The 65,986-nt window shown below is 55.5% G+C and overlaps 21 protein-coding genes across 21 annotated transcripts in view; 12 read left to right on the forward strand and 9 right to left on the reverse strand.

Moving 5' to 3' along the window:
• Positions 1-1,473: 1,473 nt before the first annotated feature.
• On the forward strand, positions 1,474-3,279 carry MAM_07560 (Amino acid/polyamine transporter I; the record flags this gene model as incomplete). The annotated part of the gene is made up of 2 exons (XM_040826358.1): positions 1,474-1,967; positions 2,094-3,279. 2 exons carry the CDS (start codon positions 1,474-1,476, stop codon positions 3,277-3,279), a joined length of 1,680 nt encoding a protein of 559 aa, XP_040675571.1.
• Positions 3,280-4,845: 1,566 nt separating this feature from the next.
• On the reverse strand, positions 4,846-5,923 carry MAM_07561 (DNA-binding protein; the record flags this gene model as incomplete). The annotated part of the gene is made up of 3 exons (XM_040826359.1): positions 4,846-4,966; positions 5,036-5,581; positions 5,673-5,923. The coding sequence occupies 3 exons, from the start codon at positions 5,921-5,923 to the stop codon at positions 4,846-4,848; spliced, it is 918 nt and encodes a 305-aa protein (XP_040675572.1).
• A 325-nt stretch (positions 5,924-6,248) lies between these two features.
• On the reverse strand, positions 6,249-6,692 carry MAM_07562 (uncharacterized protein; the record flags this gene model as incomplete). Its single annotated transcript, XM_040826360.1, has 1 exon — positions 6,249-6,692. One exon carries the CDS (start codon positions 6,690-6,692, stop codon positions 6,249-6,251), a length of 444 nt encoding a protein of 147 aa, XP_040675573.1.
• Positions 6,693-7,711: 1,019 nt separating this feature from the next.
• On the reverse strand, positions 7,712-8,182 carry MAM_07563 (uncharacterized protein; the record flags this gene model as incomplete). The annotated part of the gene is made up of 2 exons (XM_040826361.1): positions 7,712-8,122; positions 8,165-8,182. 2 exons carry the CDS (start codon positions 8,180-8,182, stop codon positions 7,712-7,714), a joined length of 429 nt encoding a protein of 142 aa, XP_040675574.1.
• A 615-nt stretch (positions 8,183-8,797) lies between these two features.
• Positions 8,798-9,304, forward strand: MAM_07564 (uncharacterized protein; the record flags this gene model as incomplete). The annotated part of the gene is made up of 1 exon (XM_040826362.1): positions 8,798-9,304. The coding sequence occupies one exon, from the start codon at positions 8,798-8,800 to the stop codon at positions 9,302-9,304; it is 507 nt and encodes a 168-aa protein (XP_040675575.1).
• Positions 9,305-12,836: 3,532 nt separating this feature from the next.
• MAM_07565 (proline oxidase PrnD) lies at positions 12,837-14,452 on the forward strand (the record flags this gene model as incomplete). The annotated part of the gene is made up of 2 exons (XM_040826363.1): positions 12,837-13,549; positions 13,633-14,452. The coding sequence occupies 2 exons, from the start codon at positions 12,837-12,839 to the stop codon at positions 14,450-14,452; spliced, it is 1,533 nt and encodes a 510-aa protein (XP_040675576.1).
• Positions 14,453-18,078: 3,626 nt separating this feature from the next.
• Positions 18,079-22,222, forward strand: MAM_07566 (uncharacterized protein; the record flags this gene model as incomplete). The annotated part of the gene is made up of 3 exons (XM_040826364.1): positions 18,079-20,211; positions 20,318-21,392; positions 21,474-22,222. The coding sequence occupies 3 exons, from the start codon at positions 18,079-18,081 to the stop codon at positions 22,220-22,222; spliced, it is 3,957 nt and encodes a 1,318-aa protein (XP_040675577.1).
• A 592-nt stretch (positions 22,223-22,814) lies between these two features.
• On the forward strand, positions 22,815-23,930 carry MAM_07567 (RING-6 like protein; the record flags this gene model as incomplete). Its single annotated transcript, XM_040826365.1, has 4 exons — positions 22,815-22,881; positions 22,953-23,051; positions 23,147-23,496; positions 23,562-23,930. 4 exons carry the CDS (start codon positions 22,815-22,817, stop codon positions 23,928-23,930), a joined length of 885 nt encoding a protein of 294 aa, XP_040675578.1.
• Positions 23,931-24,517: 587 nt separating this feature from the next.
• Positions 24,518-25,525, forward strand: MAM_07568 (uncharacterized protein; the record flags this gene model as incomplete). The annotated part of the gene is made up of 3 exons (XM_040826366.1): positions 24,518-24,716; positions 24,781-24,939; positions 25,026-25,525. The coding sequence occupies 3 exons, from the start codon at positions 24,518-24,520 to the stop codon at positions 25,523-25,525; spliced, it is 858 nt and encodes a 285-aa protein (XP_040675579.1).
• Positions 25,526-26,565: 1,040 nt separating this feature from the next.
• Positions 26,566-29,807, reverse strand: MAM_07569 (uncharacterized protein; the record flags this gene model as incomplete). The annotated part of the gene is made up of 8 exons (XM_040826367.1): positions 26,566-26,878; positions 26,969-27,456; positions 27,516-28,069; positions 28,146-28,427; positions 28,505-28,852; positions 28,909-29,418; positions 29,529-29,573; positions 29,687-29,807. The coding sequence occupies 8 exons, from the start codon at positions 29,805-29,807 to the stop codon at positions 26,566-26,568; spliced, it is 2,661 nt and encodes an 886-aa protein (XP_040675580.1).
• A 6,985-nt stretch (positions 29,808-36,792) lies between these two features.
• On the forward strand, positions 36,793-37,673 carry MAM_07570 (FAM96B-like protein; the record flags this gene model as incomplete). Its single annotated transcript, XM_040826368.1, has 2 exons — positions 36,793-37,036; positions 37,294-37,673. 2 exons carry the CDS (start codon positions 36,793-36,795, stop codon positions 37,671-37,673), a joined length of 624 nt encoding a protein of 207 aa, XP_040675581.1.
• Positions 37,674-41,456: 3,783 nt separating this feature from the next.
• On the forward strand, positions 41,457-43,077 carry MAM_07571 (uncharacterized protein; the record flags this gene model as incomplete). The annotated part of the gene is made up of 2 exons (XM_040826369.1): positions 41,457-42,675; positions 42,908-43,077. 2 exons carry the CDS (start codon positions 41,457-41,459, stop codon positions 43,075-43,077), a joined length of 1,389 nt encoding a protein of 462 aa, XP_040675582.1.
• Positions 43,078-44,225: 1,148 nt separating this feature from the next.
• Positions 44,226-45,308, forward strand: MAM_07572 (uncharacterized protein; the record flags this gene model as incomplete). Its single annotated transcript, XM_040826370.1, has 1 exon — positions 44,226-45,308. The coding sequence occupies one exon, from the start codon at positions 44,226-44,228 to the stop codon at positions 45,306-45,308; it is 1,083 nt and encodes a 360-aa protein (XP_040675583.1).
• Positions 45,309-46,476: 1,168 nt separating this feature from the next.
• Positions 46,477-46,941, forward strand: MAM_07573 (Cyanovirin-N; the record flags this gene model as incomplete). Its single annotated transcript, XM_040826371.1, has 3 exons — positions 46,477-46,633; positions 46,702-46,841; positions 46,930-46,941. 3 exons carry the CDS (start codon positions 46,477-46,479, stop codon positions 46,939-46,941), a joined length of 309 nt encoding a protein of 102 aa, XP_040675584.1.
• Positions 46,942-47,468: 527 nt separating this feature from the next.
• Positions 47,469-49,412, reverse strand: MAM_07574 (Glucose-methanol-choline oxidoreductase; the record flags this gene model as incomplete). The annotated part of the gene is made up of 1 exon (XM_040826372.1): positions 47,469-49,412. One exon carries the CDS (start codon positions 49,410-49,412, stop codon positions 47,469-47,471), a length of 1,944 nt encoding a protein of 647 aa, XP_040675585.1.
• Positions 49,413-50,619: 1,207 nt separating this feature from the next.
• On the reverse strand, positions 50,620-53,829 carry MAM_07575 (Ribosomal protein S5 domain 2-type fold, subgroup; the record flags this gene model as incomplete). The annotated part of the gene is made up of 5 exons (XM_040826373.1): positions 50,620-51,185; positions 51,243-51,330; positions 51,395-53,535; positions 53,593-53,738; positions 53,810-53,829. The coding sequence occupies 5 exons, from the start codon at positions 53,827-53,829 to the stop codon at positions 50,620-50,622; spliced, it is 2,961 nt and encodes a 986-aa protein (XP_040675586.1).
• A 411-nt stretch (positions 53,830-54,240) lies between these two features.
• Positions 54,241-55,732, forward strand: MAM_07576 (acetyl-CoA acetyltransferase; the record flags this gene model as incomplete). Its single annotated transcript, XM_040826374.1, has 4 exons — positions 54,241-54,305; positions 54,454-54,503; positions 54,573-54,645; positions 54,730-55,732. The coding sequence occupies 4 exons, from the start codon at positions 54,241-54,243 to the stop codon at positions 55,730-55,732; spliced, it is 1,191 nt and encodes a 396-aa protein (XP_040675587.1).
• Positions 55,733-57,513: 1,781 nt separating this feature from the next.
• Positions 57,514-57,819, reverse strand: MAM_07577 (uncharacterized protein; the record flags this gene model as incomplete). Its single annotated transcript, XM_040826375.1, has 1 exon — positions 57,514-57,819. The coding sequence occupies one exon, from the start codon at positions 57,817-57,819 to the stop codon at positions 57,514-57,516; it is 306 nt and encodes a 101-aa protein (XP_040675588.1).
• Positions 57,820-58,246: 427 nt separating this feature from the next.
• On the reverse strand, positions 58,247-60,134 carry MAM_07578 (Glycylpeptide N-tetradecanoyltransferase; the record flags this gene model as incomplete). The annotated part of the gene is made up of 3 exons (XM_040826376.1): positions 58,247-58,639; positions 58,746-59,322; positions 59,446-60,134. The coding sequence occupies 3 exons, from the start codon at positions 60,132-60,134 to the stop codon at positions 58,247-58,249; spliced, it is 1,659 nt and encodes a 552-aa protein (XP_040675589.1).
• An 852-nt stretch (positions 60,135-60,986) lies between these two features.
• On the reverse strand, positions 60,987-62,459 carry MAM_07579 (abhydrolase domain-containing protein 12B; the record flags this gene model as incomplete). Its single annotated transcript, XM_040826377.1, has 6 exons — positions 60,987-61,054; positions 61,118-61,820; positions 61,882-61,889; positions 61,948-62,154; positions 62,219-62,292; positions 62,356-62,459. 6 exons carry the CDS (start codon positions 62,457-62,459, stop codon positions 60,987-60,989), a joined length of 1,164 nt encoding a protein of 387 aa, XP_040675590.1.
• A 995-nt stretch (positions 62,460-63,454) lies between these two features.
• MAM_07580 (uncharacterized protein) overlaps positions 63,455-65,986 on the forward strand; it is a gene marked incomplete at both ends in the record, with an annotated part of 2,601 nt that continues 69 nt past the window's right edge. The window contains 2 exons of the mRNA XM_040826378.1: positions 63,455-63,711; positions 63,775-65,986. The exon at positions 63,775-65,986 is cut by the window's right edge and continues 69 nt beyond it. Coding sequence (XP_040675591.1) covers positions 63,455-63,711; positions 63,775-65,986 — 2,469 coding nt within the window. The remainder of the gene's footprint in view (positions 63,712-63,774) is intronic.

Raw genomic sequence — 65,986 nt, forward strand, 5'->3', positions numbered from 1 at the left:
GTTTAAATTCCGTCTGTAAAATCCCTCATGGTCGGTCGGTCATGTCGATGAAATCTGTAACCCTTGACACCTTGGATCGCCCGCATGTCGAATCTCGAGTCTCGACAGGAACCAGGCATTCAAGATTCCCGGCTGATGAACTTGAGTCTTTGACAATGCAGTACTACAAGTACATCGAAATTGACGAGAATCACGGTTTCTATCCTGTAGAGTAGTAGTAGCATATGCCGTTCCGGCTACAATGTGGCCGCGTAGGACGGCAGCCAGAAATGCAACCCGAGCCCGTGTGCTCTCCTCCATGGGCCCAAAACTTGTTAATACAGATCAGATTCATCTCACTCGGCAGTTATCCATCCATGCTGTTGGAGAGAGACATCTGTGGGGTACTCGGCGCCACCTGTTTCATCAAATGGCGCATGCTGGCCCGCGTCATTCTCACCCTCACCTTGGCGTGACATCTCCGCGCCTCCCCCTCTCTTGCGTCCGAAATGCCACATGCTCAGGCCTTGTGATTCCGATAGGAAACAATTCGCTTGGAACGCTGTGCTGAGAGAGACCGCGAACTTGTCCACCCAGGCGCACTACATATAATGGCGAGCGGGCTGGGTGGTACGGCAACTTGATGCGCCTCATGTATGTCCTGTTAGGTGATGAGAGAATTGCGGTGGCTCTTGGAGATACAAGCAGTAGACCTCTCGTCTCCCGAGTCACGAGACATCAGCAAGGCAACCTACCAAGTAACCACGTACCAAGGTGCCAGTCTGGGGATGAACCACAAACACAGGGGCCCAATGGGAAACTCGTCGCAACACCCACACGACTCGGAGTGCTTCGGATTCGGCTTCCATCATGAAATGCCGCTTTCCACCACCCGAGACACTCCAGCTCCTAGGTCTTGGTCGATTCTAGACGCCGCGGCGCCGTCTGCTCTCGAGCAACCAGGGGCAAACGAGCTCGCCCTCACAACCCCATCACCACCTTTACACGTCGCCGAGTTTCACAACCGCGGCCACAGTCTGTCAAACTGCCCTGTGTGGCTTTGAAGCTAATGTTTCCCGCTACCAACGCCTTTGGAAGGCTGAAGGCGCCCTAAACTCAATACGGCCATCCGTGTGCGTGGCGGCGTGGGTTGCTGAAGCCATGTTTTTGACAGCTCGAGCGACAATTGCTTCGGCTCTTCGCCACCCCCAGAAGGACTGTCAAGATTCTGGATCCTGTACCATTGGCTCCACCGAAGGCTTGTTTCCATTCATCAAATGGCGTGCATGAGAAGGCCTGCATCCATCGGCGGCGCTTTCAGGTCCTCCGCCGGGGGGAGGGGGGGAGACGCAGTCGTCGGTCTTTTTGTTTAATATGTCACCAAACTTTCTGGTCGTGTCCAAACTCCCCTGATCTCATCTTTATCGCCAGAGAATTCTGTCGATTCCTCCCGCCCCTCTACTTGGTTGGCGGATCTGCAACAACTCAGCAAAGATGCATCTCGGTGACAGAGGCGAGAAGCAAGTCAAGGTCGACTCGGCCGACGCCGGCAGCTCCCAGCATGTGCGAGACTTGGACATGGGACATCTCCACCGGCGGCTTCAGAACCGTCAGATCCAACTCATTGCTGCCGGCGGTTCCATCGGCACCGCCCTCTTCATCAGCATCGGCGGCGGCCTTGCCAAAGGCGGCCCGGCCAGCCTCCTGATCGCCTACACGCTGTACTCGGTCGTGCTGTCCCTGGTGAACAACTCGATTGCTGAGATGAGCACCTACATGCCTGTGGCGGGTGGCTTTGTTCGGCTTGCTGGGTACTGGGTCGACGACGCTCTGGGCTTCCTGGCCGGCTGGAACTTCTTCCTCTACGAGGCTTTGCTCATTCCGTTTGAGATCACGGCTCTCACCTTTGTCATTTCCTTCTGGAACGGGAACGTGACAAGCCCGGGACCGACGGCCGGCGTCTGCGCTGCTGTCATTATATGCTACGGGTATGTGGTGCCTCTTCTGTTGACGACTTGGCCAGGGACCATTCCCGGCTCCTGTCGCGGCCGCAGCATGTGCATCCCGGTGCTTCGGGCGAGGACTTCATCTTGTTGACTTGTTCCCGTCCACAGCCTTCTCAATGTTCTTGCCGTTCGCTTCTACGGCGAGGCTGAGTTCTGGCTCTCCGGCGGAAAGCTCATCTTGATCTTCATCTTGTTCGCCTTCACCTTTGTCACCATGTGTGGCGGCAACCCCCGGCATGACGCATATGGCTTTCGGCACTTCTCCAACCCGGGAGCCTTTGCCACTTATCTCGGTGACGGAGACTTGGGTCGGTTCGAGGGTTTTCTCGCCTGCCTCTGGAGCGCCTCCTTCTGCGTCGTCGGCCCAGAGTACATCTCCATGGTGTCGGCAGAGGCTCAGCGGCCGAGCGTCTACATCAGGGCCGCCTTCAAAACCGTCTACTACCGATTCTGCATCTTCTTCGCCGTCGGCGCCCTGGCTGTCGGGATTGTCTGCGCCTACAACGACCCGACGCTTGTCGAGATCTGGTTCGGAAGCGGCTCGACAGGCAGCGCAGCCGCCTCGCCGTACGTCATTGCCATGGAGTCCCTGGGCGTCAGCGTCCTGCCGCACATTGTCAACTTCCTGATCCTCACGTCCATCTTCTCCGCCGGCAACACGTATACATACGCCGCTACTCGCGCCCTCTACTCCCTGGCCCTGGAAGGCCGTGCCCCCAAGTGCCTGCGCTACTGCAACAAGAGCGGCGTTCCCGTCTGGTGCTTCTGCGTCGTCATGTGCTTCCCCCTTCTCTCCTTCCTGCAGGTGGCCAACGGATCGGCCAAGGTCCTGGGCTGGCTCATCAGCATCGTCACGGGCGGCGGCCTCATCACCTACCTCGTCATGTCCATCACCTACCTCAACTACTACAGGGCCTGCAAGGTGCAGGGCGTCAGCAGGAGAGCAGAGCGGCCCTACTACGGATACTTCCAGCCCTACTGCGCCTACATCGCGCTCGCTGTCCAGGGTCTGGTCGCCCTCACGTACGGGTACTACGCGTTCCGGCCCCGGTGGGATGTCCAAGTCTTCTTCCAAAACTACTCGATGCAGATTTTGGCCGTGCTCCTCTTTGTTGGGTGGAAGCTGCTCAAGAAGACTCGCTACATACCCCCCGGCGAGGTCGACCTCGTCTGGCAGCGACCCGAGATCGAGGCCTATGAGAATACTTTTGACGAGCCGCCGGTTGGCTTCTGGGCCGAAATGGCTCAGATTGTGGGCTTTCGACGACATTCCAAGTCTCGTGGACATGTCTAAGCATAGTTATTTAGCATATTTCCCTGCGGCTGGTCCGTAGGTTATGCTTTGACCAACATTGCAGGCATTCTTTCCCACTAAATCACAGGCTTCAATGCCACACGCGTTCTCCCTCTGTTCGCTTTTCACACGCAGGTCCCTCTCCCGCCTTGGGAATGCGCACTGCGCGGCGACTTGCGTCGAGAGAATATCTGCAGACGTATATTTACTAGGCTGCCGTTGTTTCGTCTCCATCTCTCTCCTTGTGTGGCTAGCCAGGTGGCACGTATAGAAGAGAGGGCAAGTAAAGAACAGAGGGTAAACATACAAGAGATTGCAAGTATACGAGACGTGACAAGTGAAGGGACGACGCTCGGTGGTTTGTTTGCGCGGTCAAGAAGAAAAATTCAAGGTAGAGCATAAAAAATAAACCACAAATGGAGAAACGGGGATGTGAACCCCGGACCTTCTACATGCAAAGCAAATGTGAGAACCCCTACACCATTTCCCCGGATATCATTGCGAGCACCCGAAGCCGCAATCGTGTCATTTACCTGACTCTGTTTCCAACGTCTAAAACTCGCAGGCTACGCTGCATATTCTCTACCGAGACGATGCCCGCATGCTCTGCGCGTGTTTCGCTTGGCTCTAATGCCGCCCTCGGTGTGGGTAGTGCTTGTTACGTCCCGGGTTGGCAGACATGACACGTAGGGCTTGACTCGTAGTAAGTCGGATACTGCGCGTTGGCTGACGGAGTTGTGGCAAGTATTAAAACTACGTCCCTTCACGCCGTGTAGCCATAAATACGAGACTGTACCATGAGGCGCCATGTTCAGTCGCTGCTTCCATCTGCCAATTCTGTCGTTTGGTGCGTGTCCGGCGCCATTCCGTTGTTCACCTGGAGTCGGCAAATCCGCACGATATGAATATGAGGCTCGAACAGTTGACCCTGCCAAATGTAGCGCCGTGAGTTCTCCGTTTACATCCTCCCGCCCAAACTTGGTCCTATAATCTCACTGTTGGTAGCTAGCTACGTCTCGAAAGGTTATCTGCCAAGTCCGTCTCAGGGAGAGGGTTCAACTGGTATGGAAGAGACGATGAAGCTGGCTGACTGTACTCGGCATCTGTAAAGCATTACTTTTGGCCAATCAACTTCTGCCCGTCTAGTCGTGACATTCATCCTCATCTCCTTGTCGGGCTCATGACTTCACTGCAAGTTACGCGTAGTCAACACTTGATTACATTCAAAGGTGACTGACCGATAACAAAACTATCGCCGCACAGAGTTTCCTATGCGCGCCATGTGGTGATTCGCATTTCACCGCCAAGATTCCAACGGTCATGTATTCAAGATTGGTCTACGATACTCCGTGACGGTGTGATCTCGTCCTGCTCCATGTCCGACGGTCACTCATCCTGAGCAAATCGTACCTTGGGGCTTATGCTGGCGCGTTCAGCACCCTCGTAAGCAATCAATGACGACTAGTCGTTGTCCCTGGCCAACCAAGTATATACAGGCGATACCAGGACAACTTCTCCCAACAGGCGCGTATGGAAACAGCTATAACCCATGGACCAGTGACGCGACTAATTAAGCTCATGATTAAGCTTGACTGCTTTCGACTGGCCTGCGTCAATGACCACGGCAGGATCCTCGGCAGTGCCGTCACGCGAAACTGTATTTCCTTTCTTGGTCGTGACCGAAGCTCTGCTGCGAGTTAGAAGCAAGTACAAGGGAAATCTGGACAAGTCAAATGGGCCGCGGGTATGCTCTCACTTTTCGTGCTTGACGTCCTTGACGGTACCTTCTGGCTGTCCTTGGCCCCAGTTCCAACTCACAGTGTCTCCCTTCTTTGGTTCCTTGCCGCCTGCGCCATCGCCTGCGGAACCATTCTTGTCGCTGTTCCCATTCTTCTTGTTTTCCCGGCTGTCGTCTTGACCATGGGAGGACTTCTGCGCGTCGCCCTTGGTCTCTGCGCCATCTTTCTTGTCCTGGCTGTCTGTCGACTCGGCTGCACCACCGTCATTGGCCTCCTTGTTGGGTGCAGAGTTTTCCGTCTTTTGTCTCTTGTTTTCTCCATTCTGGCTGTCCTTGGACGCCCTTTTGGTGCCACCGTCTTCCTTGCCGTCCTCATTCTCGTCAGTAATCTCCGCTTCCTCGTCCCGCTTCTCTTCCTCACCCTCGTGGTCCCGATTGTCGCCTTCTCTGGCCTTCAAGGGGTCGTGGCCCCAGTTCTTGAGGGACGCATAGGATTTCGTCTTCTTGACTTCTTCAACAGACTTTTGGTCGTTTGCTTTGCTCTCCTGAGCCAAATGCCGTTTGCTACCACGGTACGCCGCAATCAGTTCCATGCCCGGAGGAGGGTGAGGGTGAGGGTGAGGCGGTGCACGGCACGACGCCCGCAGCAACGTACCAATACGAAACGACCTTTCTCATGTGTTGAACATGATCTTCGGTGTACTTGCCCGGGCTCTTTTGCGGATTGTCCTTAAGAATCTGGACAATTTTGCGGCCGCTGTCGTGGCCGACGGATTCCTCACCGTTGCCTTGTTTGGGCCATCCCGCAGCCTTGGAATCGTCAGACTTGAGCCACTCTTCTAGCTCGGCAGCGGTCATGTTGACAATGTCATTGAACTCGTCAGTGACCTCGCGTTTGTCCTTCATCTCGTGTGTGCTTTTGCTGAACGCTTCGCCGCTGTGTGTTGGATAGGTTGAGGCCTCGGGCTGATGTACTAGCTGTCCGTCCGCAATGGATTCGAATCTCGCCGCCCGGAAGCCGTCGCCACGGCCCGAGGGGGGCGTTTTATACTGGCTCTCCGGAGATGCTCCATGATGGGCGCGTCATAGAGTCGGAAGACGTGAGGCGACCCACCGGACTTGGTGACCGTTCTTGGAGACCGCCGGCTTGGGGTTCGACGCCATGGTTGAGCTGCTCGGTTGGAGCGCGGTACTGCTTAACAGAACAGACCGAGACTGTGCCTGCTGCCAGTTAGTACGTACCAGCATCACGGCCGTGGCAGGCCTCATCGGTCCACTTCTCCGAGTCACGTCGCGAATCTGATCTGGTTTGGCATCTCGATCTGCAAGGCTCATCACGATTGGTCAACTCGAACCCCGTTTCCGGATCGAAGCCACGGTGAAGCAAGTTCCGGGAAAGTGTTCCGTTCCCTTTTGTTCCCTTCTCCCAGCGTGCCGCCTGCCAGGACCTCAGTAGTAGGTCCCACGTCTCTGAGAAACCCGTGCCGTGACCCGTGAACACCAAGTGCGCGTTACCGATCGTATGGGCTTTGCAGATAACGGCCGAGGCACTACGGCTGAACAAGCTCCCGAATCCGGCGGCCTTGCATTGCGGGAGAAGCCGGTCTTTGATCTGTGCCACCATTCGCTTCTGCTTGGTCGACGCAAACGCTTCTCTCGCCCGGGATCCCTTCATCAAGTTGCTCCGCAAGACTGGGCTCGAGTATGACATCTTGTCCGAGACGGGCAGCTCACTTGCCCGGCTTGCCTGCCCGGCTATTGATGGAGAAAGACCGATTCGCAGATGCAGAGGAACCCCGAGATTCATCTAGATCCTAGTTGCATCCTGGGCCAAAGCTTGGCACTGACATGCTTCATTTGGCGTCGCCCAACCCTACACAGTCAACTTGGTTTGACTCCGGCATGGATAGGCTTGTCTTCGCATCTACTCTTCGTTCTTCAATAATAATTCATAGCCCGCACGCCAGGGGGTTGCGGATAACTACGTCTTAATGCCATCCTTTCCACGACGCGAGTCTTGCGCGGATGCGAGCCAATTCCACCAAGCGCAGGCGTCCCGGTGGGCGCAGTTTCGCACCCAGTGCCTGCAGGTCGAGAAAGCTGACGTAGAAAAAAAAACCTGATTCAACACCAAGTGCTAAGATCGAGGAGGAGAGCTTGATACTATCAACAGGTGGAATCGACTCTGCCGTGAAACCAGTGCAGTTTGTACGACAACATGCACTCTTTGATTTCCATCGAGGACCATTAAAACCCTACTTTTTTCATGTCTTTCCTAGCGCCGTGGGTTGCCCTCACTCTTTCTGTGGACGCATGGTTACCGGCCCCGACCCGCTTAGTCCAGCATTAACAGCTGAGGCGGCTCTCTCTGAAGGTGCTTGGGTGATGCAAGAGGACAAGTTGTCTCCAACATCCCGCTTCGAATTAAGCTTGAGCCGTTTTCATCCCCTCGATAAGCAGATTAATGAAGGCAGGGCTTGTGGTGGGGTGTGGCTTGAGGATGCCAACTCGCGACCCATGGGACCCCATCCTCGCTTGTTGCGTCAATAGCCGAAGCGCTTGGTGGTTTGATCCTACAGCGGAGCGAAAAGACCCAAAAAAAAAAAAAAAAAAAAAAAAAAAAAAGAGACGAGGTTATTACATAAATAATACACGTGGTTGTTCATAGGTGTGTCATGAAAACCAGGGCGCGTCTCACACTGCTTGGTCGTACAATTCGTCGTCGTCCTTGGGCCATTCCACCTCGAATACAACGTCCTCATCCTCGAGGTCCGAAACAAAGGTGAAGGACACTATGCTATTGTTCTCGAGTCCACAGGTTGTTGGCGTGCTGCTTTCATCCTCGCCTGTCTTGACCCTCCTCCACCCTCTGGAGGGGTCGTTTGGCACGTTGAGAAGTCCATAGACTACTTTGGGACTCGGAGGGATTGGTGTAGTTTTGGGCGGCGCTGTAGCTGTGGTGAGGCCGTTCGGATATCGCTCGCTCAGAAGTTCTAGCAGCTCCTTGGTGATGTCGGACATGGATGCCTGTGCATCTGCGAAGAGGTAGATGGTGTGAATGCCGTGCTTGAGACGGAGCGAAATGTGGCCGTCACCCACGACAGTCTGTTTAGATTGTTAGTGTATTGAGCACCGCGATTTTCCAACATAATCAAGACATGCCATTGTTGCGCGTGAGTCAAGTGCGTTTTGTGAAGTCGGTTCATCGTTTGGCTGTAGATTCACGGCAAAACAACAAGAGACAAACTGCGGTTCGATGCACGAATCACGTGCTCCCACCGTGGTGGCGCACGAGGCACGGTGTCACGGAAACTCCGCTCCGGCGAGGGACCTTCAACTGCCACTTGTGTGCGACTTCCAGGCTGGGGAAAAAAAATAAAGGAAAGAAAGAAAGGAGGAAGAAGAAAACGAAAAACGGCGGTTCAGGCACAGCTCCTGACGACATTGATGACGGAGAGCGGTATTCTACCCTGTCGATCTTACTTGATTTTCACTTTCGGCTCATTCATGAATTCATTACGGCTCGATGGCAGGTTCTGATCGCCCCCCCGTTTGTTCGACAACCGACACGGTCCACGTCATCCATCGCAAATAAGCCCACCGAATCCAGCCTCTACCGCGAGATCGACAACGCGATTTGATAAAAGAGGTGGCGAAAGACATCATCCAAAAGCCATACAAGAGGGCGTCAAGAGTAAAGTCTTGGGATTTACAATCGTGGCTCTAGAGACCAGATTCTGATCGTGTGTATGCCGTTCAAGGGCGACACAGAGCTCCGTCATGGACGTCCTATCTTCTGCGGGTGTGCTTGCATCCACCGCCTCTACCTCTACAACCACACCGTCACCCTCAACCTCGTCGGGGCACGATCACGATGCGTTTCCGTCCGACGCATACCCGAGGCTGTCCATTTCAACGCCGGCTCGCATTCTGCTTGGGTCGCTATCGTCGGGGGTGATTGGCCTCACGCTTGGTGCTCTGCAGGGCGGTCAGGTGGCTCAGCTCCGCTTCCGAGCAGAACACGCACACAAGATGCCCGACACCACGGCGGGATGGTATCTCTACCACAAATCCAAAAACTATCATGCAATGCAGGGTGGCATCCGTGAGGGTTTTCGAATGGGGGCCAAGACGAGCTTTTGGAGCTTTGTAGCGTTGGGACTGGAAAGCACCATTGACAGGTATCGAGGCCGCAGCGACATGTTTTCCACGACGATGGCGACGCTGACGGTAGCGGGCGCCTTTTCCCTATCGCGTAAGTGCAAGCTCAAACCTTGGCATTCTTGACGACTTCCTATCAGCATTACACATCATCGTGGGCCACGCTCGCAAGCCTGCTACATGGAAGACTTGATTGATGGGCAACAGCCGCGACATCAAGGACCGACCGTACGAGACATGGCAAGTGTCGGCTCTCAGTAGCGGCGCCATCAGACAAATGCAAAACGAGACGTGTGGCTAACAGGCGCCATCTTTGGGCTGCATGGCCCAGATAGGTTCTCCCTATCAGCCGCTGGACGCACGGCCAAGCTTGGACTGTTGTTTGGGCTCGCGTACGGGGGGGTACAGGACCTCGTAGGCTTAGCCCGTGGCAGACCGATAGGGTACGTGGAGAGCCTCCTCCGACGTCGGCCTGCGTCTCCATCTCATATCCACGCATGCTCGGTACGCAACCCGTGACGCCCATGGGGCGAAGCGTGACGGAGAAGACAGACCAAACGGCGCCGGTCCCAGCGATAACCCTAGTCGCAGGGCGGGTAACCCAAGGTCAAACACCACAAAGCTTATCCGCGCACCACCTCGACGTCCATGATGGCAGTCACACCACCCTTGGTGCCGACGAACCAACAATGGCTGCGCCATCCACGCAACTCGTCAAGCCTTGCTCCGTACCCCGTATCCCGTAACCGTATCCCGTGCTCGGTACAAACTCGCGCAGCGGGGAAAAGATGGCAATCGGCCTTGGTGCTCATCATTGATGTGCATGCGTGAGTCCAAGTCCAAGCACGGTGGGTGGACCAGTTGGTTGACTGACGCGGCTGGATGCTTTCCCCTGGACTTTTGTTTGGTTTGCAGCTGCCGACGCCATGCGAAGGGGTTCCATCCCTTCTAAAGTGGATTGTGGGTTCGGGGTCCGACTTTCGGCCTTGCCGGCAGTGGCAGTGGCTGGGTGCGGGTCCACTTGATTTGATGAGCAGAAAATGACGACTCACTGCTCCGCCCCGTCACGCGTACAATACTATATCACGGAGTACTTAGGGAGGGTGTAATGCAATAATAATCATACACGATGGTACCCATACTCGTAGTACGGAGTACGAGCAGCAATACTGGAAGCGAGGTCTGTCTGCGGACCCCCAAGGTCGCATATCGTGAATCACCCTGGGTTTCGACGACGTAGGTCGTGTTCCATGCCCTTTCATGGGACATGAGGATGGATGGGCATTGGGAAGCGACATGGGGCTAAATGCGCTCTCTTGGCCCACGTAAGGTAGTTAGTTACGTGTTTCTAATCCATACAGCACGACGTGGTACCAAACACGGACGAGGTGCCTTGTCAGGGTCGCATCGTTCTGTAGTATCCTGCATTGCTCTGTAGAACGATTAGTCCGGGGGTGCCAGGGTAATGGCCATTGCCTACTGCAATCCTTTCCGTAAACTGGCTCGGCGAGGTCAAGACGGCGGTCCGGCGCGTCGGGGAACAATGGACATGAACGAAGAAGAAGGCATGGACCATTGGTTCCCGATGGGGGGGATATGCCGCGTATTACGACGTGCGGAGTATTGTATCAATGGTTTGCTGTTTGCAGCACAATACATAAGCGCTCGTGCTTTTATCTGTGATTCAGCATGGCGGCGACAGGACGTCGTGCAACGGCGTCATGATGCTCGGCTCCTCAATGGGCGTCGCGTCCCTTGTTGCTCCCCCCAATGGACATGCGGCTGTCTGAGGGCTCCAGCGCTCCGTGCTATGCGCAAGGCCAGAAAGGACGAGGCAAAAGTTCACTCCTCGACGCTCGTCTTGCTGGGTGACTCGCAGAGACGATGTGATTGTTATGCTGTGTGTGTGACTGTGTCCGCCAGGTTGGCCCCCCCCCCCGCTTGTCCGCGTCCAAATGGAACGCGCGCAAAGAAGAAGAAAAAAAGAAGGTGAGACATGGCGTCGTCACAGGCGCAGCTTTCGAGTGGGCGGCTACTCTCAGGCTGCCTTTGCCCTGCTCGTAAAGCTTTGTCTGCCCGCTGCCTGGAAGCAAGCTGGAATGCCCATATGGGACCGGCATACGGGAGCGCAGAGCTTGTGTTTTGCCTATCTGCTATCTGTCGTATCGGAGGCATTCCAGAAGCAAGGATCTTGCAGGACGCGTCAGGACCATTGGCCAATGCAAATCTGCTACTCCGTATCAAGTGTGGAGATGCAGCAGGCAGCGCGGGAAGGGAAAGGAAAAGAAACGAGAGGAAAAAAAAAGAAAAAAAAAAAGAAGGGGAGTCGCGGCTACAATCGGGCGTCCAGGACCAGGCTACTCCGTACGTGCCAAGTTAATTTCACAACAGACGGCCACGTGATCGATTTGCACCCGATTTGGAAAGTAGGCGGGCAGGGCCCTGCATGATTGCTTGCTTGGCTTGCTGGACAGGATGAAAGGTGGGGGCGTATGCAAAGAGTCCGGGGGGCGTTGGAACGGCATGGCTCAGGTTTTGGTGGGGTCGACTCGAGATAAAGCTCAATGCTTGTGTAATAGATGGCGCGTTTTGCAAGTCTCGCTGGTTCTGGGCGGGGGGTGGTCTTATTAATGGCGTGGGCTCGGTGCCCTTTATCGGACCAGCACCTGACCAGCAGCTGTGTTGTGTCTTGGGGCTGTTTCTCACTATCGGCCCCAGGAGAGAAGCTCGCCCGTCCGAGTCGTCGCCGCCCGCCTGCGCGCTGCCCAGAGATAATCGATTACCGTCCGTATGGGCGTCCGTATGGGCGGCGTACGCCTGCTCGACTCTGCATCGGTTCCTCGGCATACGTTGACTCGCGCCGCTCCCACCCCCCCCCCTTCTCTTCCACTTTCCCTCATCCCCTCCTGTCTTATGCCACGATAACTCCGTTCCCGGACCCCCGGCATGAACGGGCCAGCCAAAAAGTTATAAGACGCCTTTTTACCCTCATTCACTGCGCCCGCCCACCCCACGATCTTGGTCACCTGGTTGATAAAAGCAGGAAAAGAAAAAAAATCCCACCGACCCCGAAAGCGAAAAGGCGAGCAGGAGGGGAGACTGGAACCTATATTGGAGAGGAGCCCACGCTGCCATCTTATCTCGACAACCGTTGGCTTTGGGGTTCATCTTGTGTGTCCATACTAACCATCGTCGACATCATCGTCAAAATCATCTTAATATACCACAAAACGTTTGCCCAGCTGAACCTGCTGTGGACACCTTGCTGCTGCTGCTGCTGCTGCTGCTGCTGCTGCTCTCTCCCCCTCGACGCCTCCTCTGGCACACTCGCCGCCAACGAAGCCTGCTGTCTGCTTCGCTGCCTCTTATCTCTCCATCCCATCGAGGCACCCTCCCAAGTTCACTCACTGATAAGCCCGAAACACCCCCATCCCTCTCGACGCTTACTCAACACGCGCTCAACGCCAAACCACCAGAGACCAGAAAAGCACACTAAACACCGCCCAGTCATCGCCGTGTTTCTCATTCTCTTGCCTCTCCTCATCCCTCTTCACTCTTCCCCGTCACATCTTGCCCATTCTCCAACTAGGAAACCGACGAAAATTAGCACCGAGACAGAACCAGCAAGCTTCTCGCGCGAAAAAACGACAGCATTGCAATGAAACCCGCGCCTCCTCGCGGGTTTACTTGCTTGCCCGTTCGCAGGGCCTCTACTCTTCCCACCAGTGCCGCCTCATTCTCGTCCACAAATGCTCTTCTCCCGACGACGCTGGCGGCTCGCGCCTATCACGGCCACAAGGCCACTTTCCCCAGAGGCAGCTTTGCCCTCATGACCCAGCACCGTCGGTGTATTCACTCCTCGGACCGCAAGTCGTCCACCGTCGCCGAGCTGCCAGGTGCTGTCCCTCCGCCGGCCAACCTGGAACCAAGCCGCGCACCCCTCTCGGTCTTGCCACTAAGCATGATCCTCCGCTCCTTGGCCACGACTGTCGTGTCCTCTTCTCCTCTGCTTCTGCCACCGTCGCTGCAGATCATGACCTTGCTGGCTCACAGCACCAACGCCGTTTTTAACCCTGACAGAAATCCTGTTCTTCGATACTTCCTCAAGAAGTCCTTCTATGCCCAGTTTTGCGCTGGCGAGAATCCCGCTGAAGTCCAGGCCACCATCAGCAGGTTGAAGAACATTGGCTTCACCGGCGTGATTCTGGGATATGCTCGCGAGGTCGTCTTGACGGAGAAGCAGGCTGAGGAGGTCGAGTCGGCTGCAGGACAAGAGACCCAAAAGGTCATTGACAACGAGATTGTGCCCTGGGCTGAGGGCACTCTTGAAACAGTCCGTTTGGCACAGCCCGGGGACTTCGTCGCACTCAAGTAAGTGTTTGATGGCTTCAGCTTCGCTGCCGATGGTTATCGACTCATCAAAAAGGGGCCAGCCTTGCTAACCTCGATCGCAGATTTACCGGCGCTGGTAGTCTGGCTGTCCATGAGCTGAAACACAAACTTCCCGCCAGCCCTTACCTGTACAAGTCTATCAATTCCATCTGCCAGCTCGCCCACGAGCGTGGCGTTCGTCTCTTGTTTGATGCTGAGCAGGATGCCCTCCAAGACGGTATTGACGACTGGACCATGGAGTTTGCCAACAAGTACAACACCGAGCCTGATTCCTGCACCATCTACGGAACCTACCAAGCGTACAAGAAGAAGACTCCGGCCGTTTTGGAACGCCACCTTGCCACGGCTCAGGAGGGCCGATTCTCGCTTGGCGTCAAGCTTGTTCGTGGCGCCTATCTCGGATCAGACCCTCGTGAATGCTTCTTCGATACCAAGGCCGATACCGACGCGTGCTACGACGGCGTCGCTGCCAGTATTCTGACCCGTCAATGGAACGCGACTCTTGCGGGCAACGGCGAATATCCCGCAGCCCATCTTGTCCTTGCCACTCACAATGCCGAGTCCGTTCAAAAGGCTCGTGCCATTTGCGACGCTGGTGGTGCCAAATCCGAAATTGCCTTTGCTCAACTCCAGGGCATGGCCGACGAAATTAGCTGCGAGCTGGTTGAGGCCAGTCAATCGGCACGCGCTGGCGACGTCTCGGCCACCCCCAACTTGCCCGCCTATAAGTACCTTGTTTGGGGCACCACAGGCGAGTGCATGAAATATTTGCTTCGGCGTGCTCAAGAGAACAAGGACGCTGTCCAGCGAACCAAGAGTGGGCGTGATGCCATGTGGGCCGAAGTTCTCCGCCGCGTTAAGAATACTTTTCGTCTTGCGTAGAATTCACATCCTCGGAGGCGAAGTGATTTCCTACCATTTTCGTTAACCTTTTTTTTTTCCCAGTCATCTCTTTTAGCAAATCTGTTATTTTTCTTTTTTGAGATACGGACGGCGTTCACGTCACGTTCATAGCGATTCATTCAAAGCACACTTTTGCAATGTTAGAGTAATGAAAACTGAAACGGTAGAGAAAAGAGGGGGGTACATGATTGATGACTCACAATAGTATCAAATGAAAAATAATTTCAAATATCCCGTCTGCCGAAACTTTGCTAGTTGGGGCATTTCCCTTGATTGTGCTTGTTCAATCAAGACCCAAGTCCACGTAGTGCTATTGCGCTAACTACAAGCGCGTCCAATTCTGCGCGTTTTTGTTGTTCATCTTGGACGGCCTCGAGCCAGTTTAGGCCGTTGAGCTTGTAATATTTACGGACTTTGCTCATATCTGTCGAAGCGGCAATTCTGGCGTCTGTGGCGTCAACAGGATTTCCCTTGACATGCTCCGCTAAATGCGCCTCGATAACGTCTTTGGAGGGTGCAGGCTTCGAATCGGAACAACAAGTTACTTTGAGGACGAGAAGGTTTTTTGTAGTAGACGAAATGCCAAACCGACGATAGGAATCAGCAATCTGACCCGTCGTTAACCAGTCTGTTTCAGAGGCTTGCAGCAGAGTTTTAGGAGGCTGGGGCAAACAATGAGGCAGCTCTTGGCATGCGTGTGCTTACATTATTGGAGGGATTCAGAGAGACTACAATCTCAGAGTGTATATTTGGTGTCTTGAGGGCACCATTTAGAGCCAGGGTGACGGCCTTGAAAACAGCTGAGAGTAATTGTCGGCGAGACATGACCTACGGGTCGACATGAGCACATGGTGAGCTGGATACTCCAAACGCTGGCTTGTGATGGGTGCCCTGGAAAAGATGGGGCAGGTCAACGGGGCCAACAGTACCACTGAGGCGTCGACGAAAGCGTACTCGAATTCGGCATTGTGACTGAGAAGTTGTTGATGGAGAAAATCGGCGTTTTGGACATGTTGAAACAGGCCAAGGTAGACGGCATAGGACGAGGGAACGTGTTCGATCGATAGGGTTTCTAGCGCCATGGCTGGCCGCTGTCGGAGAAGCCAAAAAGAGACACGGCGTGTTACGGACAAGGCGTGTCCTGGTCGAGACGGCGGTCACGGCGACGGTTGGTGTGTGTGGGTTGTTGGGAGAGGACAAGTCCAGATGATCAAAATGAGGTTTAAACAACGCAAGTCAAGATCTGATGCGTGCCCCGCAGTTCCGGCCGTGCCGCCCCACATTCGTGGTTATGTGGGCCTTTGTGGCCTTCTTGTGACCGCCATGGTGGACGAACTTGGCACCTGGGCCGCGGAATTTAGGACGACGCATCATCGTCCATCGCCGTCGTCATCGTCATTCATCACCTAAGCTGTCTGTATTTATGCTTTGTTGCTGTGTCGAGACGGAACAACCGACGGTGGCTCCGCCCCCCCCCCCCCCCCTCCACGTTACACTAGGAGTCTAGGACGGCCGCCGCTTTCAAATTCGGAAATGCCATTGTTCTGCATTGTTATTCCTGACATGGCAATGCAGGCTGCCGGCTCTCGCCGACGCACCGCAGGTAAGGTACACTGAAGCTTCCCGTCACGACACGATCCGATACCGACACAAGCACGAAGTCAGCAGGACAAGTGACCAAAGCCCAACCAACAACAAACCGGCCACTTGGCCATCAGTTTGAAGCCGTGTAAACAAGCCCCATCACGGCGTAGGCAGGGTACAAGGGATATGGGTGGCCACGATTCTATCATGTCTACACCGTAATTCGGTTCGTCTTGGGTGTTACCAGAGAGTACGACGGGTCGCGGAGTCGGCGGTCCATACCGGGGAAAATAGAGTTTGGGAGTCTCTATCTCTCCCAGATGCAACCGAACACGGGATGCCGAAACTGCCACGAACAAGCCGGGAGTCTTCTAGAATACGTCAAAAATATTTCCGTTGTGGATACGGGGGCTTTTCTTTTTCCCCTTTTTTTTCTTTTTTTTTTCTGTCCCTGAACTCGGATGCCCCTTTTGGAGCTCGAGGACATGTCCAACTGGAGCGGCAATGACTTGAGACAAATAAGTTGGCAGATGGTCTTGTCCCACATCACACCATCTCGGCCGCCCACATTCTAAGTTTTGACCAGGCGACGGGGCGCGCGTTGGGTAGGCGGACATTGCGAACCCAGGCACCCTGGTGATGTATGAGGGCTCGGCTCCAAGTTTACGGGCAGGGTCGCGCAAGGCTGCCTCACCAGCAAGGCAATGAGCAAATAAACAAGTCCTTGGCACTTAGCGCGGGTAATGGTATCAACCGGATCGTCGCTTGTTCCGGCAAACAAATTGGCATTATCAAGAATCGATGTATATAAATGAGCGAGTTGAGTCTGTCCCGAAAACAGGGGACATGGATGAAGATGTCGAGTTGTTGAAGTCTGAGAACCTTGGAGGAAGCTGCAAACACGCCACTTTTTCTTTGCCAAGAAGACAATCCTCGGGATTTCGCAAGGCGCATTGCCCAGTATATTGCATACGAGTTCACTGAAGGCATAACCATCATCTTTGTGTGTAATTCTCACCTCGGTCATCAGCGCCAGGAGCTTTTTCTTGGCACAAGCCGATCTTGACGGGCGGTAAGTCGAGCTTGGATCTGTCTCGTCTGGAGATTGTTCGGCATTGATGTGCCATCATTTTGTTCGGTTGATACCGTTCGCCAAGTCCAGCCCACAGATCGTCTCGACCTGCTGACTCAAGCAGGCACAAAGGTATGCACAATTTGGTCTTGAGGGTCTCTGACGGCCAGGTCTGAAGGAATAGTAACATGATAACAGGCCAGGTAGCGAAGGAAGAAAGCACTTGACTCGGTGGGTTTCAACTTGAGGGACTGGATACGTACTGGATACCAAAACTGCAAGCATTCAGAGCCGACGCCTCGACCCCTGCACGACCACGATCACCCGACAAACATTGACCGCGACCCCAGGTCCTCGGATCCTCTTCTCCGTGGCTACTCCGTAGAGGGCAGTGGCAGTGAGAGCCAAGCGCAGCAATTTGATGTGCAGCTAGGTTGTAGGGTACGTATACGTGGTGCCAAGCTCCAGGTGTTGAATGTGCTTTGAAGGACCTGTCACGCATCTCGCCGTCCCCCAAACTTTGCCCATCTGGCCACCAAGGCAAGGACCAGGACCGGCACGGACGGTCTGGTCTGGTCTGGTGTGGTTGAGAATCGGAAAGCGAGAGCTCGAGCCCGGTCGACCCGCTGGCCTGCATGTTGGTGCTTCGGGGAACTGGACTGGACTGGACCCCAAGCCTCGCTTATCATCAATCTGCCGCTCTGGAGTGCTTGGCTAATCCTGATTCTCGGTACAAACGTTAGCAGCCGCAACTCCATACCGCCACCCAGGTTTGGTGAGTTGAGCATCTTCATCCCGGTTCCCGACCTCCGAGCTCGTGGGCTTTGCATAGGCCACAGACGCAACGACGGAGTAGGACGGAGTTAGCCCGCAATTGCTCCGTATTGTTGTTGAAGCGTCCCAAGCCTCAAGCCTGCATGAAAGAAAGCCAATGGCGGCACCTTCAACCATGGACGGCACCGCGGCCGTGCATTTCCCCCAGGCGCAAGCCCAAGCACCACAAGTGCAAGAGGCCACTTGCAGCGACGCGACGTCTCCAGGCTCAGCGGCACCACAGTCGTCATCGCTGCAGAATGCCGCCTCTCTCTTCATCGCACCACGATCGACCTTTGTGGACTTTGCATGGGTGCCGGGGGGCCCCGGCGCTTCGTCCCCGGCGGGGGGCCGGTCATGGTCAACCTGGAGCGCAAGGTCGAGCTCCAGATCCACCAGCAGCAGCACCAGCTTGGGCTGCGGCCAGCGCTACTACGGCAGTGACAGCAGCCGCGGCTGCGGCAGTTTTAGCGGCGCGGGACACGGGGGGCGGCTGCGACGCTCGGGGGGTGCCAGTGCAAGTGCCAGTGCAAGTGCCAGTGCAAGTGCCAGTGCCAGTGCCAGTGCCAGTGCCAGCGTCAGCGGTGTCCTGGGTGCTGCCCCTGCCGATGTCCGTGCCACCGCCCCCCCAGTGGGCGCCGCTGCCAGCGCGGATGTCGGCGACACATGCATGATGATGGACATGGACGGTCCAGGCCTGAGCCCTACGAGCCCCAGGCCTGCAGCGGCATCTGCATGCGCACCCCCACCGGCACCGGCACCTGCGAGACCTGCGGGAGCACCAACGCCGTTGACGGCTGTCGTCGCTGCTGGTGCCGTTGGCGCTTGCCCTGGCATGGGCACCAGTGCTGCTGCTGCTGCTGCCGCCGCCGCCGCCACGCGGCTGGGGCAGATGGAGATGACGCCGCCGGCAGCTGGTCAACGCTGTGCAGCTGCCAACAGTGCCCTTGCTGGTGCTGGTGCTGCTTCCTCCTCCTCCACGTCTTCTTCCGTGCCGCCTTCGTCTTCATCGTGTATTGGTCCAGCAATCGTGGCCGCTCCGACGCCGCCATTCCCATCGCCCGTTCCCACTTTGCTGCCTCCTTCGTCTGTGCCCTCGTCTTCCTTTCCGAGGCCGACTCCAGCATCGTCGTCTGGCATTCATATCAATACTGCCGTCCCGTCGTCTGTCCGGCTGGGCATCAGCTCCGGCCCCAGTTCCAGCTCCAGCTCCAGCTCCAACTCGAGCCCGACCGGCCTCGCTTCCATCCATGTCTCTTCGGTCATCTCGTCGTCCACGAGCATCTCCCCGCGCTCGACCAAGCCTGCAGCTCCCGTCGCCTTCAATGCGAAGATGGCCCCTCGCTCTGCTAAACGCTCCGCCGATGGTAGCGGAGCCAGCGACGACGACGCCAACGCCTCGAGCACCGGTAAAATAAAGCTGGCTCGCTCGGACCGGGGACCCGAGGATTTCTCCTCTGTTGTCAAGAACCGCCTTCAATCCTATACTCGCACTGGCCAGGCTTGCGACAGATGCAAGGTGCGCAAGATCCGCTGCGACGCCCTGCCCGAGGGCTGCTCGCACTGTATCAACCTGAACCTGGACTGTTATGTCACGGATCGTGTCACGGGCCGCACCGAGCGCAGAGGCTACATGCAGCAGCTGGAGCGGGAAAAGAACCGCATGATGTCGCACATTCGTGACTTGGAACGGCTCTGCGCGGAAAGGAATGTCAAGGTGAAGCCTTTCCAAGGACGTGTCCGCGCCCAGAGCCCCCCCGAAACCGCTGATGACGACGCGGACAATGCCTCTGCTGCCTCTGCCTCGGCCTCGGAGAATATTGCCCCTTCAAATACCGACGGCTGGTCCCAATTTGGCTCCCTATGGATCAAGGACAGCTCGTCGCCCAGACCAGTGAGCAACATCATCCGCCACGTCGTCCCGCGCAACGAGTGGCAAACCAGGCCCGAGCAGAGCCGTTGGGGCGTCGGATCCGACGATGCACCTCTCAGCTCTCTCAAGGGAATGACGCTTACCCTGTTGGGCACGACCATTGAGACGACCTCGTTCGATGCACCCGATGTCGACGAACCACCCACCGCCGCTGACCCTTCCGTACCTTTGTATAACAAGTCAGTACAAGCGTTTTTGCGTTCAGCCATGCGTGTGAATCCTGCTGTTCAGGTGGAATTGCCCACTCGTGAAAATGCCTTCATCTACGCTGATTGGTACTTTATCACCATTGCCTCCTTCATGCCACTGCTGCACAAGCCGACATTTATGAAACTTGTGAGTTTCCATCGACTTTCTTCTCTGCTCCCTCTTCTTCGGCTACTCGTCATATCAATCTGCTTGTTCACTCGCTCCAATCGTCCCCTGACATCTCCCTCCGCAGTTGACAAGAGTATATGACGACCCCAGTTTCAAACCCACCGTGCCCGAGTTGGTCTTGGTTCACATGGTGTTTGCCGTCATACTATTCCAGTTTGGGGTTCGGAACAGCCAGACTCTGGAGCAGCGCAACAACTTTAATGACCTTTCAAACAAGCATTATCATTTTGCTCTCAGTAAGATGTACGACATCTTTTCCTCTACAGATTTCGAAGCTCTACAGGGCCTAGTCCTCATCGCCTCCCACACGAGAGCCTTTCCCAAGCCGGGTTGCGGGTCAATAGTCGCAAACATGGCTTTGCACCGGGCGCTAGAATTGAATTATCACCGTAGGACCAAGAAGCCTGGTGAGCCGACAGATTTGCACAACGAAATGCGCAAACGAGCCTGGTGGAACATGATGACGGTTGTCGTTGACGTCAACGGCAAGCGAGGCTACCCACTCCCGATATCCGTGCAAGACTTCGATGTTGACTTCCCGGAGCCGATTGCTGACGAGCTATTGTCTGACGAGGGTGTCGACACATCGCGGGCCCTTCCTTGTCCCTATGAAGTTGCAATTGCTGCGTTTAAATGTATCCCCATCTACATGGAGATGTACGCGAACATATTCAGTGTGCGGAGGGATGAAAGCAACTACAGGAATGTCCTTGCTGTCCTCGAAGCTCAGATGAGACAGTGGGAGGCCGACCTGCCAGAAACCATGCGACTGAGCCCGTCCAAAAAACACGACCACGACATGGTTGGCCCTCTCTTTGCGCGGACCTACATGTTGGAATTTCGCCTGCACATCAGACATCCATCATTGGCAATGACGACTGATGTGGCCTTGATTACTGAAAATACCAGAATCTGCGAGGAGGCCGCCAGGGAATATCTGCAGACTGTCGAGCACCTGAGTAGGATGAAGGCCTTGGATACGACATGGCATCAAATGTCCCTGTACTGTGTTGCCATCTTGTCCATGTTGGTGCCTCAGTGGGAACGACGGTTTGAAACCACACGGGACGAAGTAGCCAGGTTGAGGGATGAAATGCAAAGGTGGATGAACATAGTAGGAGAAATGAGCGCCCTGCTCGGTAAGCTTTCGCGTGCTCCTGATTAGCCTCAACACGCCGACAATTTTTAATTTTTTTTTTGCTAACTGTTGTACTCGGCAGGCTGCGGTACTGGTATGAGTACTCAGATTGCACAGCTGATAGACCGCACCATGGCTTGGATAGAACAGGATATGCCGCAAAAGGACATTGAAAGTGCGACTCTGGCCCACGTCGAGGCAAAGCAGGAACAGCAGCTGCCCTTTCACGGCACAGTGCCGTTGACACCACAAGAGCAGCGGCAACAACATGGCCATGCCGTTCCATTCGGGACTTTGGCCACTCAGAACCAACCTCTCCCGTCGGACGGCTCTTCCCAGCCGGAAGAGATGGGGAAAAACTTCTACCAAGCACAGATGTCCCCCACGGCGCAAGCGACGTATCCAAGCCTAGCCTACATGGATCAACAGACACAACCAAACGCCCAGGCCACGGCGCCATACCAGCCCAATCACACAGGCCTATTCTATCCCAATACAAGCGCGGCCGCTGGACACTCGGGTGACCCTGCTCAGCCCGAACCCCTCGTGGGCTACGCTTCCGAGTCAGGAGAGCATCTTTGCCACCAAAATGCCGACATGATGTGGAGATCTTCGTGGCAGAATTGGTCTGCCGCGATTGCAGAAAGTCAACAACGATACGGCGCCGATGCCTTAATGACTCTGGGCGACACAGCAGACACTGGCAGGAACTCGGTCATGACGCCCGTCATGCCAGGCAACGAAATGCCTCACACTGGCGGTGAACTGCCCATGGTCCCACAACCATCGTCATGGCCGTTGATCATGTTTGATCAGACGCCTCGGGATTAGGAAGATGATGGCAACCGCTGCAATATTTGGATATTCTGAAGACCCAGCCTCTGGCATATTTTTTTTCACCTTTTTTTTTCCGCGTACATAGAAGCAAGAGCCGTCAGGCGCCGGATCTGAGTATATACCATTGCTGATTAGAATTTGATGCATGTGAAGAGCGGACCAAAATATGCAGAATGAGGGATTATGACCAGTGACGGCACCTGTATCAGCGTGTAGCAGGTGCGGGGTCAAGTTGCCTTCATAATGATGAGGAACATGGAGATATCAGATGAATTGTACATAAGTATTAAGAGCAGACTTGGACCTGCACATTCTCATAAAACTCTCGGCGCTACTATTTCCGCTCCACTCATCTGCACCTTGACTTGTTTGACGAAACTAGCCCCGGAATTTCCGCCTCCATCCATCCCCCCTGTTTAGCCGCATTTCAACCGAGCGCAAGCTGCCTCTGTGCCCTCCAGCTCTTCTCGTCCAACTCGCTTCTTTTTGCGGTGATTGTGCCAGACTACCCATCAGTACTCGACCTATTTTTAATTTTTTTCCCTCCCAAAAGACCCCCTGCGCAACCTCGTGCGCGCTCGTCAACATGGGCAAAAAGAAGCGCGGACACCCTGACATCGAGGAGGTGCTAGCCCGCCCCTGGTGCTACTACTGTACGATTGAATGCCGCCGTTGCTTACTCGGGAGGATTTCGGGACTGATTTTGACTTGATATTGCTCGTAGGCGAACGTGATTTTGAAGACTTGAAGCTCCTCATCTCGCACCAAAAAGCGAAGCATTTCAAATGTGACCGTTGCGGACGACGACTCAACACAGCCGGAGGTATGAGAATGGGATTTGTGACGCGCGATTGCAATCTACAAAACACGCAAGTCGTAATTCAGGACTCAAGTTGACTAACGATGACCCCTGGGCAGGTCTCTCTGTTCACCTGAATCAAGTCCACAAGGAAACCCTCAGCCAGGTCGAAAACGCCCTTCCCAACCGCCAAGGACTCGAAGTCGAAATCTTCGGCATGGAGGGTATTCCCCAAGACGCCCTGGAGCAACACCGCAACCGGATCATACAGAACTTCTACCAGGCCCAGGAAGACCGGCGCATCGCAACAGGCAACCCCGCTTCGGGGCAGGCGATGCCCAGGAAGAAGATTAAGATGGAAGCGTCGGCGGATCTTCTGAAGCGATTGGCCGAGTTTAGAGCACAGAAGAAGGCCGGGACTCTACCTGCCGCGTCGGAAGAGAGGAATAATACACCTCCCACGGAACAGGTACGTGGATGGATTTGGATGCAGGAGTGTAGACTTCCAAACGCGCTTCTAAACCTCGTCTTTAGGGAAACCAACAACACGATGCTGCGCAGCCAACGTATCCCGGCCAGCAAGCATACGGCTACCTCGCTGATTCTCTCCCTGCCCGACCTCCAAGCCACGGGCCCGGAGCGACTGGTCTGCCCCAGCGACCGCCCCAAGCACCCTACTGGCAGCAGCCGCAGGCAGCACCGGGCGACGACGTCGATCAATTAATCCGCATGGCCGAGGCGGGAGTCAGGCCGCAGCAGGTACAGGAAGCCGAAGACACGGTCGACAAGAAAGCAAAGAAGGAGAAGAAGGGCAGGATGGTCTACGACGACGCCGAGTTCAGCCCGGAAGAGAGAATGGCGGTACTGCCCCGGTACGCGTTTCTTCCACGAGTCGGCGCTTAGCGGGCGGGAAAACGAGGACTGAGCGGGATGGGCTGGGGAGAGGAGTGCGGACGCCATTGAAGAGGAGTCCTGACTGCAAGTCGGGAGAGTATATGCAATGCCTTTTTTTTTTGTTTCTCTTTCTCTCCTGTTCAGACTGGCGTTTTTGGCATGTAAAATAGGTGTGCAGATGAATGGGGGATAACGGATGGTACCGCCACGGGCACACGGCTGTGCCTGGGCCAGGCTGTCAGGTTGCTTCGAGCTGTTGTTCTGTGTCCATGCCGCGTCCCCGATGTTGATGTGCATCTCGGCCAGTTAGCGAGTCAGTGACTGACAGCTTGTGGGATCTTTTGAGCGGTCAATCTCGCGTGGGAAACGACGCCACCCACGGACCGTTGATAGAGGTTCAATTCAAGGGTGTGCTCAATCCCAGGCTCCGGCGCAACCCCTTCCCTTGTCTTGGACCACATCCCGGGTACAGGGTAGCCTGAGCACACTGGGCGCGCTTTCACCTCCACGACCTGACTGACGACTTCTCGTCATCTCATCTCAGCCTCACCTCACCTCATCGTCGCACGGATTTCCTTCAGCACCACCCGCAAACCATGATAGCCCCCAGAATACCAGCCGCCGCCAAAGCTGCCTTTAGAAGTCCCATCTGGACTCCTCTCAGGCCACATTCCCAATGGCAGCGCACATCGCAACTACGCAACCCGCATCCGAGCCTCCTCACCCGCCTCCCAAAGCTCCTCCGACCACTTACGCAACAAGCCAAATCCATCGCGCACGGCGACAAAGACTACGGTACCACCCCCTTGCCCCGATTCGCACGCGCGTCTGCAGCTAACAAGGTGAACCCACCACGTAGAAATCCCCGAACGACTCCTCATCTACCACGCCGGCACAGGACGAATAACCTTCCTCGCCATGCTCAAACTAACGGCCCTCCTCATGGGTGCGTTCTTCACGCTCCTCGTCGTGCCGAGCTACGTCAGGGCAGAGAAGCCGCTCCAGGACACGGCAGCAGGTAAACGGCCACCGAGCCCTCGCGCGTCGGCGCCACTCGCAGCATTCATCCGCTGACCAGGGCCGCCAAAATGCCGGCGAGAAAAGCCGCCGCCTGCGGCGTCGTGCCCATGCTCTTCGTGGCATACTCGACTGCCCCCTTCGTGACGCACATGCACGTCCACCTGCCGGCGGCGGCGCGCGCGTCGCCCGCCGTGCTGAAGCGCTTCGTCGCCGCCATGCCGCCCGGCACCCGGCTCACGCTGACGACCATGAGCAGCTTCACCGCCAAGCCGCGCTGCAGTGCCGTCCGGGTGGGCGAACTGCGTGCTGCCGTGCCCGGCACGCGCTTCGGGCTGGTCAACTACGTGAGGGACGTCGAGGCCGAGGACGCGCGCAGGAAGTGGTACATGTATAGGGCTGTGCGGAGCTTCTACGTCCAGGACGCGAGGGCCCGGCACCAAGCCAAGAAGCAGAAGCAGCAGCAGAGGCAGCAGCAGCTGGGGGAGAAGGGGAAGGCGACGGCAACGGTGGTGCATACGTGGATTTGGGACGCAGCGAGGGACAAGATTGCCAAGAGGGAGAGGGCTGCTGCCGGCTCTGTTTGAACGACCTTGCAAGACAGGAAACTTGTGTTTTCGTGTTGAGTACCCTTGCCGGCTTCTCGAAGCACCAACGATGTCAGCCTGAGACCGGCTTGGAGGTCTGACGGCATGCGGACAAAAGGAGCCGGTTGATGAAGAGCAGCATCCGTGCGTCAAAACGGGCACTCACTCATTGTTGCGAGAGCAGGCACGCAAGCAGTCTTTGCCGCCGCCGCATCACCATCATGCTGCCAACGAAAAGGCTCTTTTGGTTCTTCTTCTATCGGCCCTGGCTGTCCTGGGACAACCCCCCCCCCCCAATCCCGACACCATCCGCGAAAGGACGACTTCGGTATGCCGTAGTTATTATGTACACAATCCAAGGTCGACGCGAGTGGCAAACCTCCCCCTTTCCCATGTCCGCGCCTCTCGTCCAAGTCCCATCAAGCCCACTCTAGCAACGCCCTGCCACCCTTGATAAATATATATATTGCCTTGCGAAGCCGACCACAATTCTACTGTACATTTAACCCTGTGTACATGAAGGCACCATGCGATATCAACGTCCAGGAAAATGTCGTTGGAATGAGCTCCCGTTAACGCCCCTGCCCATCATGGCTTCGTAAGTTCGTTTTTGCAGCATCAACCGCAAGCTGGCTGTCTGTTCCTGCCTGCTTGCGACGACCCGCCTGATCGCTTACATCTCTCTCGATTCGACTTCAAACGCTCATCTCTGTCTCTGTTGTTGTTTTGGTCATCATGCTGTGTATATCGTCGTCCACCTTGTGCAAAGTGAAAAGGACAAGAAAATGAAGAGACGCAAAGGAAGAAAAAGGAAAAGGCAAATGATAAATGATAATGTGCAGTGAATACCACTCTGAGCCCGACCGAGGCCGCTGCTGTGGCGAAGCAAAAGTCCAGCTTAGGACACTGGCTACTGTGGTGATTATGCCAACAGTTTGCGAGTCTCTCCACTGCAAGGGTTCGGCATGGCCTCCCTCCACTTACTATACATGCCGTCGTCCGAGTCTATTGAGCAAGAACTTGCGCCGTGTTGTTCGCATTCATGGTCGCTTCAAGGATGCCATGCCGTTGTCATAGTCCCAGGACCGCTTGAGACCCCCTTCGTAGACGCTGGCCACGGACTCGCGCCACATGGCAGGAGTGATAAAGTTGGGCACCGAGGTCGTCGTGGAATACTGTTGATGGCCCATCTGCCGCGTGCTTGGGGATGAGGAATGATTCGGCGCTTGGTCCGCAATGGCAGTTTGGTCTGGGGCACCTGGAGCACAAACGTTCAGCAATGTTGCCTGAGAAGCGGAGGAGCTTGCGAGGGCGTCGGGCTGCGATGGCGTACCAAACGAGGTGTTCCAGTGTCTGCACATGGGGCGTTAGCCATCTTGAGATTCGTACGTGAGAGCCCAGTCATTGGTGGTGCTGGGCGTTGTTGGGCCGAGAACGACTTACTCGAAAATACGCGCCGGGTTCCAAGTTGGCGGGTTGCTGGCAAGGCCCATTGACTGTTGCAAGTCCGGGACCTGGCCATCCTGCGGCATCACGACGAGCGACGGTACGGCCGGAGAGTCACTTCTGCTGTCCATTGGGGCCACGGAAACTGGAGGTGTCATGGGATGGCTCATATAGGTGACGCGTTGGTTGGCGGGATCCAGGTGTTGGTCCATGGAGCCGGCACGTTTCACAGAGGCTTGGTAGGCCATGGTTCCTCGCGGCGGGCTTGACTGGTTTGATGGATGTGGACTTCCGTAGGGGAATGAGGGCCTGAGTACAAACGGCCGCCTCACGTCCGCCGAAAATGCCTCGCGGATGGCGTCGACCTGCTTCTGCAAGTCTGGCATCGGCCAAGCTTCCATCACCGTTTCCATCAGCCTCATATGGCGTTCAAAGTACTCGCGGGCGTCGGCATTGAGATCGGGATCGGGTGATACGATGGCGACCTTTTTTCAGTCAGCATTCCTGCCGCGTGGAGCAGGTCTCCTCGGGCAAAGTCGCTTACCAGGTGAATAACAATACAGGACAGGCCGGCGTACAAGGTGAAGCTGAACCCGCGCTGCATGCTCTGGAGATCGACCAGGCCAAACTGTTTCAGGATCGCCTCTTGCAGGCGGCAAAGGGCCTTTGCAGAATTGTAGCAGATCATCATGTGATGCTTCCATTGCGTCTCGTTTGCGGTGGGGTCGAGGAATGACAGGACCGGTCGGTGGTACAGGATTTGCAGGAGATGATAATATGAATGCAAGTTTCCCAGGAACGATGATGGCAAATACGGGGGGGAGCTGTCAAGGGGGTAGTTGACGGTCAGATCGCCAGGCAATTCGGCAAGGTACGCTGAAATCATTTGCTCAAGCTGCTGAAACTCGGGGTTGACGCCCCAGTCCTTGGTTCTTCTCAGTTTCGCATAGACGATGCTCATCTTCCTGATGTTTCGCACAATGCGCGCGAGGTAGGCGAAGTTGCGAGAAACGTGGTATTCGCCGTCGTCCCCCCCTGGAATGGGGCGAGGCGCTTCAAAGTCCACAGACTCGTGGTTCACGGTTAAGTCGTGTCTCCCTGTTGAGTGAGACCGTTAGTCGGATCGAATGCATCGCCAACGAATCGGAGCCAATGAGTAGAGTCTTTATCTGACCTTGCGGGGTGCCAACCATGTTCTCGCAAACAAATATAGTCTGCCATATCCTTGTTCGAAGACGGCACTCAGCAGTCGTGAAACCACAAGGGACTCCAGCTTGGTGGTCCTCAAAGTGTTCATCAAGCCCAAGGTCCTTTCCCATCTGTACACATTGTACGACGAGCATCCAAGAGCGATAGAAGTATCCTCGTTTTGGAGCAGCTTCGCGAGCCTTCAACATCATCAGTAAAGCTTGTAGGGTACTTAGTCTGGGTACATCCATGAAAGAGTCAGCATGTCCTATGAGATTGACTCATGTTAGCCGCGGCGGTTTGGGTAACGGTGAAAGGGGAAAGCCAATGAATCAAGGCACGTACTTGATGCAAGTGCAAGCCATTGCTGTCCCAGTGCTGGCTCCTCGGCCAGCCGGCCACCGATGGCAAAGATTGCCTCAAGAATGAGGGGAGAAATAGACTCTCGTCTGGTGTTCCACTGTTGGTAAAATGTGACTTTATCCAGTACGGGGACATAGGGATGTACATGGCGAAAATAAAGGTCGAAATGGAGTAGAGCGGTAGCCTCGTCGGGCATCAACGCTGGAGGAATGCGTATTTTGTGGCCTGGTATTGCTGTGACGGTAGGAAGAATGGAGCCGTAATCGTCCTCGTCCTCCACGGCTGGCTGTTCTTCGCGGCGGAACGAAGCCTTGTTCCTCAAATAGGGCGCTACAAGACGTCCAGGTTAGTTCACGGTCTGCGCGTCGGCTGCGGCCATCACATACCCGTTCCAACTTCATCCACCTTCAGCCCACCTAGCAGGTCTGCAAGATCCTGCTGCTGGTACGAGTCGACAGACTGTGGTCCTGGGGATGGTTCCTGTCTCGGCCCCTGTCGCATTGCCTGCGTCGCGAAGGCGTCGGGCTCCCCATACCCATGGTCCAGGACCGCCGCAGCTGACATGGTCGAGTATTGCAAATTGTGCTGGCCCGGTACAGTGTCAAAGGAAACTTGTTGAAAGGCAGTCTGGTCTCGATCCACAAAGGCGTCTGGGTACAAGTCCGGCATCGAATTCGAGGAATCCGGCCCAGGCTGCCCTCCCATGGGCATTTGCTGAAACTGCGAAGAAGGATCCGAGACGGCATCATATGTGGTGGATGTATCTGACCCTTCATAGCCGTTTGGCCGCACGCAGTGAAGCTTGAGCCGGATGCAAGCAGAACATGGCCATGTGTTAGTTGTGGCTGCATCGCATTTGATCTTCCTCTTTCGACAGCCCTCACAGGCTCTCATAACTATTGGCAAAAGGTCAGAACTTGGGACTCATGAGATGGGCAAACGATGATGGAAATAATAATAAAAAAATAATACTACACTGGGGCGACGGCCTTTGATCCAGTCTTACCTTTGAGTCGCTTGTGGCGATTGTGCTCATCGACGAAGACATAATCTGTAGCAAAGGGTGTCAGCCTTCCCAGACAACGCACGGCTACGAGAGAGCGAGGGAGAGAGCGCGCGCGACTCTTTGATGCATCGCAACCATGGCTCAAGCAGAACACTCACTCTTTTGTGTTTCCCTCTGAGGGAGCTGCTGCGGCGCAAACTGAAATGAAGTCATTTGAGCTGTTTGTGTCTGGTGAGCATCCTGTAATAGAGTTCGTCGGATGGGGGGATCCGTGGACATGGCTGGCGGGGAACTCTGAAGACAAGGCCGAGCAAAGGCCCCGGAAACCAGGGAGACTCTGCTGTGCAGAAGATCTGACTACGGCAACGGCGGATGTGGTATAATTGTGGCTGCCAAAGCCTCGGGATTCCGGGACGAGGTGGGAGAGCCTGGCCGTCGACATGAAGCCGACACTATGAGCATCGAGCCGCTCAAGAAACGGGCTGGCCTTTTGAGGGTATGCGAGCAACAAGGTACCAGCAACGTTGCGAGAGGGGGGAGATCAGACGGCCGCAGCAGCCTTGGGGAAGACAAGTCGAAGTCGAGTCGCAGGAGTCCAGGAGCATAACAAGACCATGTGGGGTGACGGTCGCAATGATAAATATGAGGATGGCCGAGCTGGAGGTCCAGCACACACAAAGAATCGTCTGTACCAGCAGTTTATTAGTTACCTACCGTGTTCGATTAACTTGCTCTGCCAGTCAACTGTAGCACCACGTTCACGTCCATACATACTCCGTACATCCCTCTGGACTCTTCTGGGACAAGGACGTGGGCGCCAAGGGGTGGGTTTTTCTGGATCCCAGATCTGCCAGTCGGCTTCAGCAAGTTGTGGCGGATTGGTCGACATGTTCTCGGGTGAGGGGCGAAGGCGTTTTCAAGCACCTCTCTTGAAGAAGCAAGTGATGCAAGCCTAGCGAGGCCTCGGCTGGTGAGCGGGCCAGACTTATTATTAGTCGTAAGTGAGACTGTCTTGCCTCGGGGACAGATGGGGAGGGGGCCAAGAGGGGGTGCATACGCACGTACAGCCTACAGCCTACAGGCTCCGGGAGCTGAGATGAGTGGCCAGCGACCTGGAAGCCAAGAGGCCTGAACAATACGGGACGGGGTGTTAACTCGTGTTAGTGCTGGCTGTGGTACGGGCTGAGGGTTGATCAGTCCCAGAATAGGACATCAATGGTCCGCTGCTTTGTTACAACCGCGGCGGCGACTCCAAGTTGGAAGTTGGCTGTTGCCTGGAAATGGGTTATGTCGACGCTTGAGGCAATTTTTTCCCGGTTGGCATGTGGCATGACCGCGGAGAGTACCAACCTATCGACCTGTCGACTGCACCATAGGATCAGGCGAATGGGATTGTGTGATGCCGTCTAATCGACGGTGTAGTTATTGCGGCAGACGATCATCGGATTTGGCGTTGGTCTGCTGTTGGATCTGAACCAGCTCCTGCTAGCTAGCAAACCCACCTCAGTTGAGAGTCCGGCAGCAGCTGGTAGTTTTTCGCCATTCCCAGACGAGACAGTGTCCATTCTAGCCGCTTCAGGCCTTGGCTTGTGTCAGTCGACCAGTTGCTGCGAAGGAAGTCCTGCAAGCACAACTGGCACCGCGGCTCCTGTCAGGGATCAAGTGCTTGTGGATGGCTAAAGTTGTCCTGATGGTGTGGACGCGATAACCAAAGGTGGTGGGCCGATAGCGACCTTGGCGTTGAGGGTGAACAAGAGATCCAAGGTGACGTCCATAGGAATACTAGAAGACTTTGTCGGTACCTGCCGCCCTACCCTCGTCGTTCCGGTTGTAAACTTTGGTCAGCTCTGGAGAGGTGGTCTTCTGGAAGGGAATTGTCATCAAGTTTGCGTCATGCCCCTGCAGAGCATTATGGCACTCAAGTTCCACATGTCGCGACCTGCTCTTCCTTGCGCTTTGAGTCCCCGGTTCCAGAGGCTTGAAATTTGTCTCGTATAACTTGCCGTCATCCCGGAGAAGCCGAGCAATGTTGGTATGACTTGCGTGTATGTCGCGCGCCAACTCTCTTGGCGAGTCTTGTGTCTTCGAAACTAAAGATGGCTGAAACAGGGTTATCGGCTCTCTACTGTGACTAAAGACGTACATTGGCAAGGTATTAGGTGGTTGCCAGGGTATCTATAATTTGCCATCCAGGTATTAAGCTGACGGAAATGGCCTATTGGACGTCGCATTTGCGTCTAGTTCGCTTCGTCCTTGGCAAGTGATGGCCCTTGAGTTAGCAAGCGTTTTCACCCGGCAAATCCAGAACAACTCTGCCGGGGGGGGGGGCCGCCTCAGACGGACGATGGCGGCGGCATGGGCTTTTTGACGATCGTATTGACGAGGATCGAAGCTTATTATTGCGCCCAGGACACTTGACCTGTCAACGCCCCCAGGACTTGGGCGCTACCAAAGTCCAGTCCAAACTTGGGGTGCCGCCGTTGTTGTGGAGTCACTAATAATGTTGTCCATTGATGACATGGTTTGCTTTGCTTTGCACGTGGTCAATGTCGCCCACAAGCCGGATAATTATGTTTCTTGACAAGAGCCTTTCTTCTCTCTCAACCTCCGCCTATCCCGTGTCAGAGGCTGGAAATGGTGATTAAGAATGCTAATACGGAGAAATACCAACACAGGCTTTAGTCTATCCGATGCCGACATTGTATGAAATTGGGTCCTGTTGGGGCTTTGACTTTGATGAGTCCGCCAATATTGTCATGACATGAGGGTAAGGCAAAGACGAGTTCTCGAACAGCTGGTATATCGCCTTACTGGCCGTTTGAGTCTGTTGATCTGGTGCAAGTCCAAATGTAATAAGCGCCCATCCTTGGAGGCGTTGGCCCTGAGATGGCTCCAGCTTGGAAGGCGCTGACATGATTCCGCATGTGCCGTCATGACTTCACTTTTATTACTTCCACTGGCAACGGAATCGGTAATTCGTTTGCATGTCAGGGGGGTCATTGGAGGCGGCAAGGGCCATGATGAGTCGCGTCGGGTAGGGCTTAATATCTTAAACTGTCATTGCCATGGTTACTTGAGCCTAATCCCAGGTTCAAGTCGTCAGCTTGAATCTGGTCTGCCCGAACCCGTGGGCGGGCGGGCTGCATGAAGAAAATTAATTGCCAAAACTCTTCTCCCCACTGGCACTGGCAGCCCAGACTTGGATATCTGGGGCCACTCTGCCATATCTTCAGGCGAGCCGTCACCATACTTGGCGTGGGGGGAGAACCCGCCTAGTACGTAGTAATAGATGCACAACAGCCAGAATGGCATTCCTCGATTGACGTCGATGGCTTGTGCCGGCTTGTCCATGTCCATCCCAAGGTGGCCAAGGCCGATTGACAAAAGAGCCTTGATAAGGGACGCCTGTGGACTTGTCCGCCCCCTGTTGCTATTGCTACTCGTATTCATTGTTATATGCCCTCTTCATCTGCACAGGCATCGACGGAAGGCGCCCGTCTAGACCGCAGTTGCATTAGCTTGCCAAGTGGCGCTTTTGCGTGCTGACGGGATGGTCCAACATATGAGTTGAGCTATCCCGAAGTGCAAACCTGCACCACGTAAGTTCCACCAGTTTGATCATCTCGTGATACTTGACCACATTGTACATGAATGTGGAACGTTCGTGGTTTGTTCCACAGTTGACGGTTTAGGGCTCCATGCACGCACACTGAGGTGTCAAGACAATGTACAGCGAAGCGCGAGGCGTTGGAGTAGCACTGCCTGATCGAGTTCGGTCGTACCAATCGTGTTCCGAGAGGTACCTGATATTACTTGCTGCATCAACTCCAGGGATTCGCCAACACTATCGGGCGTCATCCATGAAAACAGGGGCTTTTCTGGAACTTTTCAAGTATGGTATGACGGCCCTATTGATCTTGATAAGCAAGCATTCGGCGCGAATTGGCTTCACTGGCGAACATAATGAACCCGAGATTTGGCTGGGCGACTCGTGGGTACACCAAAGATCACCCATCTTTGCTGCTGCGGAGTTTGCTGCCGTCGACTTGCTGCGGCAGCCTTTGTCTTCCCAATTGCGAAATGGCCAAGCTGGACTTTGGTCTCTTGGGGCACTGCTTTTGAGTAAGGGTAAGAAGCCACCCCCGGGAGCCCTCGTTTGTGAACCCCCGAGACGGGCCGCGGAGACAATTTGCGCCACGGCAAATTATCGCTCTGTGGCGGTTTATTTATTCGCCCGCCATGAAAGGTCTGGCCGATAAATGACCGAGCCACAGATCTTAATCCAGAGCTCGCCCTTCTCGATGGCACAAGTTGTAAGAGGGCTCGCGCAACAGGACACAGGCCTGAGAGGTCCCCCGCAGGTGAGACAGAAGATGCCCCATGAGTTACGCGTCAATGTCCCCGTCTGGTTGCATCGCCAAATCCAAATTCGCGTTTGAATCCAGTAACCCGACCCGATGATCAAAGCTGAAGACGGCTTCAGCCCGGGAGGCGCTCAAAACATTGACTATCGGACCTCGGCCCTGTTTCCGTTGCTTTATTGTGCCAGCAGACTTTATAAAAAGCCTGTCTGTTTGTTAAAATATGGCTTCTCCGATGCAAAAGAAGTCAGCGAACTAGGTTTCTAGTGGCATTGCCTCGCGTTTCATATGCGAACGGCCGCAACAAAATTGCGCAGGAAGCTGAGGGCTTTGTGCTCGGGGATCCCATGCTTCCCATCGCCTTGCCGAGGCTTCGAGGTTGGCAAAGACAAGAAGAGCCTAGCTACAGGTGCGAATGCTTCGAGGCTCTTCATCGCACCTAATTCGAGCCGCTGCGAGGAGGACCTTCGCAACCTGGGTTCGAACTGCAGAGAATGAGAAGCAGAAAGGCATTCCGCCACGGTAGGCTTGATGACATTTCTGAACTTTGAGGGCTTCTACCCCCCGATTCAAGGTACGCGTTTATTATTTAGGATGCGGCTCGCCACGCTTGTATAGTGGCGTTAGGAAGCTCCTTGGCATGCAGCCACATTTTGAGGTCAACATCCTAGTAGACATATTGACCCCGAGTTGATAGTTGAGTGTCGGGTCAAATACACAACAGGGATCTTTTGAAAGAATTGGCAGGCGGCTGCATGCTGTTGGCAGTTCGCAGGACACCCCTGATATTTAGTTTGATGGACTGATGATGAGTGCGGCACTTCCCGGGAGTCAAGAACCACACAGCGTAGTGTTGGGCTACGGCGTAAACTTGCGGACGCATTCAAACGGGTGGGAAATTTTACCGCCAATTGTGATTCACAGCTCTAGCCTCCAGTGTCGTCGAAGGGCGTGAGTGGCTCAACCAATAGCTCTATAATGAAAGCAGCTTCGCTTTAAGGCTGGCATCCAAACTAACAGGGTTCATTTCCGCTTGAGAATCGCTTCGGCCTGATGTATAACGGATCAACGTCCTCTCTCGGGCTCATTGTAAAGTCAAAAGGCGTCGACGTCAAACATTCGGCCGATATGGCAGGCAGGGATGCTGATGGATTACCGAGATAGCTGTCGTGGGTGGCGCCTACTACCTCATGCCCAGCAAGCCTGCCACTCGTGTTGCGTAGAGTACACTCCGTGCCGGCTATGAAATTGAGGAAGCACACGCCCCCTTCGAGATGCCGGCCGGCAGAGATGGCAGGGGCATGTTCCGCCGTCCCATTTTGCGGCTTCTGTGGACTGTTGTAACTAGTAATCTCTCGCTTGTGGACAGCGATGTTTCCACCATGCAACCGCATGTAGCGCCCCGCACCTAGTGGATTGGTTCGTCAGAGATTCATTTCCATGGGGACAGAGGTGTGCAGATTCAAGGGTGCTTTCCATTTGCCCGGGACGCTGACTAGACTCTTCTACATCTCTGGGAGCCCCTAACCGGCTCGAGATGGAAACTTCTCCTCTGCGCAATGTGCCTGCGGCCTCAGTGGCTAAATGCGAACCAAAGTCTCGCGACCATTATGCCAGAAAGGAAAGGCTCTGCAGGACAGCCGCCTCTGCTTCTGTTTATTATGATGAATTCTTGGCCGAAGAGGCTTGGGGGCGTGACACGTTCTTTTTTCCATCGGGTATAACGATCAGCGCGGTGTGCCGCAGTATCCAGGTCTAGCGGAGTCAAATCAGCTAGTGGTTTTGAAAATCCGGCAATGTACTTAAGTATTTATTTGTACGGAGGACTTGGGGTCGTCAGAGCTTCTCCTTCGTATGTCAACAAGAAGCCACGCGCGCATCAAGTCTTGGCGGCGAGGAGGTGAAAAGGCACCAAAAGCAAGCTAGGAGTAGGATGATGCAAGCACGCGTGTACGTATTCAGGGGCACCTGGGGGGTTCATGAATGCCACTTGCATGTATTCGTGCAAAATGAAGATGTCCTGGATCATTTTGTCGCGTTCACCGACGTGACAAATCTGGTAACTGATGATGATTTGACGAGCGGGGGAATGCGAGTGGAAGTGGGAGGGCAGCCCCCACCATACAAAGGAAGTTTGGAAGGAACGAACCCTAGTGTAATTCGCCCATGCCTTGGGTAGTACGTACTTACCTGTCTACTTCCAAGTACTTAGGTACTTCAACTTGGGTAGCCGGGTCCCCAGGCGTAGGTACTCAATAAGTAGGTACTTGAGTACTTCTTAAGTACTCGGCTCTCGCTGCCTCCTCGCTGTACTCAAGCAGGCAGCAAATGCCTCGGACTATGCCCAACGCCGTGTGCTCTTCTCCTCTGTTGAACCGTTTATCAACAAATTCGAAACCTCACCCATGACCCACTCTGTCAATCGGAGAACCTGAGTCAGTACTGGCGGCCGCGGTTGCCGGCACCAAACACGCCAGTACTCAGTACTCCAAACTCCGTTCTCCATACCTGAGTACTTAAGTAGCCAGTACAGATTAGAGTGGCCGCCGACAGGAGCTGGCGCATGTACTGGTTTTAAAATGGCCGGTGTCACTTGTAGGTATTCCCCCTCCCCACTCCTGCCCAGCACCCCAATGCTCCCAGAAACGGATGCGAGGCCATGTGTTTGATCCTTCAAACATCAGGCCCAAATCCCATCATACATCGCATCGCATCGCATCGCATCGACCACCACTCGCCTCCTCGCCGTCGCCGCCTCCAGTGCTGCAGCGTCCTCTGTTGCTCCTGCGTCCTGCGTCCTGCGTCCTGCGATCGGCAACCCCCTTGATCGACTTGGTCCGATCGAGGAATAGCCGTCGTCGTCAGACAAGGCTCGTCTGCCGAAACAAACCGCTAGCTACATCATGGCCCCCGCAGCACTGGACAATGCGAATCCTACCATTTTGAACGCCTCGCAGTTGCCGACTCGTCAGAAGAAGACGGCTTCTCGCCATGGTCCCGACAGCAAGTTTTCGGATATCATCTTCTCCAAGCCTGCCTTCCTGTCGCAACCGTGTTGCCATGATGACGCGCCGTGGTCCCGCGGCCCTGTCGGGATGGACCATGATGGATATGCCCCGGAACCCATTGACGAGCAAGAAATTTACGGTGCGTCCTATATGTGGCCTATCTACACCTCTGCTATCACTCATTCTTGCATGAAGATGCCCCATTTGTCAACCCTAAGTCCATCTTTGCCCGCAAAACTTGTGCCGGCTCGGCATTGGGCCTGGCAGTTGAGCATCCGGAAACTGTCTTGTCTTGGTCAAATAGAATGCGCTGCCATTTGCCATTGCCATGTCTTGCGCCTCGTTGTTCGGTGTCGTCTGCGAGTTTGCTAACATGTCCTGCAACGCAAACTATAGACTTGATTTCTACCATTTCGGATCCTGAGCACCCCGTGTCACTTGGACAGCTCTCAATCGTCAATATTGACGACATTCACATCACTCCTTCACCAGCCCTCGGCGTACCTGATGCCAACACTATAGTTCAAGTGACGGTTGAAATCACCCCTACCGTCACGCACTGTTCGCTTGCCACGGTCCTCGGTCTTGGTGTCAGGGTTCGACTAGAACAGTGCTTGCCACCAAACTACCGTGTCGACGTCCTCTGCAGAGAGAATACCCATAGCCAAGATGACCAGGTGAACAAGCAGCTCGCCGACAAGGAGAGGGTTGCTGCAGCTCTGGAAAACGACTCTCTAAAAGGAGTTTTGGATAAGATGCTTGAAACGTGCGTTTGAGTATTGCGCCGGCGAGCCTGATGACCGCGAGTTGCCGACGCCTGGTTTTGTAGCATTCTGACGTCGGGTGGTGAAGACGCTTGCGATAAACATGTTGCGCATCAAGCTCTGTAGGGAAGTCAACGGCTCGAGCCTGTGAGCCCGGCAGTCCCCTCGGCTGTTGCAATTTCAATCTCTCCAAACTGTCTGGCTGGGCACAAAAAGGCCGCGGCAGCGTGTACGCTCTCTAGCCACCCCTCTCAACCTCCAATTCTGACAAGTCTCGTCGGCTCACTGTATAAGCAGCCAACGGCTCCGCTAAAAAGTATGAAAAGTATCCAGGGGTCGAAGAGTCGCATGTTGAATTGCCATGTTGGGTGGCTCTTCAACATCACTTTGCGAGAGTAATCGGGCTTCTGCAGCTGTCTATTTGGTCTCAACTGAGTGCCTACATACAGAACAGATGTTTGTTTGCAATTCCGAGACGCATCGATCCATCCCGACTGTGCCGCGTTCGTGCTTCAAATGCCTCTTTGTCTATTTCGCCTCAGCCACATGACCGACACGGAACGTTGCCCAGTGTGTACTCTAGACTGATCCAATACTTTGCAAAACTCATTGGTTTATTTAGACAGACAGTTAGATGTACAGCCTGTGCAACCTCTACCGCCGTACGACGAGGCTGAAGCACGGTCTCCATTATATATGAGCACGAAACTATGGACTAGCGAGGTGAGCATGACAAAAAGGAGCACGGCAGCGGCCTCTGGTCGAATAGGGCGGATGGAATGCGTATGCTGATTTTGCTTTCTTTTAGTAACGTCCAATGCTTCGTAGGAATCTATCCTGCCAGCTACTTGCAACAGTCTACCCTAAGGCGAGACATGTGTCTTGCTCCACAACCTGGTCCGTTGTCCTGGTGCATGCGCCATGACACAGGTTGTAATAGCGGCGAGCCAACTCGGGGTTCTGCGTCAAACATGAGCCAATGGCCAATGATGAAAGGACTCGAGATGTCTGTCCGTACTTACCCTGGATGGGTAAGGGCCGCAGCACTCTTTTCTATCCTCGGCATCGGAACACGCTGCGAGCTGTTTCAGGCGTTGTTGTAAGTATATTCACGCCATTGTATCTGCATCTCATGCAAGTACTTACCTTTATGCATGCCTAGTCATTCAGGATATTAGAGTCGGTCGTCTGTGTGAGCAAAGGCAAGGTACATGTCTGAACTCACATCCCTTGCCGCAAAGATATGATTACAAAACTCCAAGGAGCTTCCCCAGCCGCACCGAAACCTCGAAATCAAGTGGCAAGGGGGGCTCTCAAGGACAATGTCGTCCCCCCTGAGTGGTTCCGGGAATCTAATGTTTGCGCATTTTTTATAGTACGGCGCGGCCTCGTTATACTAGCCACAATCAGAATGCAGCAAGAATCCCATCTCCTGGCTACGTGGCATACCCTGAGAGGCAGAGGGGCCCCTGCTGCAACCCTCGAGTCACAGCACTCCTTGGTCAGGTTGCCTTCACAGGCGAGAGCCTTGAGAAGCCGTTGGCAAGTGTGGTAAGCAAGTCAAGAGGTTTCACGCAACTCTTACTTGTTCGCAACCCTTAGCGGCTACGTCGTTAGCGGCTGCGGTCGCACAGAGCTATCTTTTAGAGGACCTACCGACTTGGCCCATTGTACAGGAAGGGGGACACGCCAATCTAAAGACCCCTTGACGAGGACCTCGCAGTCGGTGTCGACGGTGAGCCCTCCCCAGGCTTGTGCTAGCTGGGCGGAAACAAGGAGGGTGGCGACGAGATGCATGGCCAGAATCACGACGAGTGGGGCTCAGCGAAGTGGTGGGAGTCCTTTGTTTGAGTTGAAAGTCTTGTTGGTATGCTGGGTAGTGTCGGCATCGAAGCCCAGCGACTTTTATTTCCCTCTTTATATGTTGTTGGACTGGCAAGACGGGCAAATCCGTCATGAGGGCCAAGATACACTCAGGGGTGCCCTAGCAGCTCCAGTCAATTTTGCTTGAAGCAGTTTTGTTTGGTAGAGCAGCTCTGAAGAAAAAAAAACCCCTCGCTTAACCTATTAATAGTATATGTACGTATTGATGATGCAGGTTGCCAGCTACAATCATACGTTTTTTACCTGACATCATTCGACTGTCACACGGCCGCTTGCCAGTGTCATATATGCACACAATTAATGCACTGTATTTTTCTGTTGGCAGTTGTAGACTAATAATACAGGCCTTGTTATTATTATAATGCCTTGATTGCGTTTAAGTTGGCTGATGATAATATTCGGTTACTAAACACCAGCAAATATACCCTAGGGAATTGCTACACGGGCATGACACTTTGGCTACACGGGCATGACTCTTACACGGGCATGACTTTTACCACTTCTGATTGGTCGCATTGTCTCTGTTAACGACGCTGGATTCTGCCACCTCAGCCGCAAGTACCTGGGCCATTTTAACCTTGCTTCTGTGTAAATTACTTCATTTCGGCTAAGCTACTACGCAGCAACCCAGTGGTCGCGCAGTCGGGGCGACCCCCTCGAGCTTGCTTTCTTCATTTTCGTAGCTTTTAATAAACCATAATACGGCACCCTATGCTGTAGAGATAGCGACCAATTCTTTCACTACAATCTTGTTCTCTTCTCAAGACGTCAATGTCTTTGCCTCGCACACCTCCTCGCAGGTCGCGGAGCCCTAGTCCCAGTGATCAATCACAAAGAGGAAAGCGACACAAATCCAGTCGGCGACGCAGATCTAGTCCTTCCACAGTTGAAGACCGACCACAATCCGCGAGTAGCTCTGCTACGAGTATCGGTCAGTTCTACGGCCTCGGGGACGAAAATGCACTCGATAACCTGTTCGCCTCTTTCCCGCAAACACTTTCAAGTCTCCCACACCCCCATGGTTCACAGGGCCGCCATGAGCCTGCATGGGGCCTTCGATCTGACTATGAGATATATCTTCAAAATGACTTCTTCCGTGGAAAAAGATGGAGCCAGCGAGTCAGAGCGCTTATACCAGGCCCAGAATTTGATCCATTCGCCTCTGAACCTCCCGAATCACCCCCATCCGCCCAGCATCTCCCAACAAGGACAAGAGCCGAGTTCGAGTCCGCAATGCGCATAGTACGAGAGGTTACCGGCGAAGGTCGAAGGCTAACTGTAGACCTTGCTCGATCATACGAACGTGTACAAGCTTGGCGAGAGAGATGGGGATGGTCACCATTAAGTTTCGAAGCATATGACTCTCCTCCACCGTACTCTCCACCTCGTAGGTCACCCACACAACCTCCTCGAATATCACCGACGCCCGAAAATATTAGTTCCTCGCCTATGCGACAGTCTCTATCTCCCGCCCCGGAGCCAATTCCGAACCCAATAATCCCTGGCGACCCAGCGCCCTCGGCCGAAGTTCTTTTTAAAACAACCAACGCATTTGCAAAGGAGAACGGATTTGGTATTATTCGGCGGAATAAATATTCCTATAAGGGACGGTTGATTAGGTACTCCATTCAATGCGACCGGTTTGGACAATCTCGGGCCTCGGGGGGTTCTGGTCTTCGAACCCGAAGGTCTCGGAAGTGTGATTGCAAATGGATGATAATTGCTGAAGCCCTAGAGGAAGGCAAGTGGCTTCTTCGACAACATAGAGACCCGAAACATCACCAGCATAACCATGAACGGAGTATTACGCCATCTGCGCATGTTTCCCACCGCCGCCTTACTACACCAGTTAAAGCAACCATCGAGTCAGCAAGCCGTCGCGCGGGTATTCGAGCCAGTGATGTAGCTGCTATGGTTGAGGAGCAATTCCCCGATACAACACTCCTGCGGAAGGATATCTATAATGCCCGTTCGTTCATTAACCGAGAGAAGCTAAATGGCTATACACCTACTGCGGCATTGATCAAACTCTTTGATGAGAAGAAGATCCCATACATCGCGAAATGGGCCGATGATGATCCAGATAGACTGCTTGGTCTTGTCTGGACCTTTCCGTACTGTCTACAGATGTGGAAGCGCTTCCCCGAGGTTATTAGCTTTGATAACACATATAACACTAATCGCTTCAAGCTTCCTTTATTCCAGGCTACTGGCCAAACCTGTCTTGGAACTGTGTTCAATGCTGCATTTGGCTTAATAGATAACGAGAGGAGGGAGGGGTTCCAATTCCTTGCAGAGAGTGTTCGCAAGCTCATTACAAAACACTCACTCAGGGAACCAGATGTCATCATCACAGACTTCGACAAGGCTATGAAAGCTGCCGTTAATGATCAGTTTCCAAATGCACAGCAACAGCTTTGTATTCATCATATCCTTTCAAACGTTTTGCTTAAATCGAAGACTAGGTGGACGGGCCAACGTGAGGACAGTACTACTAGCCCTAGCGCTAGTGACAGTGAAGACATTCCCTCACAGGCGGATGGCGGGTTGAGCACTACAGATAAGCATCTGATCGAAGATCGGTCGAGTAGTGATAAGATTCCTCATACTTACCAAGGCGTTGTTTTAATGTGGAAAAAGGTTCTCTATGCCGAGACTGAGGAAGCGTTTGAGCAGGCATGGAGAGATCTTTGTAAAGAGTTCGACGACCAACGAGCGATCTTACAATACCTCTACTCGACTTATATGCCTGTTAGTGCTCAATGGGCACGTTGCTTTATCCGTCGTTATCGTAACTTCGGAATCCGAGTTACGTCCGGCACAGAAGCAAGCAACAATAATATCAAAAGCTATCTATTAAATGGCATGAGCCACCTCTACCGACTCGTCGAGGCAATGCAGGATATGATACATGACCAAGAACGTGCCTTTAAGGATGCCTGTGGACAGGATGATGTCCTGACTGCTCCACAATACCTAGGTTCGATGGGAAACTATCTTGGTGAACTACGAACAACCATGTCATCGAAAGGACTTGGGTTAATCAACAAGCAATACTGTATTGCTCGCAAATTTCTGCCGACGGGGAAGAATCCCTTCCCCGACTCTATTGGACTTTGCGACGACGACTGTACGGTCTCTATTGAGCTGGGAATCCCATGCTATCATAAAGTCTACGCAAAGCTAGATTCTGACACACGTTTCACTAAATGGGAGGTCCACCCACGCTGGCGACTACGGGAATCGGCATCTCAAGATCCATACCGACGAATTCTTGACCCGAAAGTTGCCACTGCACTACGTGGAAGGCCAAAGAATACAGCGCAGGTTATCCCAGAAAGCCTAGCTATTACATCAAGTAGCCGATCTGATAATCAACCAAGTGGGCGACGAGGTCGACCGCCAGGAAGTCTCAATAAGCCAACTCTTGCTAGGAGAGTGCATAAAGCTACTCGAGAAACCATCACACAAACTGGTGGCCAAATTGGCATCTCAGCCCAGCAAGGGCCAGGTAGACCTTCTAAAGTCCTAAATGCTGGGAATACGACAGGCGTGCGGTACAGTGGACGGAGGACGCAACGAAACATTCGCAGGACAAGGAGTCAATGGGAACTGGCTAAGAGTGATGACGAAGATCCAGATTGTATCGTTGTGAGGCAATAAATTAAGTAGACCACATCACGTCTTTTGCCAGTATTTGACAGTTACTGGCTAACAGTACAAGGACGGTAGTTTAATCCGAAATGCAGGCTTGCAAGATAGCAGAAGACCAATCGCGCCCACAACGATAAGTGACTGCAATTCATGGTGATGTAGGAGCTTGTTAGTGAAGTTGGCTACACCGCCTTTCCGAGGAAGTATCTGTGGGGCCAAGAAAGTATGCGACCAATCAGAAGTGGTAAAAGTCATGCCCGTGTAAGAGTCATGCCCGTGTAGCCAAAGTGTCATGCCCGTGTAGCAATTCCCATACCCTATATTGCACAACGTATTATTAACTTGTGCGTCACTAGTATCAACCGTAAATTTGAGAACAAGAAGAGAGAGAGAAGCTATCCCTCCTTTCTCTTGTCATGTAATGGTATTTCCTGCGACGTGTCTCCAGAACAACGCCCGCCCGCGTGCATCGACCTAGCCCTGAGCTATATAGCAAGTAGTTTAAGCCAAGATTCTCTCATCATCGGACTTGGCTAATAGAGATTGAGCAGAGCACCCCTTGGGCCCACGTATCAAAAGCCGTTGGATGGTACGCAAACGTTGTATGACTCCTTGTCTCGAAATACAAGAGGTCTGCGGGCCACAATTTTCAGGCCCGTGGACAAATATTCTGCGCTGGTGAAGAAGTTGCCAAGTGTCAAGCAGGGCGACGTGGTCCATTGCATCTGGTGCTGTTGCTAGTCGGACTCTCTACGTGTCTTGGTTGTATTTTCGCCTTGATACGGCGGCATCCATGGCTGATGATTCCGAGACCAAGAGTCTACGAGTGTGCCGGACTATAAATCGCGCAAGACTCCCCATTGCTTCATGCCGTGCTTCCTCTTGTGTCAGAGGCCTTTTTTGACACCACGCTTGCGGGAGCTGTCTGCAACCAAAAAGCGTCACTCACGCTTCGAGCTCTAGACGAGACACGGCCTATGTGCAAAGCCCTTCCCTTCCCACTTTGCGGCCCAAGTGCCTTTCAAAATGCACCTCATGTCCCTGTTTGTTGTTGGCGCTCTCGGCGCGGGCATGAGCAGTTTGAAAAAACAGATCATGGCCATCCAGCCCGACTTGGTCGAACATTACGCCTCCATCGTTGAGCCTCTGGTTCCGCCAAGGTTCTGGGCCGCCCAAGTAGGCTTTTATGAACCGCTCGTCGGTGTTGGCGCCAAACCCATCTGCGGATGCAAGGCCGAGGAGATGTTCCAGCTGCACGAAGTCTTCTTTTCAAACATAACCGACCGCGTCCGCGTCGACTTCCATCCTTATGCGGACTCTCAGCCATTCAGCGGCGACATCTGGTACGAGTCATCCACGACGACGACCACCAGCAGGAACTTCAAATGGGAGAACAGCGGCGAAGTCTCGGTCGAGTGGTCTCTGCAATTCAGCGGCTCGGGCTCCAAGCTCGGAGCCAAGTTTGGCTACAAGGTGGGCGAGGACAATGTCAGGACCAAGACGAGGTCGTTTGCCGAGAAGAAAAGACTCACATGCCCCCGGGGCCACCTGTGTCAAGCCCAGACCTGGAGCTTCTCGGCATCCATCCCCGGCAACTTCTTCAAGGTGCCCGTCGTCGACTTCAGGTGCTCCCGCGCGTGCTTGCGGTGGAAGCACGAGGGCACAGACCTATACCACGAGCTGAACCAGACGTCCAAGGTGGCCCTCGCGAGCCTTGCCGGCCTGACGCCGACCTGGGACCGCCTGGGACGCGAGTACTTTGAGCTGCGCGACGATCGGGGCGACGCCGTCGTTTCTTGCCCGCCCGGGGGCGACAAGATTGTCGGCATTCAGTTTCCCCCAGACTCCATCGAGACCGTTTACAGGCACGGCAGGCCTCACCAGCCTTCGATCCCGGTAATGGACAACGACAACAATCTCTACCAGATCCAGATAATGATGGACTTTTCGAGGAAGCACTTCCCCGGCCAGAATAGGCGGGATTTCGTGGAGGCTCATCTCACGCAGGAGGACCTGGCTAGCATGGATGCTCGGGATGCAGAGGTCAAGGTGTACGTCTTGGACACAAACGTCCCTGGGCTCCGTGACGACGAGAGAATCGGGAACTAGAAGGCGACGAGCACCACGTAGCTGCTGAGCTCGCAGCTCCGGCAACGAAACGCGGCGGCAGTCTAGCCTGTCGAGCCATCCTGTCGAGACCTAGCCTGCTGCATGCGGAGTACGAGTGGCTGAAGGGAGATTTATTGGAGCTTTCCACTTACTCCTGTACCAGTTCCATGTATGTATTTCGTTACCTGGCGCTTCAACAATACTGTACATCGTCAGGCGTCATGAATCAAGAGTCTGCCATCTCCGAGACGGCGTGGCTACGAGTTACTACACTCGGCGTAGATATGCAGACAGCACGGAACTGTGCCGTGATGACCAAGGTGGACGCCACCGGAGCCAGAAGAGGTCGAGACTATTTTGGCACGGGAAAGCGGCCTGCCGTTCGGGCCCTGGTCTCCAGACAAGGCTTCTACGCGAGACCATGACGCAGATGCAACCGGCGGCAGACAGTCGTAGCATCACGACGGCCTCGTCCCGCCTCCTGGTGCGTGGCATGGTGCGGGCCGCTGCGGGCTGGGAGCAAGACAGACGTGGCTGCAGCCCCCTGCCGAGACCTTTTTTGTCTCGGACGACCCTGAACCTCCAGAATCCAGATTCCGCAGGCGTACGGAGTAGATGACTGTCCGTCTCGCCGGGGCGTCTTTCCATGACGCAAAGGGGGGCCATGGCCGCCATCAACCGAGGCCGCAGAACGGACAAACAAAGACACGACTTTGCAGCGACGATACAACGATGCAGTTGGAACGTCCAATTACAGTCAACCACGTACTGGCCCATGAAACGGGCCAAGACTTGATGCCGGGACGTTGGGCCAACCTGCACCGACGACCGCCCCCAAGTTGCACCACAAAGGCCATGCATGTCCTTGACTCCTTGCAGACCCAAGAGTCAAGAGTCCAGGACCCAAGAAGTCAGTCAGAACAGAGATACGCCCGTCCCGCGACGCACAAGTCACTCATGACACAGCCACAAAGGATCCGGCCTAGCATACATGAAACCCATCCTCCCGTTCCTTGGCTCCCCCTGCATCGTGACCCCCTCATGACGGGTATAAAGTGCTCGCAAAGTCGCCGTATTCCCGCACCTCGGAGATCTGTGTCCAACCACTCGAGCTTCAACGCCGCCCCGGATACACACCAAGCACACACACCCCGTAGCACAAGGCAGAATGTCCTTCGTCGAGTCTTCGCGCGAAATGTGGCTCGAGGACGGCCACATCCTCCACGCCCTGTGCCAGGACGACGACGGCAACTGGAACGGCGCCTCCATCGATCTGGACAGGTTCATCGGCAACAGCGACGGCTGGTTCGTCTGGGACGGCGAGAGTAAGTCCGCGCGTCTCGGCCCCCTGCTACGTGACGCGCCGGGGCTGACATGGTGGACGCGTCGCCAGACTTTTCCCACTCGGCGAGCGACATCTCGCTCGACGGCACCCTGCTGTCGGCCGAGATGGGCATGGTTGACGGAGGGAACCGCGAGCGCCAGGGCCTCGACTTGAACGAGCGCATTGGCAACTCCAACGGCGAGCTGGTGGTAAGTTTGCTTCTGCGCCGGGTGCTCGCCGGCGGCGGGGAGGAGCTGCCGAGGCCGCCGCCGATACTGACGTGTTTGGCTCTTTTAGTACAAAGGCTAGACGGCAGCGTAGCCAATATATCGTTTGTGCGTGATGCGTTCGTCTCGTAGGTGATGTGATTGTCACGACGCGAGGCCGGCGCTGCATATGTTGCCGCGACGAAACGCCGTGACACGTATTACGTGGTGATGACTGTCGCTTTGCCGATGCTGGCGCAGCGCAAGTCGAGCAGTTTCCTTGCACGCGGTGGACGTGTGGGCGCGTAGACGAGGCAGGCGGGCAGGGAGGGAGGGGGAGTTGGGGAGAAGAAGCCGGCGTCGGGGATGTGTTCCTGGATGGAAACCGGCGGCCGTTGTGTGACGGTGTAGCGGCACGGAACAAACGGGTCAAGAGGGTCGTCACGAAAGGAAAGGGCCTAGTCGCTCGTGTCGAGTCTTGGACGTCACGGGCGAGAGTGTCACGGGGTTCTTGTGCGCGGATACGGAAATCATGCTGGGAATGGTATTCTTATTGAGCCCCAAGGGGGAGAAGGAAAGACAGAAAGAGGTGGACACGAGGCAGCAGCACCGTCCGGCCGGCTGGCCTGCTCACTTGTTCTGACTCAGAATCACGTCGGCCGCCTTCTCGGCCACCATGTAGGTCGACACGGCGGTAAAGGTGCCCGGGATCCGGGGGTAGACGGAGGCGTCGACGACCCTCAGGCGCCGGACGCCCCTGACGCGGAAGCTCGAGTCCAAGACGGCCATGGGGTCGTCGTCGGCGCCGATGGGACACGTGGACGACGCGTGGTGCCCCCAGACCGTGTCCTTGATGTAGGCGTCGAGGTCGGCGGTGGTGCGGACGCCGGGGCCGGGCAGCATCTCCTCGACGTCGACCAGCTGCCTCCGGAAGGCGTCCCGCGCGACGCCAATGGCCTCGCGGATGGCGGCCACGTCGGCCGCGGAGTCGCCGCTGCCCGTGTCGAAGGAGTTGTACACGATGTCGGGCACGTCGAGGGGGTCGGCGGAGCGCAGGGCGACGCGGCCGGCCGTGTTGCGCGGGTGGCTCTTGAGGATGGCCCAGGTGAAGACGTCGTGGTCGGCCGTGACGTTGTAGGCGTAGCCGGGGAAGTAGCCGCGGAAGTTGATGGGCCCGCCGAAGACGAAGGCGTCGTACTCGCTCGCCCGCGACGTCCTCATCATCATGGCGGCCGCGAAGCCGTCGGAGACGTAGGGGCCCCGGCTGCCGAGGACCGGGTGCTGCCAGCGGCTGAGGCAGGGGTCGCCCTGGTCGGAAAAGGTGCAGCCCTCGAAGAAGCGCCAGCCGGACGAGATGCGGCCCTGGACGGCCACTTCGTAGTGGTCCTGGAGGTTGGTGCCGACGCCGGGCAGGTCCTTGACGACCTTGATGCCGAACCGCGCGAGCTCCTGCGCCGGCCCGACGCCGCTGAGCTTGAGGATCTGCGGCGAGTTGTACGTGCCGCCGGCGACGATGACCTCTCGCGACGCCGTGGCCGAGCCGGCGACGCCGCCGGAGCCGGAGCCGGAGCCGTGGCCGGATCTCGGGCTCGCCCGGTACAGGTGCGCGCCGTCGAGAAACTCGACCCCCGTGGCCCTCGGCTCCGCGCCCGTCTCGTCAAAGACGACCCTCGTGACGTGGCAGTTCATCCGCACATCGAGGGGATACTTGCTGGTCCCGTCCCGGTTCTTGGCGTCTCTCACCGCAACGACAAAGTCGCGCGCGCCGGACCTGCGCCCGTCGCCCGACGACAGCGGCACCTGGAAGTACCCGCCGTCCCGGTCGCGGGCCTCGGAATCCTCGTTGGCGTCCCCCGCCAGCACGTCGAGCAGGTTCGGAAGCAGCCTCGTGTGGTTGCCCAGGGCGAAGCTGCCGCCCAGGATCATGCTGAGCAGCCTCGGGTCCTGGAGGGGGATCGTGAGCGGCGCCCGGTCCGTGTCCAGCCAGCCGCTGTATCCGTGGCCCCTCGCCCCGGGCAGCAGGTACCTGTTCCTCTCCAGCCTGACAAAGTACTTGCGCATCGCGTCGGGCGCCCAGGAGCCGTCGCCCGTCTGCGCGGCGATGCGCTCAAAGTCGGAGCGGTGCGGGTAAATCGCCACCAGGGCATTGTGAGCCGTACACCCGCCCAGCGTGCCGGCTCGAGGATACAGCGTCCCGAGCATCGTCGAGCCGGCCGGCGGGTGCAGTCCCGTGTACAGCTCCCCGTCCGGCGTCCGGTACGAAGTCTTGAAGTCGCGCGCCTGCCGGGCGTCGTCGGCGTAGTGCCGCACGTAAAAGTTCCACGCCATCTTGTCGTCCTCGGACGACCGGCCAGAGAAGGCCGGCACCGTGTAGTTTGGGTTGTTGCCCTGGTCGTCGCCGGCCTCGATGAGCAGCGTCTTGTGCCCGGCCATGGCGAGGCGCGCCGCCAGGGGGCCGCCGCCGGCTCCCGATCCGACCACGACGTACTCGTAGCCCGTGAGCGCGACGCCGTGAGCGAGCGAGCCCAAGAGGGACAGGCCTGCGAGGGCCGCCGTCTGCCATGAGGAGTGCATCGCCGCTTCTGTGAGTCCGGACCAGAGATGGCGTTGCCCTTTCGCCGCCAGCTAATCGTGGCAGACGGCCTTCCCTCTCGGCCTTTTATGATAACTCCATGGTGACGTCGTCATGTCATGTCAAATTACGATCAACCACATTGCAAACCACCATGTCACTCGCCGTGTGGTAGTCCGTGGGCCGTCATCTCGCGCCAACGCAACGCAACCGTCCGTTGACGAGTCACGCGGCCGTCTATGCTCCTTGTCAAGAACATGTTTTGCTTGGGTGTCATTTCAATTTGTTTTCAGTTCAATTTGTTTTTCCAAGAAAAAAAAAACATCTCATACTCCGCTACCATTGTGCTCTTTTCCCCGGTCGGCTCCATCAAAACACGGGTGGCCAAGCCTTGACGTGGTGGATTGTGGTCATAATAGTCACCAGGTAGCCCCCTAGTGCACGTACGATATCCGCCCAGTTCTAGCCCAAAGCAGCACAAGATGAGATGGACGTGTGGCGACGCCGCCATCCTATACATGCAGCCGTGCTCCTCCTCCCGACTCCCGGTGCGGCTGGCCTCGTCCTTGGTGAAAAGCAGGCGTGTCGACGGGGAACCCCCTGAGTCGGCCCGGCCGTCCATCGCAAGCTTTTCTGTCTGCGCTCTCGTTTCCCAAGCCCAAGTCGACGTTTACCACTTCTGTCTTTGCATGCGTGCCTCAGCGGCGGTGCTGCATGTCACCCTGTTGCCGGCCAAGCCAACTGGAGAGGGAGGAGAAAATCGGGGGCATATATGGACTCTAGATGCAGTGTTTTCCTTGAGCAGACAGACGACACCCTGCTGACCCATGCCTTCGTCCCGTCTTGCTCGTCCCCTGGATGGTAAAGTAGTAAAGCCCCACCATGCATTGCGCCGGGTGTCTCCCGGGCATCGAGCTCACGTACGATCTGGATCGAGGCCGACGGTACTCGGGTCGCCCGTTTTCACTCGCCCGAGCCGCAGAGCATCTTGGAAACGTCACCGACCCTCTTGGACCCGTTCATGGCCGCCAGCTGGCTCCAAGTGTGATGGTCTCCTGCCCCTGCCCCTGCTCCTGGCACGCCTTGCTCCATGTACACGGTAAGCAGTTCCCTGGATTCAACGCTCCGGGACCTACATCGGATTGCCACATCGCTTTCTGCCCGCCCTCCCGCCAAAATACTTGCTGCGTGGAAAAGAAAAAAAGCCCCTCATGCATCCCCCAGCATGCCGCTTTCCATCAAGCTCTGGTAAAACTCGGGTTCCAAAAAGGTCTTGACACTCACGTCCTCACTGAGCCCTTTCCTCCGTCTGGTCTTGAGGACAAAATCCCTGGCTGTCGCCTGTGCCGATGCAGGTTGCAGCGGGCGGATAATCTGCTCCCGGTCCAACGGGTCCCCGGGCACGATGCTCCAGTTGTCAAAGACCAAGCTGACCATTGAGCTGCCCTGCGTCTTGATCCGCAGGTCCGTCTCGAACCCAAAGCTGTCAATCACGGGAATCAGGCCGTTGACGCGGTACAGAGGCGTGCCGGCCACGGGGCCGTCGGACAGTACGTGGCCTCGACGCCGCGACAGCACGTTGTACACTTCGGTGTGCGAGTCTTCGGGCCCAGTCACGGACACGGCGTACACGGGCTCCATGAGTCGCGGCGATGCCATCAGGAACGAGGAATAGCACGCTCGTCGCGACGTCGGAATGATCTGCCCGCCGCCGCGAAAGATGGCCTCCCCAGCCAATGACACATCCGTCACCTTGAACTTGGTATTGCGGATCGCTGTGGGAGTTAGTGCCGGACTTGGCGTCGCGCTCAGAAGGGGGGGGGGCCACATACGTTCTTCGCAAAGGGGACCTTCTCTGGTGGCCCAGCTGAATCCCTGCCGGATGGACTCCTTGACAGTGTTGACAAGTTTCTTGTCCACCTGCCCTTTTGTCAGCATGTCTTGGGTCGGAACGGAAAGCAGAGGGATACACCACACGACCCACCTCGGTAGGGAGAGTATCGTCCTGCAAAATGTTGGGCCCTTGGTCATCTGGCCCGAAAGCCCAGATGCTGCGCGCAGCAAGCTTGTCCCAGCCGTGATTCTCCTCGAAGAACTTGGCCGTCTTTCGGATGGGGTCGCGAATCTTGACAGCGCCCTTCTCAATGTCCGTTGAAATGCCCTTTTCCAACTGCTCCGCAACCATGGTTATCTTGTTCTTCTTGTTTGGTGTGATGGCGTAGCACTTTGTCGCCGACGTCTCTACCACCGTCTCGCAGAAGCGCGTCACCGGGTCAGATACTTTGATGTCCATGTCGGCATACAGCCGTCTGAGATCGTGGAGCACGCAGTCCATGTAGAGTTCCCCCGTGCCCAGGATGACATGCTCGCCGGATTCTTCCACTTTTGTATCAATCAGCGGATACGACTTCTGCACTTTTCGCAGCCCGTCCAGCATCTTGGGCAGCTCTGACGGGTTGATGGGCTCCACTGCGACCTTGAGGACCGACTCAGTAAAGTGTGTGACGGGCCTGAAAATGTACGCATCCTCGTCATCCTCAAACTTGGGGGCTACGATAGTCGCAGACTTGACGATTGAGTTGTCCACGCCGCTCAACAACAGCAGGTTTCCTGCCGGCACACGGTCGGTGGCAACGTTGTACCTAGTCTCCCCGATGAAGACTTGACCGAGGGTGGCAGTGGTCATGTCTTCCTCATCGTCTAGAGAATAGCCCTCTCCGAGCACCCGGACTGACATGCCAGGTCGCGCAGTGCCACTCAGAACGCGGCCGAATGAGTAGAAGCTCTTGGCGTCCGAGGTGTTGAACAGCTTGGTGACGTGGATGACCAGTGGACCATCATGGTCACACGCCCTCATTGAACGTGCAACCTTTGTGTCGAGTGGACCGCTATATGCTCGCTCCAACAGTCTCTGTGCGCCCGCAATCGGAGACGGGACGTGTCGAACAATCATGTCAACAAATGCTGTCGAGGGGCCGAAAAACTGCTGGCACACGGCCTTCAAGATGTCCTTGGCATCTGCCCTGTATTGCGCAGGCTTGAGATGAATGTTCAAAGACGCTAGAACCGGTTTCAAGTCCTCGGGTGCGGCGCTGATGGAGTGTGTAAAGAGCTTGTATATGGGCTCGAGAACGAAGTGAACGAATGACCGTGCAGCACCATCCTCCACAGGTTTCCGTGTAAATGACCGCTTTCTAGGGTTAAAGTAGATGTCGCCCCAGAGCCTCCGAGCAAACTCATCGGTATTGACGTCGCCGTATGTATCGGTGTACATGTGAGCAAAGGACTGCAGAGTGAAGCACCAGCCGAGGTCGGTGCAGGAGAAGGAAACATTGCCCTTTTCAGGGGAGATCCGCTTCTCGGCAGCCTTCGTAGGCACAGCATCGGTGATGACGGTGTTGACCTCCTCAACAACGTGTTTGAGCTTAAAATAGGCGTCCTTGGGCGGCAGCTTCAGCTCCAAGATCAACCGATCCATCTTGTTAATGATGAGCGTCAGAGGAATATCCTCCAGAACCGCATGTTTGATGATCTGCTCCGTGTTGACCTGCACACCCTCCACGACATCCACGACCAAGCATACACCATCGACCAACCTGAAAGCGACGGCAACTTCATCGACAAAGTTGACGTGGCCAGGCGTGTCAATGAGGTTGACCAGGTGAGACTTGCCCTTTACATTCTGCAGGACAAGACTCATGGGAGATGATTTGATCGAGATTCCTCGCTCGCGCTCCAAAGTATGAATATCGGTGTACCGTAGCTTCTCGTCGCGCTTTCGCCCGCTTCGCCTATCCAAGTCGCCTGCGATGTCATGCGTCTCCAGAACGAGCATGTCCATGAATGAAGTTTTACCATGGTGCAAATGTCCAGCTAGTGCCACATTTCGAGTCTGTTCAGGCAGGTTCATCAAGTCTGTCATGAATTCGCGCTCAGAAAAAACAGGCGGCAAGTCCGCTTCCTCGATGGTGAATTTCTTTTGTTCGATTGGTGCGATGATGGGCTCGCTGAGAGGCTGCGCGTCCTCCTCTTCCACGCGTGTTTCGACATCTTCACCATATACCTGCTGGGCAGTCGGGTAGTACTGCTTGTCTTCGTGGAGAACAACGGCATTGGACGGCCCGTCTACGTCTCCAATTAGCGAATTATCGATCGAGTTTGAGAGGACTTGTTTGCACGAACCATCCAGTTCCATGAGCTCCTCCCCCGTGACCTCCCCGGTCTCTTGGGGTTCATCATCGTATACGTAGTCGCCCGCCTCGGCGCCGGCCTCGACGCCGGCCTCGGATGCGTCCTCAGATTCAGCCTCCCCAATAAAGTTGCCGAACCTAGAAGAGTTTTGTCAGTATTTTGAGCTCGGGAGTGCAGCATCGATGGAGAATATGAGGAAATTTCTCACTCGTCGTAAAGATCATCCATCGTTTTGTTCGGCAAAGTGCGAGCGCCTGCGATCAATGGACTGTAAGCGCACGATGAGCTGCTGGCGTCGCGGCCGCGATGCGTGGTACTTTTTTTTCCCTTTGGCGACAGCTTCGTCGCGTCACGTGGCACCATTCTTCGCTGGTGCAAGTGCGCGCCGTTGCACACAAGGCAGCATCGGCGCTAAACCCGGTTCAGCCCACATCAGCCCACTCGCTCTCAACCTCCCCCACCTTGGCATTATTATTACGGTAACTTTGGGAATTGCATTTGAGCTCTCGCCACGCCGACAACCGAATTCAACCTTGTACAGGTCCTGAGCTGTATTTTATTCATGTATTGCTTCTTTATTTTCTTCTTCTCTTCTCCGCCGGCTACGTCTCAAATCTAATTCAACCTTTTGTCACCGCCATGTCTGGTCTGCCTCCTGTTTACATCGTCTCTGCTGCCAGAACCCCCGTCGGTTCATTCCTTGGGTAAAGCTCAACCTGCCTCAACTACTCCTCGACGACTTTGCTCCGAAGTGCCTCGGTGAACAGCCAACGGCCAACGGCCAACAGTCAACACTACAGTATACCTTGTATCCTGCCGTTTGCTGACTTCAATTCTCTTTGTCTTGAGCAGCTCCCTTTCCAGCTTGAGCGCCACTCAGCTCGGCTCTGCTGCCATCAAGGGTATCTTTACGTTGCAGCTCCGTCGCTCCGCCCACTTGAGATTCAACGTCTGACCCCTCGCTCCTACAGGTGCCGTTGAGCGCGCCGGTATCAAACCTGAGCAGGTAGAAGAGGTCTTCTTCGGCAATGTCCTCTCTGCTGGGTATGCCCCCTACTCCACACAGACTTCTTCCCCCTAACGCGGCAGCTTTTCCTGCTTGGTTTCGACAGGGCTGATATCATCTAGTCTTGGCCAGGCCCCCGCCCGCCAGTGTGCCATCGGCGCCGGTCTCGCCAACAGCACCATTTCGACGACGGTGAACAAGGTCTGCGCCTCCGGTCTCAAGGCCATCATTCTCGGTGCCCAGACCATCATGCTTGGAACCTCCGACATCGTCGTTGCTGGCGGTACCGAGTCCATGTCCAACACCCCCCACTACCTACCCAACCTTCGTACCGGCGCCAAGTACGGCGACCAGACCCTCGTCGACGGCGTTCTCCTGGATGGCCTGACCGATGCCTACAAAAAGGAGCACATGGGTCTCCAGGGTGAACTGTGTGCCAGTGACAACCACCTCTCGCGCGAGGCCCAGGACGACTACGCCATCAAGTCGTACCAGAAGGCACAGGCTGCCACCGAGGCTGGTCTGTTCAAAGAGATTGTCCCCGTTGAGGTGCCAGGCGGCCGCGGCAAGCCGCCCATCAAGGTTGAGCGTGACGACGAAGTCAAGAACCTCAATGTCGAAAAGCTCAAGGCTATCCGCCCGGCCTTCAAGTCCGACGGCTCCATCACGGCCCCCAATGCCGCCCCCATCAACGACGGTGCTGCCGCCGTGGTGCTCATGTCCGAGGCCAAGGTCAAGGAGCTTGGTGTCAAGCCCATGGCCAAAATCCTCGGATGGGGTGACGCCGAGCGAGAGCCTGAACGCTTCACCGTCGCTCCTTCCCTGGCTATTCCCAAGGCCATCAAGCATGCTGGTCTGACCGACAAGGACGTAGATTTCTACGAGATCAACGAGGCCTTCTCCGTTGTTGCTCTCGCCAACATCAAACTCTTGGGTCTTGACGCCGACAAGGTCAACGTCTTTGGTGGCTCCGTCGCCATCGGCCACCCTCTCGGCTGTTCCGGCGCCCGTATCATCACCACTTTGACCTCGGTCCTCAGGGAAAAGGGCGCCAAGATTGGCTGCGCCGGTATTTGCAATGGCGGCGGCGGTGCTTCCGCACTGGTTATTGAGAATTTGCAATGACTCCATGAGCAACCTCCCATGGCGCACGGATCGCGACTATGACGACCCGTTCATGCGTGTATGAGGTGTGGACAGCATGGCATTCTGCCGAGGACATCATTTACCAAAACTTGATATTGACGAGTAGGCATGTGCTCATAGACCCCAAAATAAAATAATATTTCCCTTCTATTTTCCCGCTAGGATCGCTGCTGCCTCCAGGTGCCGCGTAAGCTGAAAACTTAGTTTGCGACCAGTTCTGCCGGGCACATTCTACCTCTGGCGAATGACCGGTTTTCCATGGTCCCGTTCGAAATGGTTCGGCGGCAGGCGATGGCGACGGCCAAGGTAACCAGACTACAGCTACATTGTGGGATGCTGGCTCAAACTCCAGAAACTGGCCAATATGATGGCAGAGCATTTGGCAATGATGGCGACGCCCTAGCATTCGGGAACCTGAAACGAGAGCCATGTGATGAGTACCCCGACGGTTGGAATTTGCGCCTTGGCCTGCGAACATGTCGTTTGCTCAAGCCTTTCCCAATGAACCACGCCTTGACCCCGACACCATCGTCTTGACAATATTGACTATACTCAGGCAGCACGAGCGAGCATAATGCTGTAATGATGGCCCTCGGCCGGCTATGCCGTCTCGTCCAGCGGCCACCAACTATCCAGCACACACTCACTCCCTCCGTGGCTAACATGCTGCCACGACGCCGCCCGAACGGGAGAAACTCATGGCGAGCCTCGGTTCCCCACGGCGTCGCATTGCTCACCGCAAGACGATCGCGACCCGGCCTACTATGCAACCAAAGTGCCCATAGATCCAGCGACAGGCGTTGCGACGCTCACGCTGGAGACGTAAACATCTTTTGAGACGGTTGAGCCCGGGTCTCTGGGCTGGCGGTGGCTTGCCAGGGGCAGGATTGTCGTCAACAGAACCATCTTGATGACATTCGACCCAAAAGTTTGACAGAATCATCTAGAGCTAGGTGTTCGCAGTAGAGGGCATTGCATGTAGACTTTCCAGAGCGTTTGCAATCGCCGCCAAGTCGAGCGCGTTGCGTCGCTCTGAAGATTGCCAGGCTAGCTTACCTTGAGCGCCATGGAACTACTACTGGTTGTGAATACGCGAAACAACAGAAGCAGGCCCAGTTCCGTGTTCTCATAGACCGAGAGACGGGCTGGCATTGCCATCGAAAACGAGACTGGACTGGTGAGCCTTGGTACTTGCCAATGAGTGAACTCGTCCCATGTGATCAGAACCAATACAATGAAGCGGCCTAACCGAGTCCAGCGCATATAGAAACGCAGGTGCCTGCGTCCATGAGGATAGGAGGGGCGTGTAGGACCGCAGTTCGCTGGATATTGAGAGGGTGGTTTGATGTAGAAAGCAGCAACGTACAAGGTGGTTGACCAGCTCAGAATATCAACGACACGCTCGAGGACGAAGCAAGGCACCTTGCTTGCCCTCGTTATCTGTGCTCACGTCGCCCACGACCGTGAATACCACTTGCTGAAAATACGGTTCGCCCGCCCTAGAGCCCCTCGACTGCAGTCAGATAGATTCGAAACGGGTCCGGCTACACCGCACCAAGGCCACTCTCTGTTTCACAGCTCACGCTCCATGGTTGATGTGTGCGTTTTTCCTGTAGGTCAACTGCCTGGGCAGAGGCCATGCCGACGATGGACGGCCGAAGCGTTGCGACGAGAGGAACCTGTTGCCACGCCAAGCGCAGCAGCTTGCGGGACAAGTTATATCCAGAGCAGGCTTGGCCACAGCGACGAAAACGCGCGCCTCACTCGCGATACATGGGCTTGCCGTCCTTGGCGCTGGTGCTGCTGCTGCTGGTGCTGCTGCTGCCGCCGCGGCCCCCAACGATCGGATCAGCCCAAGGCTGGAAGCACCCGTGGTCATGGTCCGTCGTAACGCGCACATCAGAGGGACAGAGAGACAGAGGGCACTGGCTGGCATCCTGAGTGCCTGGACAAAATCGCCAGCAAGCCGGGTGTGATGCCCGAGGCTGAGGCTGGCCATTACAACGACGGCTGGGGACGTTCTTGTTCTTGTCGACATTCATCGTCTGCACCAGGGGCTTGGACATTCGCCTGGCAGCATCTTTGGGACGCCGTTATCAACACGCCTCCTGGGTCAAGGCAACTGTGCGGCACCCCGGACAGGGACCTCCTCGAAGACAGATGGATTGATGGATGCACCGCGGCAGCCACGTAATAGCTAACTACTGAGTACGGTGTACGGGGCTGGCGAGCACGGGCATTGTGCAGCAAATGGCCTGCGCCTCGTTCTCTTTGCTCGCGGTGGGATATGATGGTATGCCGCTGCCGCTGTCGCTGCCGCGAGAATCACCGTCGAGCCCAGAGTCAGCCGCGCCCGAGGCACAAGACACACTTCACCACAGCCAATGGAGTCGTTTCACGCCCAGGAAAACCGGTCAGTGGCAGGCCCGAGGGAAATGGTAACGCTTTCTTTGGCTACCGCATGCGCCATCTGGCCTGCTGCTGGTACTGTTCCTACGGCATCACCAACCCGACGCCGCTTAAATGATCCTCGTCCAGCTCATTCTTGGCATTGACACCACCGGGAATCGGGCTCGCCCGGTAGTTGAACAGGTAGTAGTGGAGGTGCCCGTCGCCTCCGCCAAACTTTTGCTGCTCCAAGAACAGCGCGTTGTCCATGAGCGACAGCGCGTTGAACACATCCATCTTGGCCCTCTTGGCGAGGATGAGCGCGTCCTTGACGAGCGCATTGAGGCGCTGTTTGAGGGCCGGCTTGTCCACCGCTTCACCGATGCCGGCTTCCGTGGCGTAGTAGAAGAGGTAGGCCACGCGGAGGACGTCGTTGTTCTTGATGATGGAGGATTCGACGCAGAAGAAGGAGAAGAAGTCGGTGACCTTGCCATTTTCCTACATGTTTGCGCGGTTAGAATTGACCGTCTTCCACGTGTGTACATGCTTTTGGTGGCACGAGTCTCTAGTCCACGCCTCGGGGAGGGGGGCCTGTCCGCCGTACCTCGACTACATATGGCCAAATCACTTGCTTCGAGTCCTTCTTGGGCAAGAACCAGTGGCGAGCTTCTGGGGCGGCAAACTCTGGCGCCATGTCGTAGCGTGCCAGGTATCTCTTGAGCAGCCCGACGACGGCGTCGACGTCCCCGTCCTGCATCTCACGCAGGCCCCTGGTGGCCGTGTTGTCGGGCAGCGCATACCTGCGCACCTGGTACTCGGGCTTGCTGCCCGCAGGCAGGGGACTGAATCCGCAGGCGTGCAGCCTTTTCCAGTTCAGCGCGCGGTGGTAGTACCGGCACGTGCTCACGGGCCGGGGCAGCACGACGCCCGCCGTGTAGAGGCCCTGCCAGACGCCGTCGAGATTGCTGACGCGGGTCACCTCCTTGATGAGGACCGGCGCGAGGCGCTTTCCGCGGAGCTTCTTGTGCACGCAGAGGAAGTTGACCTCGGACGACGTGAAGGTCTTGTCGCGCACGCGGATGCGGACGGGGATGGCGGAGATGAAGGCCACCAGCTTGCGGGATTGCGATGCTCGCACGCCAATGTGGTATTTGCGCTGCCAGCCTGGCGCCATCATGGCCCTAAAAGCTCTCGTGTCAGTGCAGGCCGGCCTCGCGGAAACGTCTCGGGTGCTTCCGTTTGTTTGTCCCTCTGCCTTTCTTTTCTCGTCTCGTTGCATGTCCAGGGACAACAAGAAAACTCACCATCTGAGCACCTCGGGGATGTAGTTGAACCGGAACATGGCCTCGTCGTCCTCGACGTAGTGTCCGTTCAGCAACTCGTACACCTCCTTCATTTCTTCGTCGTCCATCAAGTCCACCGTTACCCACTCGAATCCAGCCACCAGCGGCTGCGGCTCCCTGTCAATGTCGTCAATCTTTTGAATCTTCAGTGGGCCGTCGTCAACTTTGCTTCCGTCCTCGCCAAACTTTGGCACGGGCTGGGTCTGCCAGAACTTGTAGGCGCCCATGTCCTTGGCATTCTTGCCGCTGGCAGCCAGACCGGTCATGATGTCGGCGAGGTTCATGTCCTTGAGCAGACTGGCGACTTGGTCCGGGGAGGGGTTCGAGCTGCCCGACGCCGCGGCCAGTTCTTGCATCAGCCCCGGGTTGAGGGCCACCAACTCCTTCATCTGCTGGGGCGTCAGGCCCCCTATGGCCTTTTTCACGTTGTCGGCGTGCTTCTGCTCGTCGGACTGGCCAGTCAGGAGCTGCTTGGCCTTCTTGCGCTTCGACTTCTTCTTCTTCTTGCTGCTGGCGGGCGCGGTGCCTGCAGGGTCGTCGGCGGCCGTGGCGGCGGCAGGCTCGTCATCTTCGGACTCGGATCCGCCATGGTCGACTTGTTTGCCCTTGCCGACGATGGGCTCAATCGGCTTGGACTCTTGGGGCGACATGACGCGGAGCGGTGCGCCTTTTGGGGACGTGTGCCGCTGCTGATGGTGATGGTGCTGATGCTGGTTATTTTTTTTTTCGGCTTTTTGTAGGAGTGATGCTGAAATGGTGGGATGGTGGGGGCACCTGGAGTTCTCAAAATGCGTGCATGTCGGATTTCAGTCGATGGTTTGCTGAACTTGATCCTGCACTCACATCTGCAAATTGTATAACGAGAGGAAACTAGAATTAGGAAATAAAGGATTGGAGAGGAAATAATTTTTTTTAAAAAAAAACCATGTTTTGGCAGATAGCCTAAATAACCGTACTACTACATTTACATTTACCATCTACGTAATGCATTCCCACTTGCGCCACTCAACGCCAGGCATTACAAAACAATGTCAGCTGAGACGGGAAAGAATTGGAAGAAACGGAGGAGTGAGGAGGAACCGAAAAGCGCTCTCTCTGTGCAGAGATATCATGGAAAGATAAAGGCATCGTCTGGAATACAGGCCAAACGACAAGGGCAGAGAACCGCGTCGATACATGTGAGACAGGTAGCCACATTTGCAATTCTCCTCTCGGGGATGCACGATTAAACCGCTCGCCTTGTCTTCGCGTCGACAAAGCTAGTGATTGCCCCTCGCCCTCGCAAAAAAACAAGTTGACTGTACGGACACGACAGAGATGTCGTGTTATCCGCCTGCTTGCACCCACAAGCGGACAGCGTCCTGCGTTCCTCTCCTCTCCGACGGGATCGTCCAACACAATCCAAAGCATGGCTCATGTTCGGAGCTGGATGGCCGTAAAGCGTTGAGGGACCAACTGCATTATCGATAGGTCGCTTTTACAATGCACGGTTCTCTCTGGGATTACTTCTCTTCAAAGCATCTCATGACTGCTCTCAGCATGGATGAAGAAGTGGCAATCTCGTTATGGCCTCGAGCCGGTGTCAGCACCCGTCTGGGACAATCCGTGCCAGCGCGCTCACTCAAACACTCACCTCCGTGCAGAACTAATTGCTGTCTGATGATGGTATCCGGGTTGGACTGTACAGCGACCGAAAACCCGCCGCCTCCAGGGCTGAGTCTCATGTGTTTCTCTTTGAACCGGTCAAACTCGGTCTGGTTGAGGCCATTGGTCGTTGCGTTGGCGGCTGCCTGGAACAGGATGTCCTCGTGCTGCCAAGGAATATCCCAGTCGCTATATGCATGAATCAGCTCAAGGCGTAGCCTCTTCTTGGTATTGCGCACTACGCTGGCAAGTCGGTCCGCCGAATGCCACTTGTCCACAACATACGTCTGCAGATACTTTACGGCCGAGGGCCAGGCTGCGAGCGGTCCCATGACGGGGAACACGCCGCTGATGCGATACCCCGTGAGCAAATTGGCGAGATCGCTGAATCCAGCAACAAGAACGAGCCCGGCAAAGTCAACACCCCGGCGGGCAAATCGCTCGGCCACGCCGCTTGTCACCGCAGTCCCGAGACTGTGGCCGAACAGGACGATCCTGCTGGACGGAATGCCAGCCACGTTCATGGCCCAGTTCACTAGTGTCTCGGCGTCCTGGATGAGGCCCTCCTCGCTGGGAACGCCCGTAGAATGGCCGTAGCCACGGTAATCAATGGCGATTACGTGGTAAGATGACGTGTCGGTCAGTGAATGGTAGCTGTCTGCTCTGAACATTTGAGCGATGTGACCGGCATTCTAGAGCAGGCATGTGTTAGCAAGGCCCAGCACGTCGTGGCCTTGACAATGGGGAACACACTCCATGAACTGCTTGTATGTTAGAATGGATGTAGGACTTGGGAACTCTGGCGAAAAGAACACTCACAATATAGAATTAGTTTAGCATTGGGGTCCGATTTTAACAGACGGAACGATTCTGAAGTGGTAATGTCAAGAACCACAGCCTCTGATGACGCCCTCTGTAGGATTTGGTCCTCGTGCTCATGATACAGAGGAAGCGGCAGAACGTGCCACGAGTAGAGATAGGTGTCATCGGGGGTTTTCAGGTAGAAGGGCACGACTTGATGCTCTGCTAAAGGCCGTCAGCTGATGTTGTTTGTAAATACCAGTTGACGTTCATGATTACTGAGACCAACTTGCAAATCCCCATCTTTCTGGCTCGTTCACATCGGACCAGAACAGAGTGTTGAACTTGTGCGCGTATAAGAAGCTAGAGGACACATTAGCCAGAGCTGACACGCACCTTTGTTCCGCGTGCGAAAGCTATACGTACTGTCGCTGGAAGAATGGTATGATGGCCAAGCTCCAAAAGACGGTATACAAGCCCAGCGGGCCAAGAACAGCCAGAGACGCTGTCCGAATGAGCGAATTTGTCATGACGGATGTCTAGGAACTTGAGAAGAGGAGACTGAGGCGACAGCAGAGTCACCGGACGTACGGGTCAAGCATGGCACAAAATGCCTGTGAAGAATGGCGGAGAGGAAAAGAAGTCTTCAACGGCGACGCAGAACGACCAACCACGATGGCGAGCTTCAGATGTTCTTCTCGAGTGGCTCGGTCGCCAAACCCGACCACTCAGAATGTACCAGGAACCAGGTACTGACCACTGAACAGGCAACAGGGAGGCGGTTTGGTGGAGAACAGATCCAGGCACGCCACAGCCGGCCGGTGCGCTGCACGTACAGCTGGCCCGAATAAAGTACGGGGTACTTGGTAGGTATCTTGTCGAGTACTGACTGAGCAAGTATCTACTGAAGTAGTACTTACTAGAGTACCTACTAAGTACTTACTTGAGCACTTGGTTAGTTGACATCTTCTGTGGCTGGTGTCGAGTTCTCGAGGAGTCGAGGGGCTGGCCTCTGCCTCTGCCCCCGTGCAACTCACCGTTGATCCTCGAATGTGCGCTCGCCTTTCGTCTTCCATCCGGGCCAAATGCCAACCTTGTCCTTGCCAACCTTGTCCTTGGCCTGCCGGATGCACCGATTGATCCACACGATCCATTTCGGTTCGCCTTGTCAATTTTCGCCATCGCTGCCTCTCGACTGTGCTGCTCCGCCTCTCGCGACCAGCCAGGCCAATCACGCACCGCAGCAGAGACCTCGTCCTGGCTGGGCCAGCATTTATTAGCCAGTATTTTTGCTATCATTATTAAAACTCCTTGCTGCTTCTCATTGACTTCTCGGGCAACCGGCGCCTACATTCACGCATTGCTCGCTCTGCGTCTCCCCTACCTCGAATACCTCGCCTCGTCCACCGACTTCAAACGACGCCCACGAGTGCGGCAGCCCGGCGTGCCCACGACCCGCATGGCACCTTTATGATGTGCTGCTCGATGCTGCCCCGTTGAATCCGTCCCGTCATAGTCGCGTGTGATGGAGCGGAAGAGGAAGTTGCCCCCAAGAGCCGCCGTTCGTCAAGAGCAGGCGGCCAAGAGACGAAGTGCGTCTCGACCATCATCAACACCGGCTGCTGCAGAACCGCCTCCTCGCGAACCGACACCGCCGCCGCCGCCCCCCCCTCCCCCTCCACCTCTGCCCAAGTCAATCGAAGTCGGGAAGCCTCTCCCAACAGTCGAGGAGCCTCAGCCGACCAGCCTGTCTTGCAAAGAATACCAGTCCGTGGCCGAGAGGTAAGCCCGTCCAGCACGACTTGGCCCAACAAGAGTTCATCTTTGCTGATCATGCCTCTTCAGCGGCGTCATGTCCGAATCGCTCTCGAGATCTCGGCACAAGTGGATCAGCGAAGGCCTCTTTGAAAAGTTTTGGGCAAAACCACACAAACGCAAGGGCGTGTTGCAAGAGGACCCAAACAACCCACCAAAGGACAGCATGATGAAAGTCGGATTGGTCACCCTCACTATAGAGCCGCACATCGTTGAGGCAACCATGTATGCCGTCAAAACGTCCAAGCTGCTGCCTCACCAGCAGCAAAGATTTAAACCCTCGCCTCAGTCACCGGCCCCGGGACAGATGGATTCAACAAGTCAACCACAACAACCATCAACCGCGCAGCCACCAGCACCACCACACGAACAACAAACACAACATCAACCACACGCCAACAATCCTTCAGCGCCGTCACAGCAGCCTGTCCTTGCACGCCCTGTTCTTCAATATGGTCCTCCAAATGGAGCCATGCTACCCCCGCCAGTTTCAACCAGTCCTGCTACCACTTCTTCGAAATCAATAGCAACACCAGCCAGTTCTACTCCCAGCTCTACGCCTGCTGAAAATATGCCCGTGTCCGCGCTCTCTGCATCGGCGCCGCCTACATCTGCTGCATCCGTTGCACCAACGTCGTCCCCAGCCGTACCAGCGGCGCCGCCGGCCTCGTCGCCTGCACAAGGGGCAGAATCATCCGCTCAGGCCGCAGCATCTTCCCGCCCGGGGCCTCTGAGTACTGCCGAAACTCCTCAATCATCTGTATCACAGCTAGGACAACCACAGGCGCAGACGCAGGGGACAATTGCTTTGAATCCAACGCCTATCCCAGCCCCCAAGCCACTACAACATGCACAGCCGCCAACCACTGCTCCTCTTGCAGGCGCTGCACCTCGGCCACGAGCTTCTGCGACGCAAAGTCCCCAACTCGCAGGGACGCCTCAAGCTGCCTCTCCTACTCCTAAAACCCCCCTTAGACATGATGCCTCTAATCTTGCGGCTGGATCGCCTTCCGGTACCGCACCTCGCCCTGCTGGAGCTCCCAACCAAGGCCAACCGCCCGCGCTTGGCAGACCGGCACCGGCACCGGCACCGGCAGCAAAACCCGCAACGAATGACCCTGTGATTGCACTGCTTGCTCAGAAGGCCTCTGCGGATCCTGGCCTCCGAGATTTGATGAAGAGAGTTGCAGTTGGGCAAGCAAACGATGGGGAGTTGAAGAGGTTTCAAAAGATAATAGACCAGCTGAATGCAGAATATCGACAACGAGGTGGCCAGCAAGGTCCGTCCGCCGACAGGCTACTCGTGGACGGTCGAACCGTAAAGTATTTCGCTGATGAGGTTCGCACTATTTTGGATATCGTGCTCGCATCAAACCCGAACCAGAAATCATCGGAACTTCGACCGCCCCCACGAAGTGATCCGTTGGTGGTCCTCCTTGTAAAGACTGCCCTTGAAAATCAGCGGATCAAGGACATGATTCGCCGCATTGCCGAAGGGAGACCCGGGTTCACCGATGCCACTGATTTGAAGCAAACTCTAGACCGGCTACATCGAGATGCGAAAATAACACCCAAAGCGGCCACGACGCCATCGCCCTCGCCCCTGGGACAGCCACCCGTAAATGGGCCCCCGGCTACTCCCCAGCCGAAACCCCAAGCACCGCAAGGGGCGCAACAAGCAAATCAGCAGATGAGATCAAAAGCACCGAGCCATGCAAACCGACCCGACATTTCGGCCGTAGTCTTCGATTTTGGGTCAGGGGACAGGTATTTGTTTCCCAAATACAGCATCTTGGAGTTTCTGCCGGCGCAGTCCGGGCAGCAGGTCGTCGCGTCCTTCCTGATTGTTCGCAAAGGCAGCACGTCAGAGTACGGGGGTGACCCAAAGCTCGACTACTACCAGCCCGTCACGGTACGCCTGCAAACCACTACGGGACGACACTTGGAGAACCTGGCACGGGTCGTGGCGCCACAGAACGAGGTCCGCCGCTACATGGACGACGTCATGGACAACATGACGCGAGCCGAGTACGTGTTGCTCGCCATGAGGCTGCCCCGGGCCGATTTTGACCCCGAAGAAGGCGTGCCTGCAGTGGAGGAATCCAAAGCAAGCAGTCCGACGCCCAAGTCTGAACCCGAGACGGACCGCAACACGACACCAAAGCCAGGCGTATTGTGGACCACGAGATCCAGCAACAAGGCCGCCGTCACACCGGTGCCAGTAAAGCTTCAAGATCCCGAA

The sequence above is a fragment of the Metarhizium album genome (genome assembly GCF_000804445.1).
Source record: "Metarhizium album ARSEF 1941 chromosome Unknown scaffold_33, whole genome shotgun sequence".
Classification (NCBI taxonomy): Eukaryota; Fungi; Ascomycota; class Sordariomycetes; order Hypocreales; family Clavicipitaceae; genus Metarhizium; species Metarhizium album.